Raw genomic sequence first — 72,089 nt, forward strand, 5'->3', positions numbered from 1 at the left:
AATCTCCATTTTTTTGCTGTGATGCGCGAGTACAATGTTGTTCTAGGATTCTTTCTGGTGAGTTCCATTTTTCTAAAAGTGTGCTCTACATGAACCATGTATGTGCCTGTTGAAACTGTCAATTCATAGTACAGTTTGCTCTATACTGATCACTTTTTTGTATTTGTGCAAACAGGGGTGCTCAGCTTGATTTCAATGGGAACTGCACAAAATGTTCACGAATACATCGAATCATTCATTTCCACCACAAGAAAGGAGGTGCCGATAAGTTCAAGGCGTTGCAACATATAAGGGCGAAATCATACAAGCTACGCGCGACTTTGGTTGATTTTGGTGGAACTGCACAAAAAGAACAGCTGGTTTATTTAGCACGAGGTGCCATGTCAATGTCTGAACTGATGGCAAACCCTGCACATTCCACAATCGTAGGCATTTGATATTTTGGAATGGGACAACCTTCTCAAATTTTGCTCATTGATTTTAGCAAGACATGCGTTTGATATTTTCGAATGGGACACCCTTTGCTGTTAGCAGCGTCGATCAATTTTTTCTTTATTCTTTAATTGTGAAGTAAATATTGCCTCTGACATGTGAGTCGCTGAGATGCATAATCATCGATTGTATTGAATGTTCTCTATGAATTGCCAGGCCTGTGTGTTTGATTGCAATGTACAGAAACGCTAAAAAGCTGCTCAAACTCTTTGTACTCCTTCTGTTCCTTTTTACTTCGCACATTGTGAAAGTGCATAGTTTTTTGTATAAGATTGGTCAAAGTAGAGATACTTTAACTGCAGACAAAACTTGTATGCAGACTAGAAAGGACCGGAGGGAGTACATGTGAAACTGCTGCAAACGAGGTGATCACCCTGGGAATAATGCTAGTACGTATTGTTTTCAATGTTCATCCAATGCCAGTGATACAGGAATTCAAACTAATCGAAAGAAATTCATTCATACACGGTCGGATTTCATATAAACATGCCAGATTTCATTACATTTCATACATTCTTCAACTAAAAAGGGGTGCACAGGAGGTATAATTAATTAACCGAAGCTACCCACCTGTGTCCCGCTGAGCCGAACAGAAGCTTCAGTGACTTAACTGCAGGTGCAGTTGCGTAACTGACATGTGGCCTATTGGGCCCACGTGTCAGTCAGCCAACTGCACCAGCAGCTAAGTAGAAGCAGCATTATTCTCCAGCAGAACTCCCCGACTCCACGTCGCCGCCAAGAAGCTAACCGGCCGTCAATGGTCAACCCGCCTAGCTTGGCTTCAACAGGAGGGTAGGAGCGGTGGCCTTACTTGGACCCAAGCGGTGGCGACCTACCGTGTTCTACGCTTCCTCGTTTTCTGTGTGGCGCGACCTCGTTGGCAGCGGGGCGGGGCCTCGGCGGAGCCGGCGATGTCCTTTATCTCGTTGCCGGCGGGCGGCGCCTCAGCGGAGCGGTGGAAATCCCCCCCCCCCCCCCGCGTTGCCGGCAGGGTGGGGCCTCGGCTGAGCCGGCGATGTCCTCTGCCTCGTTGTTGGCGGGGCGGGGCCTTGGCCGAGCCGGCGGTGTCCTCTGCCTCGTGGTTGGCGCCACGGGGCCTCGGCGGAGTAGGGCCTCGTCGACGCCAGCGGAGCGGGGACTCGTCGGAGCCGGCATTGTCCTCTGCCTCGTTGTTGGCGCCGTGGGGCCTCGGCGGAGCAGGGCCTCGTCGATGCCAGCGGAGCGGGGACTCGTCGGAGCTGGCATTGTCCTCTGCCTCATCCTCGGTCTCGCCAAACAGCACCTCACCCGCTTCATCGCCCTCTTTGCTAGCCTCTTTGTAGGCGGCCGCAGCCTCCGCCACCCGCATGCGGTACCGCCAGCGCTCGAGGCGGCCCTTGTGGGCGGAGCGGTACGAGTCAAGTAGCGCCTCCTGCTCCACCCGCTCCGCGGTGATCTGCTCCTCCGCCTGCAGGTGCTCCTGGAGGAGATGGTGGTTGTAGGCGGCGTCGGCCTGCGCCTCCCGGAACTGCTCCTGACGCATCTGCCTCACACTGTCCATATATTGGGCACGGGCCTTGCCGATGGTCATGGTGCAATGCACCGGCAAGGATGGCGCGGAGGAGGGGGTTGGTGCCGGATCATCGACTACCATGTTCTCCATTGGGACGTCGTCGTCCTCCGGCTGCCTGCCGGCCAGCCGGTCGGCAGCAATGGTTGCCATCTCCTTGTGGTCCGTCGTCCGCCCGTCCCGAAGAGCGCTGGAGCGCGAGGAAGCCATGGTGGGCAGTAGTTGTGTGGACAGGAGAAAGGGAACGGATGCGGATGACTGCGGCTATGGCCGGCGCAACAGTTTATAGCAATGGTGGGCAGGCGGAGGGACGGACGTGTGGCGTCGGAGTAGCCGCCTCGGCAACCGCGTATCATTAATGTGGGCGGCAGATGGACGGACGGACGACACTTGTGTCGTTTGAAGGCGAAGCAATCGCCTGCACCGGGAAGCGGGGCGGGCGTCGCTGACTGTTTCGGGCGGAAAGCGTGCGCGGGCGAGGATATGACTTTACTTGGAGAGGATGACAATGGGGACCCATCAGGTCCATAGCCTCACGTACGCAAGTGCCTCCTTATTATATATATGTATAAAACTATACTCCCTCCGTCTAGGTGAATAAGTCGTATTAGAAGGTGCATCATGACCTAGGTGCAAGCAGATTGGTGGAAAAGAAGAATATTTCTCTCTTCTAAACACAACATTTAATCACAGCAGTTAAGAGGATGCCTTATTAGCTACCCATGCAGGCCATCGTAATTCATAGCATGCAAAGCGCTTTTATTTCTTGCCTAATAACCGCATGGACGTGATGCATGCATTGGTCCTTGCCCGAGCAAAAAAAGGGAGGAAAGGGGTTTCCACGGGTGACAACAAGGCAGAGGTGGAAGCGCTCGCTGGAGTAATTTATTTTGCTTCCTCCTGGTTTCCTGACATCACGGTCCCACACCATTGTCAACCTATGTAGTAGTCAATAAACGAGAGAATCCATTTCGAAAAAAATAAACGATAGAATTGCACAAGAAGCGGCCGACAGCTGGGACCAAGCAACTCGAGCAGTATTTGTGTTTTTGAGGTGTGAGCACTGCAGAGTTTTTCGATGTTTAGCCCAGATATTAATTTTTCTCCTTTGAACAACAACGAAAACATCGCTGCAGGTATTAACTGGGCGGGCTGTGGCCCGTCTAACTGTGACACCCCAAACTTTTTGACCTTGTTTTATTAATTAAAATTTTGCCAAGGAATTTAAACTTTTAATTTTTTGGATTTTCTTTTGATTTCAGAGCCATTCCTTTACTTATTATGGAGTTTTTACCTCAAGTGAAAAAACTTTCCAAAAATATTATTGGACTTGTTTAACCTCTCAAGAAAACATTTCTATTATCAGTGGAATTTATTTGCACAATTATTTCTCTCTGAGCTTATTCATTAAAAAGATTTTTCATTAGTTTTGGAGCTCTTTTTGAACTACAACCACTTGATAAATTTATTTAAAATTTTCACCAAAATTTGGAGATGTCATGTGATGTTTGTAAATCACTTTTATGCAAAAATATATTTCATTCATGTAATATTTTGAGCTCTACACCAATTTTTCAAATCTGGTCCAGTGGGCAATTTTGCACTACAACCCATTTAAATATTTCTTTCTAGCCTCCACCAAAATTATGGGATGTTCATAGGAGTATATTATGCAACTTTATGCAAAAACCCTTTTTTGTTCTTTGAAAATTTTGAGTGAATCAACCTCTTTTACTTTCTGGTCCAGTTTGACTTTTTCTACTGCACCCCTATTAAATTTTGCTCTAGTGGCCATGAGCTTTCTCCTGCTTGTATTACACCTTGCAAAACCCTTAAGTCTAGGAGAGTGGACTCATTGAAGGATTTTAAATGCATGCAAACATGCCCTTTTTCTTCTGCCCAGAACTGAAGTTTGGCAAAACTTACACTACCAAGTTTGAGCTTTTGGCAAACTAACTTCACCACCCTCTGTATCATCTAAAGAGACTATGATATGGAAATTTGGGCCACACCAAGAGTTGCCTAGATGCCATTGGCATTTTGTCAAACACCCTGAGTGCATGGCCAGTATTGGCATGATTTTAAGTTTACTTCGTGAACTTGATCATCTGACCTAACAACCATGTCCATTGAGCTCCTAACTAACCCTAACCCAGGCCTGCTAACCCCCAGCCTCCCCTATGCACTCTAGCACACGCTGGCATTTCAGCAAACACATTGTGTGCGTGCACTGGGCGCGCCCAGAGCGCGCGTTTTACACGTGCGTGCATGCGAGTCGCCGCGTCCCGCTGCCGACGCCCCGCGCTCGCTCTGGCCCTTCCCCTCACCCAGTCGACGCGCCCGCCCCCTTCCTCGCCGCAGAGCCGCCCCTGGCGCCCTACAGCGCCGCCGTCAGGTCGGAAACGACGGCTAGCGGGCGGCCACAGTGCGCCTCTGCCCCGGACGGCGCCGCCCGAGCCACCCCGGCTCGCCAGCTGCCCCCTTGAGCAGCTCAAGTTTATCCGCAAGCCGTCTGCTAGCGCTCGTCGTCGCCACGTCGCCCGCCCGCTACAGAACGGCGGTCGCCGACGTTCTTATCCACGGCCATCGTCGCAGCCGACCTCAACCGCCTATATAAGGACCCCCCGAGCTCGCCAAACCCTCAAGCAACCCCTCTCACCCTCTCACTGATCCTCCCGTAGCAGTAGAAGGACCGGAGATGGTCGTCTTCTTCTTCTTCGGCAACCACAACCGCCGCCACTGTCTCGACCGTTCCGGCTCCACCAGGGCCTCCCCCTATCCACTCTCTCCACTAGAAGACTTCTCTTCCTCTCGTGAATCCATCCCCCTGCTCAATTCTGTTCAGGAGCCACCAGAGGCAAGAACACACTTTGCCCGACGGCCACCTTCCGCTGTGGAGCTTGCCGCCGGCGACTCCGTCCACCCCCGGGGCCGGAGCGACCATCGATAGGACCGCCTCGACCCCCTGAGCCCGCGGATGGCTTCAGTTTCTCAAACGGTGCCGCCGTTCGCCGGCGAGCCTCACCGGAGCTCCGCCCCGCTCGGACAGAGGAGGGAGAAGAGGCGCGGCGACTGGTCAAACCTGACCAGTGGGCCCCCTGGACCCACTATCAGTGGCCAGCCCCGCCACCACGTGCTTTAAGTGAAAGCGCATCGCCCCAGAGTACGTCTCCTCTGCTCGAAAGCGTATTCTCATCGAAGCGTTTTCCTTTTTCTGTTTTATTTTAAAAACAGAATTGACTGAACTTTGACTGGCTATAACTTTTAAAATATAAATCCAAATGACTTGATTCTTTTTCTGTTGTTTCTCAAATATTGTCTAGTTTATTTTCATATTTATTTCAAAATTTTCCAAACAACTTTTTTGTACTGTTTTTTAAATTATGTATTAATTCAAATATTCCCAAAAATAGGATTTGTTGGAGAGAGAAGGAAACTTTCAAAGTTTTGGAGTGCACCCTGCCTCTCCACAACTTGAAGGCAAGCATTCTGAACCATGGCGTAATATTTTGGGGACTGTTTGATACGGTTATAATACCACCTCGACATGGAGCATTAATTATTTTTATAACGACATGATCATACGCGTTGAGTGCATAACGAAAATACTTGCTGTTGGAAATGGATATGCTTATGATAGCAATCACCCTCATATGCCTCTCATGCCTACCGGGAAGGATCTGGGAAAGCCTCTGTATTGGGTAGACCTGAGCTTGTCCCTAGTCGAGACGGTTATGACCGGTAGGGCAGGGGAAGGTATGATGAGTGGTGGTTATGTCTGATGGGTGTGAAATATTATCCTTGAGCTAATCATGCAGGAAATACTTAAGCCTCCTGAGTCGGCCGTAGATCGAGTCTTGTTCCAGTAACCCCCACACGTGTTTTCGTGCTGCCACTTGTCCCTGCCGAAAGTAGGGTACGGTTCAGTAAGTTGTCAACCCCTGTCTTAGCACACACCGTATAGAGAGGCCATGGTGGAAGATACCGGCTGCATCCGGTAGGCATGCCACCTGGTCCAGGGGCATGGGTGTTTCCGGTTGGGACCGAGAGGGGGGCACCCCTTAGAGCGCGCGATAGAAATTTGATCCCATGCTACGCGAGGTTGTAGCCTCCCCACTTAGAGTTTTACTTAACAGGTGTCATGGGTGATTCCAGACACGAGTAAAAGCTGGTGTGTGCAAGTCAGGTGTGTTTTCAACCAAAAGACCGTAGACGGAATTAGTTCCGATGGACTAAAGAAATCCGTTACTCGTGGGTAAAGAGTACACCCTCTGCAGAGATATTAAACCTATTCGAATAGCCGTGTCCATGGTTAAGGACTACAGTCTGGGATGGGTCAAGTGTCGGTCTTAGTGTCGGTCTTCGGAGGAGAAACTACTAAACCAAAATATTGATTATGACTTGTGATATATGATGGTTATGATTATTATCATTGTGGACTAACCGTTTGCATTGTTTGAGATAATGAATATCCCTGGGACGGTACTACCTCCTGGATATTCACTGTGATTATGGTTACTAGTCATCAACCCCGTGCATCTACACGGGCTAGTAACTTTAACTAAGCATTAAATACTAAAATTAGTATACATTTATTGTACAAAATCAAAGATTACATTGGAAAATCAAATATGTCATGTCGGTATTTTGAAACCGGGCCACCTCTTCAGAGATTTATGATAACACAGGATGTTCATCAATGGGATAAATATTTTCTCTTTAACCCTAATTTACTAATGGTCCATATGTAATGCCTATTGTGTTTATTTTGTTTAACAATTATGTCTATCAATTTTACACACTTGTCACACGACGAAAGAGTCATCCGAACAGTCAGGTTTACAACACATTATAATTTTAGTTGCCAATTTATAATTAGCGATGTTGTGTTAACTAAAAAAGTATGCAGTTAAATGTGAAACTTAATTGATAACATGTGCAATATTTCTTGACATGTGCACTGAAACATAATGTAGATTTATGGCTTACTTAAGCATCTGGTCGAAGAAGAAATCGGCGCCACTATTTTTTTAGCATAGATTAAGAATACTTGCCTTGAAAACCTTGCCCACTTATCTTTTATAGCAGAAACCCGCATGGGCATAGTTGCCAACTGCTGATTCACTGGTAATTGTGCTATTATATTACCAACTAATATTTTAGATCCACCCTGTTTGGAGATTTATCTCTTGGTATTCTAGTGTGGATATAGTAAAATGGCTAATCTCCACTAATAAAGGAGGATATAAACCAAGCAAGCGGACTCATGAGAAGTACACCATTTATCATGTTGCAGACAAAATAAGATTAGGTAAACAAACTCATTTGCTGGCTTGGTACCACTTTACATATAGAAGGCCTCTAAGAAGTCAACCTTTTTCAAAGAAAAATCATGCTGGTCCTATAAATATAGCCAATTAATGCTTGGAAACTTATTCCGACAATTAAGATCTTCAGGAAAGGGAAATTAATGAAATCGCTAGATTCAAAAAACAAACGATTAGTCTTCACAACATCGTCTTTGTAGTATAGCTGTTCAGAACGATTAGTCTTCACAACATCGTCTTTGCAGTTAACATTTTAATATAGCACATGTTGTGATCTCATGGCGCTTTTTGATGGCCAATGTTTTAAATTAGTAAATAATGGAGCAACATAGGGGGGAATATATAATGAGACCACCTTCTGTAAAATTACATACCACAGAAAATAGTATAGCTGTGAAACCAAATTTGGTCGTATGTATTTCATAACATGTCATTTTAATTTTTTGGTTCGAAACTGCACATCATTAGTTGGGTATAATAACAAAAGTCTTTAACCATCTCCACTTTGAAAAGGTAATCAAATTATTCGAATGAGAAAGGATAGAACAGTGACATACTAAGGCTCTACAGTTTCATAATTAACACACAGTATGTGGGCGTGCCCAAACAATTAGTAACATCGGTGTCAAATAATTCATACATCCAAATGGTGGCAAAGACAGAAGGGCCATGTTTGATATGAGGTCTAGCGCTCATAAGGAAACTATTCTAGTCAGTACGCCTAGCAAGGTTGTAGCATATTCTTGTTATTCATCTCTGCATGCCAATGTTTCGCAGTTCAAAACGCAGTTACATCAAAAGAACGATTTGATTAGCATCTCGTGTACGCAGAATCTGAAAACAACATGCTTAGTTGACCTATCATCTACTCAATCTACTCAGTATTCATGGGTATCATAGGGAGCACGTCAATCATCATAGCATCCATATTCGCACCCATCACTAATCACATTCATGCGCCTCATATAACTAATGAGATTAGGTGTCGGAAGAACAAACTTGAGGGTTGTTTGGATCTAGTCAAATTTTCCAGTCCCTTGCATACTGTGGCGTGGATGGTTGCAGGATATTGCGTCCGACGATAATATGTAGAAGTGAACCGACGGGAGCGTTCTAGGAGAGACAAAGACCATTGCATGACGCCAGCTATTGCAATTACGGCAGAGGCATAAGATTTTGCATATTGGACAGAGAGATCGTTGCAATAATGGTACAACAGGATCGGAGGTTCTTCCATCCGACGGCAAGCCGCTGCGACCACAGGCGGCGAGACTGAGGAGGAAGAGGAGGTCCGGTAGGGCAGGAGAACGATCTAAATTTTTTTTTACCGAGGACGATCTAAGTTTATGAGTTGTGCAGATCGGTCTATCTATTATTTATTTTTCTTAGCTTTTGATTTGACAGGACGTCTATGACTTTTTTTCCTTGATATACACACCATATATTGTTACAACTCTAATCACGTTCACTTATTGATCTGAACCGTGCATTTAATATATAAAAATTTAATTTATGTTTTTACTGATAATTCACGTGGAGATTCTGTTGACTTTTTAAAAAAAAAACTCGTTGGCTTTTTTTATTTCAGCAATCAGCCACTGTTTTTCTTTTTTTTTTACGTATTTCAGCAAACAGCCTGATCGTGGATTCTAAGTTAAAAAAAACCTTATCGTTGATTCTTTTTCCTTTTTATCGTTGGAATTTTTTAGACATTTTATGGTTGGAGATTTTAACGGGGACGGGGCCTTCTTAATTTGTGGGAGCGGGTAGAGACTTCCCTTCTGTTTGCTTACGTGAGGATTTCCTTTTTTTCACATTAATTTTGGACGTGTCACGTGTACTTTTTATAGGACTGGATCATCTATGTTTTTTTTTTGACGGGAAGGCCTTCATGGCTAGCTTTATTAAACTAAATAACAGATACATCGTCTGCCAAGGAATTGGCAATGAAACTTGGTGGTGCCTCGATCCACAGATTCCTTGGCAATGAAACTTGGTGGTGCCTCGATCCACAGAGACGGATCGTTTGCACGGCCATATTCAGCTAGCACATGAGCTGTCGTATTTGACTCTCTATTACAATGCTCAAGAAAAACCTTCCCTAAACCTCTTAGTAAATCTCTGCATTCTTCCAAGACAGGGCCAGCCACCATTGATTGTCCTTCATTCAGTTGTAGGGCGTTTACTACAATGAAGTTATCCATCCTCGCCATGATGTTATTGCAACCCATCGAAATAGCTAACTTCAAACCTTCCCGGAGTGCTGCAGCTTCAGCAGAGACTACGTCTGCGACGTGGTCAATACGTGAGGTAGAAGCTGCTATGAAGTTCCCTTTGTGGTCTCTTATAATGGCTCCACATGACCCCGAATGATCCTCCTCCCGAAAAGATGCATCAACGTTCAAGAGCTGTTGCGACTCCAGAACTATTGGCCAAGAGTTTATCCTCGGTGTTGGCGCGGGAACGGCCATCGCACGGGTGAAATTCAGAGTAAGTGCATGAATGGATTGTCCTGTTCGCGCCGGAGGTTGAACTACCTCCCCGCTAACATGCATCCTTCTCTGCCACCAGATATACCAACTAGCCGTAGCGATAAGTTCAAGTAGGTCAAACTGATCCATATACACCTTCTGATGCACCTGATCACACAATAGAAATTCCAGTACTGTTGCTCCCGATCGGTCCACCAGTAGAGCATTAGATATAGTATTCCAAATCCCCAAAGATGACCAAACTGCTTTGGCTCGCTCACAACTAAAGATGGCGTGCTTAATATCCTCAGCAGCCAAACGACATATTGGGCACTGAGAGACGTGGCCTATGTGCCTGTTTGCTAGGACACTGAAACACGGAATTGCATTATGTAAGCATCTCCACAAAAAGATCTTGACTTTCCCAGGAACTTTCAAACTCCATAATTTCTTCCATACTGGGTGTGGCGCTGTCCCACCAAACAAGTTTGCTTCATTTGCCTCGCCTACATATGAAACCTCCCATTGTTTATAGTAAGCTGATCTGACTGAAAAAATCCCGCTCCTAGTCAGATGCCAAGCAACATAATCTTCTGTTACTTGTTGGTGCAAGGGTATCTGTAGGATGCGTTCTGCATCGATATGCCAAAAAATTTCACGGATCAGCTGCTCATCCCATTCATCTGTAATCGGGTCTATGAGTTCAATTACTTTTGTGAGCACTTGGTTACCCCGGACAGTGACCACCTTCCTTGAAAAACTGTTGGGGATCCAGCAGTCACTCCAGATATTAATTTTTGCACCATCGCCAACCCTCCAAATACAACCTTCTTTGAATGTTTGTATGCCCGCCCAAATGCTCCTCCAAATATAAGAGGAGCCCTTCTTCAGTTCACAATTCAATATGTCGCCAGTGGGATAGTATCTCGCTCTTAATACCCTTGCACACAGGGACTCATTATGCTCAATCAGCCTCCAACACTGCTTGGCCAGCATGGCTAAGTTGAAACTCTGGACATCTCGAAACCCCATACCCCCTTTTTCCTTCGGAATACACATTCTCCACCAAGCAAACCAATGCATCCTTTTATGGTCTTCCTCGTCACCCCACCAATATTGCGACATTGCATCAGTGATCCCCTTGCAAATTTTCTTCGGGAATTTAAATACACTCATCGCATATGTAGGGATGGCTTGGGCCACCGCTTTAATTAGTGCTTCTTTTCCACCATAGGATAAAGTTCTCTCCTTCCACCCATTTACCATTTTCTGGATTCTTTCAATTAGATGTTTGAAACAAGTTACCTTGTCTACTCCAATCATCGATGACAGCCCCAAATATTCATCAGACAGCGCCTCAGTCATTATATTCAGTATTTGACACACATCGGCTTTTGTTTCCACCTCTGTATTGGGGCTGAAAAAGATAGAACACTTGGCCTCGCTCACCATTTGGCCTGATGCTGCACAATAGTCATCTAGGATTCTTTTCAAGGTTTGGGCATTCCTACAGTCTGCTTTCATCAAGATGAGGGAGTCGTCCGCAAATAATAAATGTGAGATACGAGGGGAGTCACGGCACACCTGAACTCCTTGTAAATTCCCAAGGTTCTCCTCATGGCAAATAAGTGCAGATAGACCTTCCGCACACAGCAGAAACAAGTAAGGAGAGAGGGGATCCCCTTGCCGAAGCCCTCTTGTTGGTGAGAACGGCAAGGTTTCATTTGAATTGAACCTTACCTTATACTGCACTGAAGTCACACATGCCATAACCAATTTTATCCATCTTGCATCAAAGCCAAGCTTCCCAAGGATTGCCTCCAAAAACACCCACTCCACTCTATCGTAAGCTTTGTGCATGTCCAGCTTCACGGCACATGTCCCTTGCTTCCCTGTTTTCCTCTTCTTCATTGTATGAAGGCACTCATAAGAAACAATAACGTTGTCGGTAATAATCCTTCCAGGCACGAACGCACTTTGGGTTTCACTGATGATGTCTGGAAGTAGTAGTTTTAACCTTGCCGCTAGCATTTTTGAAATTACTTTATAAACAACGTTACAAAGACTTATGGGTCTGAACTGTGCAACCATCTCCGGGTTCTCAACCTTCGGTATGAGCACAATAGTGGTCATGTTCCACCCTTCAGGAATGATTCCCGTGTTTACTGCCTGCAGCACTTCTTTTACCAGTTCATCGCCCAATATTGGCCAGAATTTCTTATAAAAAATTGCGTGTAGTCCATCTGGACCGGGTGCCTTCAAATCCCCAATACTGTACAATGCACGCTTAACCTCCTCGGCAGTGTACGGTACCAACTGGATCATCTATGTTAAGGAAGCTTTCCTTCACTCTCGGTTACAAATTTTACAATCTAACGGTTCCCTTCCTTTTTTGACAGCACGTCTATGCTTTTTATTGATCTACACATTGTATATGCTTGTTGATCTGAACCATAGATTTAATTAAATTATATAAAGATTTAGTTTATGTATTTTTTATGGAAACTAACGTGGAGGCAATCAGCCGGATCATGCCTTTTTTTTCTCTTTTATCATTACTTTGACATTATATCATTAGAGATTTTAACGGGGGATTTCCTTCTTCAATCATGATATAGGCTTTCCTTCTTAATTTATGGCAACGTGTGGAGGCTTTCCTTGTGTGTGTTTTTTCGCTTGAGGATTTCCTTTTTTTTTCTTACGGGAGACATTTCATGTTTGGTTTCTCTAATGTTAGACGTGACACATGCGCTTTTTATATGACTGTACGTTACGCAAGTTTTCTTTTTATCCTGACCGTAAATTTTATAATCTAACGGTTTAATTAATTTTGATGATGTGGATTAATGAGAGATCATGAAAGGTGCCTCCAATTAGTAAATATAAGATATAAGATATATAAGCCCTTTATGTGGCGTCGCTCAGACGCCCGACCGTGGCGGGTTTGTTATTTCGTTTACTTATAAGCCCTTTATGTGGCGTCGCACAGACGCCCGACTGTGGCATGTCCGTTATTTTCATTTACTTATAAGCCTTTTATGTGGTGTCGCACAGACGCCCGACTGTGGCATGTTTGTTATTCTTTTTATAAGCCCTTTATGTGGTGTCGCACAGACGCCCGACTATGGCATGCTTGTTATTCTTTTTATATATAAGCCCTTTATGTGGTGTCGCTCAGACGCCCGACTGAGACATGCTTCATATTATTATCCTTTCGAGGGGTCGCTTCAGACACGCGATCGGTGCTTTGCATTTCCACAACCTGATCGTTTACTCATGATTCATTCAAATGATCTACTTGCGTGCATCATGAACCTTATTGCATAACTGACAAAGTGATCATAGAATATTTTAAAGCATGATTATCAGTGGCTATATTATACCTATGTTCTTAATGTTTGCAAGTACATTCAAAGTACTCACTGGCTTGTCCCTGGCTATTGTCTTGCCTAGATTTTTTGCATGGAGAGGAGCGTTGTGATGACACCCCCGGAACCTACGCAATGGTGATAGCAGCCCCGCGAAGATAGGAGTTACCCTGGTCAGCTGTTCCTGTGGGAAATGGAGTCCCATAGACACTGGTGACCCGCAAACCGCTTCCGCCTTCAGCCACTAGAAAACCAATTGTTGTACTCATAGGCCAGAATGGTCTTGTACTACATATTATGTACTTTGCTTGGAATTTCTGTATCAAGTTGGTGCCTCTTCAGCTAACAGTAATCCTGGGGCTGATGAGCACAAGGGCCATTTTCTGGGAAATTATATCCCGAAAAACCCGGTCCTGACAAACTTGGTATCAGAGCCAGGCTGACCATTGGCTAATCCTATCTTAGCCGGGTCGAGAAACCTAGGTAAACCAACCCACCAGACCTTAACTAAACCCCGGCCAAGCTTCTCGCGTAAGATAGCCACACAGTGACCCGACACCTTTGGCAGTCGGTGCCCAACCTATCAGCCTAGCCTGTCGATCACACGCCAGTGAACGGCCCTTGAATAGTCTTTTTCGCAAGCGTGCAAAGGAAGACTCCGTCCCCTTTTTGCTATAAAAAGGGCACGCTCGCCTCAGCCCAGCACAACACAGCCTCTACCCCAAACCGAGCTAGAATGCCTGACCCCATTGTTCACAATGAGACCACAGCAACCAACCTTAGAGGTTTTGTGACCGTGCTAGCAAACCTCACCCGCCGTGCCTTTGAATTAGAAGAGCCCCCAGAATATGTTGTGTACCAAGGGTCCATGAGCGATGAAATCCGTCAGTTCTGGGCCACTGTGCACGTCTATGGTAGGGGTCTATCACCAGAACGCCCCTACAGGTTCACCGGAAGGACAACTTCCTTTGAGCCGCAAGCCATCCAACTAGCTACTCGAGAAGCTATAGTTCAACTCCGGCACTTGTCGCCTAGAGTTAACTGTCGCTCCTTCTACTACTACCCTAGCCGTGACGGGTATGGCAGACCACCCCAAGTCGCCAACGGAGACCACGAGACGGACCCTGCATTATTGCATCTGGTGCGATATGTAAGTGCACTAGAGGGACTGTTCGACCAGATCACTCTGGACCTGATCGCAGCTCGTGGAGAACTGGTTCGCCGACCCCCCAGCAAGAAGAGAAGATGAGCCCGACACTGACAACCCAGTCGTGCTGTTCGGACAACCAATCGAGACCCTAAGGTCAGCCCCAGCCATCAACCAAGGTGCCTTGATGACCCCAGAAGTGCTTCGTCGCCTTTTGGGAACCCACTCCAACGGGATTGTGGCCAACAATCCCCGCGATGGTCATCATCGCTACCCCGACCCTGCAGTTCCTCAACCCCCTCCGGCTAACCCCGACGGTGAAGCCAATGGCACTACAAGAAATATGTCAACTTATGACCACCACTATTGGTCACTAAATGGTCACAAATTTCCATTTGTGACCTTTTTGTGACCAAAAACATAAGGTCAAAAGCGGGCCGTCGTAAACTGACTATAGCGACCTTTCTTCTGGAATGGTCGTAGACGTTTATGACCAAAATACGTCTACTGTGGCGTTTTGGTCACTAGCAACCTCCCTAGGCCAAGTAGGCATCCAGCGTGGCAAGCTGATGTGGCACAAGATTCAGCCCGGTCCAATTCGGTTTTCTACATGGGCCTAGCCCAACAATTCGGCCTTTTTAATGTATTTTTCCTATTAATTTTGGGTTGACTTCATGGGCCAATTGGGCCTCAGCCTTTTTACAGTCCATTTCCTTAATTTTTAGTTTTTTCCCTATGAATATCATTTGGAAAATGCCCATTTTAGATGCCAAATACTATTAGGTCCCACTTGTCAGGTTCTAATTAAAGACAAACCAGGTTTCAATTTCCACACAATTATTTCAGTTAGAACAGCAAAGAAATGAAGATTTTCAAACCACATGCCAATTTTGGCTAAGAGAACAATCTTTACATAATTCATTTCACCATTACATGTGATACTATCACAACATATAACTACTACAACTATACTCCTGACTTCTTCACTTTCACTTCTGGATATGTTCGTACAGGCTGAACGAAGGCACCTACCAATAAATCAAAAGAGTTAGAAACAAAATAAAAAATATATAGAAAGTAGCTAGGGACTAAATCATGAAGCATCTCTACATGTAACATGTAACAGTAATAACCACAAAGACTAGCTCACAGAAACAACACAAGAGATAAGAACACATAGTTGTTGTGTGAATAACAAGACTCCCAGAATGGTTCTAGATGTTGAATGCAGAAAATGGTTCAATCTTAGATGGTCCATTGAGCACGGCACGAACGATTTAAGATAACAAGACATATGTTCTACACTAATTTTACACAAATCATTATCAATTACAATTTACAACAGACTCAAAACAAAACACCATAGCTTTTGCATCACATAGGGAATCAACACAATAATATATGTCATGCCATCATGGCTCATAGACCAAGTAACAAAAGAAAATAATGGGATAGACCGTACACTTATCTAGTCGGAGAAGATAGCTCAAACAATAATCTGTCTAAGACCATAATACAAGTGATGCTTATGATTGCAGAATCTAAACAGTGAGTTTAAATATATTGACATTTCAACCATAATGTAGCAGTAAAAAGAACATGTTTACATAAATAAGTATTGGGAAGTCAATGTAATAAGTACTGGTAAGTCAATGTAATGGCCATCACAGTTAATTTGTACTATTACATAAGATTTGGCTGATCTTCAGGTTTCAGTGCATGGGCTGTGCCATTAACACAAAATGCTACGCTCGCCCATACTAACATACTGTATTCAGACAGGTCAAAATTCAGTTAATTAGTCAGGACAAGATGCTCCCTTCCCTTACAGTAACAAGTAGGAGTAATAACGTCAACGACTCCACGCTTGGGATCGCAACAAACCAAAGGCGAGCCAGATTTTTTTCAGGCTATATAGACATTGACCAAGTCATACTCAAGATGAAAAGAGAGGAGACAGGATAAACAGTTATACTCTAGAACAAACAAAAATTTAGAACAAACAGGAATTATATAGTAGGCCAGGCACTTGTTCATCTTCTACAACAAGGACCTGACCCGGTCAGTCAAAAGAAACAGCATAAGAAATGGTTGATTCAGGGAAGCATAACCATAGGAATGTAATCTATGTATATGAGATCAGGCGAAGTAAAACTCCACATGCTTGCAGTAACAAGTAGCCTATCCCAATGAGACAGACATTCTACCCAACAAGGACAACAGCCTATCCCACTACCAACTACCATCTCACGAAGCACGAAACAGCAACCACAACATCGATATCACTTCCCTCTCTCATAAAAAAACATCGCTAGTCAAAGCGCTCGGGCAAACATCAGCTCACCTGATGAGTAAGGCCCTCCAGATGTCCCTTTGGGGGAGCTTTGATCACTCTACTCTTCAGCAGCAACATCAGGCTTCGGATCGGTGGCACCTGCGGACGTACTGCACACCCCAGTCTGCAAGAGACTCAAAAAATCATCACACAAACACAAGATCCAAGGAAGAACTAAGAGCAGGGAGGGGAAACATTAGCCATACCTCGAATCAGGATCAGCGTACAGAGTGGTAATGAGGGTCGTCTCACCTCTCACCCTGCACGTTCGACTTGTCAGTGTGACTGGTCAGTGAGAAGCATAGCTGGACACTTCACCTGTGTTAAGAACCAAGCAAATGGTAGTATAAGCACACGATGCACAAGTATATTAAATGGAGCAGAAAACTGCGCGTGCTGTGTTTAATCCCTCAACATGAACAGTGCATCTTCAGTTGGGTTTTACTTCAGTATGTCGTCTGAAGAAAAAGGGGACATGTTTTTGTTCCATTATTTCGTTCACTAGATTAGTGTTCACCATTGATTTGTAAATCTAGTCCATTCGAGCATTGTGAAGACAGAGCAATCCAAACTGCTATTACTAATTAATAGAGATGTATAAGATATAAATTAAACACAGAGCCGCAGTTTTCTACAGCATATGGACCAAGACATGGAGTAAAAGTTATGTAGCCGTAAAAGACTACTTGAGGACTGACTTGACGGTGTATTTTGCTAAAACAGATCATTCTGTGCTTCTATGCGGTCTTACTATTCGTGCAGCGGGAAACGTACACTTCAGCATAAAAGGAGGCACACATTGGAACAGAGCTGCTCAGCCTATGAACTGACGGACTCCATAAAATGGTACTGGTACTTCTCCTAGCAAACCTGTATAGTAATAATGGCATGCAGATGTTTCAGAGAAGCAGCCTGTATAGTAATCAAACAGTGGGCCTTGCTGTTACAAACTGTGAGTGCGCATGACCTGGTTACCCAACCACCGCGTGGTGCCGGTAGGTGCAACTACTGAAACGAATTGAGTCGAGTATGCTGATTAATTAAGCAGACTAAATTGGCTCCAGACTGACAATACACTAGATGACTCGGGTAAATCCAGTTCAAATATCGGGTGAATTCAGTTTGAATACCACCAGTTTTGGGCACCTAGGCTTGGGCAGAGTTTGTGGACGCACAAACTGCAGGAAGGAACAAACTGAGCAGTGAGGCTTGCTTGTGGCAAAGTATAACTGAAGATGAGAACACGTCGCTGCTTCTGCTCCTCGAGAAGAAAGAAGAAGCAACGCTGACAAGGTCACTCACCCACCGTTTTTTTAGCGGCAGCAGCTCGGTTGGCGCAACCACCGAAGAGCAAATTTAGTTGGGTATGACCTCCCAAATGAACATGCCATTGCTAGTACTAGATTACACCCACCCTCATCCGAAACAATGTGTGTTCGTGGTCAAAGGCATGATAATAAGTTAATGACTGGAACAGATTGAGCTGGGTACTATGGCTGAATAAGCAGACTAAATTGTTGCCGGATTGATTGATTGTGTAGTGCACTAGACCCTCAGTTCAAATGGCACCGGTTTTGAGTACTAGGCTTGATTGGATGATGCACAGAAACAATCTTCACTTGAAGAGCATGAGTAGTACGTGGTCACGCATAACGTCATACAGCCAGGCTGCGCGATAGAGAAGCTGAAGCAAACCAAAATGGCGAACGGGAGGGGCGTATCGTTCCGGTGCATGTTCTGGTGCGTAGCTTGGTGTTGGCGTACTCGACGATGACGTAGGGGTCCTGGCGCGAGAAGAACTCCGTGTCCCGCAACTTCCTGCACCCCGTCACTGCCCAAAACCAACCTGCGCAGCGGCTCCTCCCCCTCCCTGAGCTGCGCGATCTTGGGGTCCAGCGTGAGCCCGCACGGAAGCACGACAGCTCCACGGTCCGCCCCTGGGCCAGGAACTCTTCGCCGGCAAGCACGATGAAGTGCGGGCACTTGGCCCTGTCCTCCTCATCCAGCGGGTCCGGCAGCGACCTTGCGGAGCGAGCCGCCGGCGCGGGAGGAGTTGAGGCGGCCGAGGTCGAGCCCGGAGACGATCCCCGATGGCGCCGCCTCGAGGGCCTGCCGATGCACGCGCACGGAGGGCCGCGCCGGCGTGCCCCGCCCGCCCGCCGCCTCGTCGATGTGTAGCGGCGGTTGGATCTGGATGGGGATGGCCGTGTGGCTGTGGTGTAGCGAGCAGAGGTGGCGGCGGCGATGGGGAAAGAGAGCGTGAGCGGCAGCGGCGAAGGGGATAAGGGAGGGGCGGCGACGGGGGGCCGTCGTCGTCGATCTCGATCGGGGAGAGGGATTGGGGTGGGTGGCGGATCTGGAGCAAAAGAATGGAGGCGGGGGAGGGAGAAATGAGAGAAAGAATGGAGGCGGGGGGTGGGGGGTGGGTGGAAAATGTCCATGAGGACAGACCTAGGGTTTTGGCTCGGGTGGGTTTGGGCCGTTGGATTCGGAAGCATCCGACGGTGGTTGAGCGTGATCCGCGTGATATGCCCATGGTCCAATCAGAACGCAGCAAACCATTTGATGACCTTATGACCATATAAATTGGTCACGATCGATTAAGATAAAAAATTTCATTACATTTTTCAGTGCTCAAAATGAGTTTTTTTGTGAAAGTCCTATCAAATTTTTGTTCAAATGATCTCATATTGTGCACAATGATGCATCTTGGAATTTCAAACAATGTTGTCTAAGGAAGCTTTTAATTTATTTGCACGGAAAATTCATTTTCCATTTTTTGAGTGCCCGAAAAGAGGTTTTTTTGTGAAGGACCTACCATATATTTGTTGCAAAATTGTACCAAATCAATTTTCTAAAATACTAGGACATATTTAATGCACAGTTGACCAAATGGTTGGGTGTAAAAAAATTTGATCCACCTCTCGTGAAAAAGACAAATTTCCGCCGATTCAGTTGGAAGCGGGTCAAATTTGAACTGTAGCTGCCTTGTAGTTTGCTCTTTATTTCTTCCAAAAATCATTTCTAGGTACATAAGTATCTATTTAATCAGAAAAACACCAAGAAAATTCCAAGATTCAACCACTAGCTAGGAACGGTCATTCCCGCCATTTTGAACGCATTTTGAAACGGGCATAAAAAATTCAAGAAAAATCAAAAAATTGGGAAGCCTTCGCATTGTGTCATTATATGTGGCCAAGTTCCCAGGGAAAATAACAAGCTTGTAATACGGAAATTATTTTAAAAAAGTGTTCTCAGAAACGAGCTATCACGTGTGGAGATCAATGGTTTTCAAGCCAAACAATCAATCTTATGACCACATCCATGGCATAGTTTGTTCAAAGGATCCCATATTGTGCACAAGGGTGCATTTTGGAATGGCAAACAATGTTGTCTAAGGAAGTTTTCATTTTCTTTGGACGAAAAAACCATTTTCCATTTCTTGAGTACCCAAAAGGAGGTTTTTTTGTGAAGGGCCTCCCAAATAATTGTTGCAAAATTGGACCAAATAAATTTTCTAAAATACTAGGCCATATTTAATGCACAATTGACCAAATGGTTGGGTGTAAAAAGTTTTGATCCACCTCTCGTGAAAAAGACAAATTTCCGCCGATTCAGCTGGAAGCGGGTCAAATTTGAACTGCAGCTGCCTTATAGTTTGCTCTTTATTTTTTCCAAAAATCATTTCTAGGTACATAAGTATCTATTTAATTAGAGAAACACCAAGAAATTTCCAAGATTCAACCACTAGTTAGGAACGGTCATTCCCGCCGTTTTGACCGCATTTTGAAACGGGCATAAAAAATTCAAAAAAAATCAAAAAATTGGGAAACCTTCGCATTGTGTCATTATATGTGGCCAAGTTCCCAGGAAAAATAACAAACTTGTCATACAGCAATTATTTTAAAAAAGTGTTCTCAGAAACGTGTTATCACGTGTGGAGATCAATGGCTTTCAAGCCAAACGATCAATCTTATGGCCACATTCATGGCATAGTTTGTTCAAATGATCTCATATTGTGCACAAGGGTGCATATTGGAATGGAAAACAATGTTTCCTAAGGAAGTTTTCATTTTCTTTGGACGAAAAAACCATTTTCCATTTTTCGAGTGCCCAAAAGGAGGTTTTTTTGTGAAGGACCTCCCAAATAATTGCTGCAAAATTGGACCAAATCAATTTTCTAAAATACTAGGCCATATTTAATGCACAATTGACCAAATGGTTGGGTGTCAAAAGTTTTGATCCACCTCTGGTGAAAAAGACAAATTTCCGCCGATTCAGCTGGAAGCGGGTCAAATTTGAACTGCAGCTGCCTTATAGTTTGCTCTTTATTTTTTCCAAAAATCATTTCTAGGTACATAAGTATCTATTTAATCAGAGAAACACCAAGAAATTTCCAAGATTCAACCACTAGTTAGGAACGGTCATTCCCGCCGTTTTGACTGCATTTTGAAACGGGCATAAAAAATTCAAAAAAAATCAAAAAATTGGGAAACCTTCGCATTGTGTCATTATATGTGGCCAAGTTCCCAGGAAAAATAACAAACTTGTCATACAGCAATTATTTTAAAAAAGTGTTCTCAGAAACGTGCTATCACGTGTGGAGATCAATGGCTTTCAAGCCAAACGATTAATCTTATGGCCCATTCATGGCATAGTTTGTTCAAATGATCTCATATTGTGCACAAGGGTGCATATTGGAATGGAAAACAATGTTGCCTAAGGAAGTTTTCATTTTCTTTGGACGAAAAAACCATTTTCCATTTTTCGAGTGCCCAAAAGGAGGTTTTTTTGTGAAGGACCTCCCAAATAATTGCTGCAAAATTGGACCAAATCAATTTTCTAAAATACTAGGCCATATTTAATGCATAATTTACCAAATGGTTGGGTGTCAAAAGTTTTGATCCACCTCTGGTGAAAAAGACAAATTTCCGCCGATTCAGTTGGAAGCGGGTCAAATTTGAACTGCAGCTGCCTCATAGTTTGCTATTTATTTTTTCCAAAAATCATTTCTAGGTACATAAGTATCTATTTAATCATAGAAACACCAAAAAAATTCCAATATTCAACAACTAGCTAGGAACGGTCAAGCCCGCCATTTTGACCGCATTTTGAAACGGGCATAAAAAATTCAAAAAAAATCAAAAAATTGGAAAACCTTCGCATTGTGTCATCATATGTGGCCAAGTTCCTAGGAAAAATAACAAACTTGTAATACGGCAATTATTATAAAAAAGTGTTCCCAGAAACGAGCTATCATGTGTGGAGATCAATGGCTTTCAAGCCAAATGATCAATCTTATGGCCACATTCATGGCATAGTTTGTTCAAATGATCTCATATTGTTCACAAGAGTGCATATTGGAATGGAAAACAATGTTGTCTAAGGAAGTTTTCATTTTCGTTGCACAAAAAAACCATTTTCCATTTTTCGAGTGCCCGAAAGGAGGTTTTTTTGTGAAGGAACTACCAAATAATTGTTGCAAAATTGGAAAAAATCATTTTTATAAAATACTAGGCCATATTTAATGCACAATTGACAAAATGGTTGGGTGTAAAATTTTTTGATCCACCTCTCGTGAAAAAGACAAATTTCCGCCGATTCAGGTGGAAGCGGGTCAAATTTGAACTGCAGCTGCCTCATAGTTTGCTATTTATTTTTTCCAAAAATCATTTCTAGTTACATAAGGACCTATTTAATCATAAATACATGGTTTGGTGGCGATACGTCAAGGTTTGGGCGGTGGCCGAGGGCCCCAACTCTAGAGCGCGTAAACTCGCATGCCTGTCGCGTGGTCACCGTGTGACCGTAATGTTGCCATGTGTTCTGGGAGGCCTAGGCATGTCTAGTGGGTTGGGCACTCCCTAGGTTGGTGCTAGAAAGAAAATTACAACATAAGATTCTCACGAGGAGACCGATCGATGCTGAAACATGAATTAGCAGCCAAGTGTTTGATTAGCGGTACGGGAAATGCACATGGCCAATGGGCGTGAGTTTTGGATGAGGATGATCATCTACTAAGGAGAATGTCTTCGCAAATTTTTAGCTCAAAAGGAGGATCCTATGTGGTACTTGCTTTGCAAGGTACCACGCTGGACAAAAATATGAATGTTGAAGCTGGGCTCAAAATAATGAATGGAGTGAGCTGAAATTTTGTGGAGGATGGTTATTTGGGCATAGGAAAGCATTGTAGAAAATTGATACCATTTGGACATGCCAAAGTAGTACTTCCTTCACAATGCTCTTCTATGGACAGAATCTTGGGAAAACTACTGAGAGAGATTGGATGAATGAAATGAGCTCAAAATTGGTGTAGGTAAGTTACTTAGGTATGGTCATGTGCTAGTAAATTTTCAGATCATTTGGGTAAGCCTAGCTAGTACTTACTTCACAAAGCTTCTCTCGAGGTAGAAACTTTGGAAATTTCCCGAGAAAGATTTACTAGGAAAATTGAGCTGAATATTAGCATGTGGCAATGATTTGGGTATGGAAGAGTGCCCGAAAAGTTTGAGGGTAATAGGAGGGGTATATATAACACTTGCTTTGCAACGTGCCAATTTGGCCATAAAATATAAATTGAACCTGGGCTCACATAGATGATTTGACTGAGCTGCAATTTGGAGGAGGGTGATAATTTGGGCATATGAAGGAAGTGTATAAATTTCATGTCATTTAGAGATATAAAAAAGGTACTTCCTTCACAATGCTTCTAGGTGGACAAAAACTTTGGAAATTTGCCGCGGAAGATTTGCTAGGCAAATGGAGCTGAATTTTGTCATGCGGTAATGATTTGGATAGGAAAGAGTGCCCAAAAATTCCGAGGGCAATCAAGAATATATAAATAGCACTTCCTTCATAAAGTGTTGTTGTGAACAGAATAGGAAAATGAATATTGTTGAATTAGTTTTGAACTAGGCAAGGAAGGATTTTTACATATTTGATGAAGATATGCCCCAAAGAATTTATGAGATTTTTTGGGAATTTTGGGATTGATAGAAATATAGGTTGCTTCACAACCTAGGGCAAAAACTGCCACATGGACATGACACATAGGCAAAACTGATGAGATGGCGCCTAGTCATCACAACCCACCACAATCTACAAGGCTATGACCATCTATATTGGTCATTAACAACTAGAAATAAGGCAGCGGACTAGCACTGTTTGCTTTGTGACCATTTTGTGTAAGGAAATTACGACTTTTCTGACCAAAATGGTCGCAATGGTTTAGGGTTTGGAGCCCCCTGAACAGCTTTTGACCAATTGGTCTAAAATGGTCATAAATTTATGACCAATTCTTCGAGGGTCACTGACAGAAGGTCATAAGTTGACATATTTCTTGTAGTGTGGAGAAGCCTCGGCGTCCACAAGGCACGCCCGCTTGGATATGAACGAGGTAGACTAAGTCACTTGAGTAGTACCGAGTCTCAGTTTATCCACACCCTGTAAATGATGTGATCTTGTATCGCCACAATGTTGTCTGCATGTGCATCCCTATTATAAATAGCAGCTGTATGTTGAAGTACAGTTGCATTTTCAATTCCGGGCATAGCTACCAAAAACCAACCCCGACGACACCCACAGTAACACGTCACTTTTATGAGATGTGTGTATCTGTGGCTTTGACCCCGACCCCCATGAGAGCAGAACCGACAAACCCGTTGCCCCTCACCGCGGTAAATAACCCAGCCCAGTCACTATATAAGAGGCCACCTCGTGACCGTGCCAAGTACCCCTCGTCTTGTGCACCGTCCTCACCACCATTTCTTGCCATGCCGAGCCCTAGCATTTATCTGAGAATCCCAGATGCAACCCCGGGTAGCTTTGCTAAAATATTGTGGGACTTCACCTGCAGTACCATGGGCTCTACCCAGCCACCCCAGTACGAGCTTCTCAAATCCAGGATCGCCCCTTCCACCTCGAAATATTGGGCAGTAGTGCACATCCCCCCCCCCCCCCGTAGATTCGAATCAAGACCCCACGGAAGTCTCCTTCCTGGGGAAATCTATGCCGACTCCGCAGATGGCCATAGAAGCAGCTGCACACGAAGCGATTGTTCGCCTTCGATTCGCGGTACCCTATGCCAGCGAACTAGGGTATTATTACTTTCCGAGCCGTGCAGCACACGGAGAAGTAGCAACTTTTCCCGGTGGACGAATTGAGAGAGACCCAGTACTGGCCAACCTGGTCCAGTACGTCATCGCTCAAGAACGTTTGAACCAGCGAGTAATGGGTTATCTCCAGAGCCTCGCTGATTTAAATCCTCAATCGCCATCGGCAGACCACTGAGACCCGACCAGGAGAGACGCGTTCATCGGCTAATCAATCCGCTTCCCCCGATAGAAGAAGAGTGCGCCCCAGTACCAGAGACGTTTTCTCGGGATCCTGTCATTTTACCTTTTTCATTGTAAACGTCATGGCTATGTTTATTTGTGTGTTGCAGCCTGCGATTGTACCCTAAGTTTGTGATATGAGTAAACTCTCGGTTTCATCTAATGGGAGTATCTTGTTTTTAAAAACAGCTCTTAACAAATCTCGAGGACGAAATTTTTCTTAAGGGGGGTAGTGTTGTGACACCCCAAAATTTTTGACCTTGTTTTATTAATTAAAATTTTGCCAAGGAATTTAAACTTTTATTTTTTTGGATTTTCTTTTGATTTCAGAGCCATTCCTTTACTTATTATGGAGTTTTTACCTCAAGTGAGAAAACTTTCCAAAAATATTATTGGACTTGTTTAACCTCTCAAGAAAACATTTCTATTGTCAGTGGAATTTATTTGCACAATTATTTCTCTCTGAGTTTATTCATTAAAAAGATTTTTCATTAGTTTTGGAGCTCTTTTTGAACTACAACCACTTGATAAATTTATTTAAAGTTTTCACCAGAATTTTGAGATGTCATGTGATGTTTGTAAATCACTTTTATGCAAAAATATATTTCATTCATGTAATATTTTGAGCTCTACACCAATTTTTCAAATCTGGTCCAGTGGGCAATTTTGCACTACAACCCATTTAAATATTTCTTTCTAGCCTCCACCAAAATTATGGGATGTTCATAGGAGTATATTATGCAACTTTATGCAAAAACCCTTTTTTGTTCTTTGAAAAATTTGAGTGAATCAACCTCTTTTACTTTCTGGTCCAGTTTGACTTTTTCTACTGCACCCCTATTAAATTTTGCTCTAGTGGCCATGAGCTTTCTCCTGCTTGTATTACACCTTGCAAAACCCTTAAGTCTAGGAGAGTGGACTCATTGAAGGATTTTAAATGCATGCAAACATGCCCTTTTTCTTCTTCCCAGAACTGAAGTTTGGCAAAACTTACACTACCAAGTTTGAGCTTTTGGCAAACTAACTTCACCACCCTCTGTATCATCTAAAGAGACTATGATATGGAAATTTGGGCCACACCAAGAGTTGCCTAGATGCCATTGGCATTTTGTCAAACACCCTGAGTGCATGGCCACTATTGGCATGATTTTAAGTTTACTTCGTGAACTTGATCATCTAACCTAACAACCATGTCCATTGAGCTCCTAACTAACCCTAACTCAGGCCTACTAACCCCCAGCCTCCCCATATGCACTCTAGCACATGCTGGCATTTCAGCAAACACATTGTGTGCGTGCACTGGGCGCGCCCAGAGCGCGCGTTTTGCACGTGCGTGCACGCGAGTCGCCGCGTCCCGCTGCCGACGCCCCGCGCTCGCTCTGGCCCTTCCCCTCACCCAGTCGATGCGCCCGCCCCCTCCCTCGCCGCAGAGCCGCCCCTGGCGCCCTACAGCGCCGCTGTCAGGTCGGCAACGACGGCTAGCGGGCGGCCACAGTGCGCCTCTGCCCCGGACGGCGCCGCCCGAGCCATCCCGGCTCGCCAGCTGCCCCCTTGAGCAGCTCAAGCTTATGCGCAAGCCGTCTGCTAGTGCTCGTCGTCGCCACGTCGCCTGCCCGCTACAGAACGGCGGTCGTCGACGTTCTTATCCACGGCCATCGTTGCAGCCGACCTCAACCGCCTATATAAGGACCCCCCGAGCTCGCCAAAGCCTCAAGCAACCCCTCTCACCCTCTCACTAATCCTCCCGTAGCAGTAGAAGGACCGAAGATGGTCGTCTTCTTCTTCTCTGGCAACCACAACCGCCGCCACTGTCTCGACCGTTCCGGCTCCACCAGGGCCTCCCCCTCTCCACTCTCTCCACCAGAAGACTTCTCTTCCTCGTGAATCCATCCCCCTGCTCAATTCTGATCAGGAGCCACCAGAGGCAAGAACACACTTTGCCCGACGGCCACCGTCTGCTGCGGAGCTCGCCGCCGGCGACTCCGTCCACCCCCGGGGCCGTAGCGACCACCGATAGGACCGCCTCGACCCCCTGAGCCCGCGCATGGCTTTAGTTTCTCAAACGGTGCCGCCGTTCGCCGGCGAGCCTCACCGAAGCTCCGCCCCGCTCGGACAGAGGAGGGAGAAGAGGCGCGGCGACTAGTCAAACCTGACCAGTGGGCCCCCTGGACCCACTGTCAGTGGCCAGCCCCGCGACCACATGCTTTAAGTGATAGCGCATCGCCCCAGAGTACGTCTCCTCTGCTCGAAAGCATATTCTCATCGAAGCGTTTTCCTTTTTCTGTTTTATTTTAAAAACAGAATTGACTAAACTCTGACTGGCTATAAATTTTAAAATATAAATCCAAATGACTTGATTCTTTTTCTGTTGTTTCTCAAATATTGTCTAGTTTATTTTCATATTTATTTCAAAATTTTCCAAACAACTTTTTTGTACTGTTTTTTAAATTATGTGTTAATTCGAATATTCCCAAAAATAGGATTTTTTGGAGAGAAGGAAACTTTCAAAGTTTTGGAGTGCACCCTGCCTCTCCAAAACTTGAAGGCAAGCATTCTGAACCCTGGCGTAATATTTTGGGGACTGCTTGATACGGTTATAATACCACCTCGACATGGAGCATTAATTATTTTTATAACGACATGATCATACGCCTTGAGTGCATAACGAAAATACTTGCTGTTGGAAATGGATATGCTTATGATAGCAATCACCCTCATATGCCTCTCATGCCTACCGGGAAGGATCCGGGAAAGCCTCTGTCTTGGGTAGACCCGAGCTTGTCCCTAGTCGAGACGGTTATGACCGGTAGGGCAGGGGAAGGTATGATGAGTGGTGGTTGTGTCTGATGGGTGTGAAATATTATCCTTGAGCTAATCATGCAGGAAATACTTAAGCCTCCTGAGTCGGCCGTAGATCGAGTCTTGTTCCAGTAACCCCCACACGTGTTTTCGTGCTACCACTTGTCCCTGCCGAAAGTAGGGTACGGTTTAGTAAGTTGTCAACCCCTGTATTAGCACACACCGTACAGAGAGGCCATGGTGGAAGATACCGGCTGCATCCGGTAGGCATGCCACCTGGTCCGGGGGCATGGGTGTTTCCAGTTGGGACCGAGAGGGGGGCACCCCTTAGAGCGCGCGATAGAAATTTGATCCCATGCTACGCGAGGTTGTAGCCTCCCCACTTAGAGTTTTACTTAACAGGTGTCATGGGTGATTCCAGACACGAGTAAAAGCTGGTGTGTGCAAGTCAGGTGTGTTTTCAACCAAAAGACCGTAGACGGAATTAGTTCCGATGGACTAAAGAAATCCGTTACTCGTGGGTAAAGAGTACACCCTCTGTAGAGATATTAAACCTATTCGAATAGCCGTGTCCATGGTTAAGGACTACAGTCTGGGATGGGTCAAGTGTCGGTCTTAGTGTCGGTCTTCGGAGGAGAAACTACTAAACCAGAATATTGATTATGACTTGTGATATATGATGGTTATGATTATTATCATTGTGGACTAACCGTTTGCATTGTTTGAGATAATGAATATCCCTGGGATGGTACTACCTCCTGGATATTCACTGTGATTATGGTTATATATAAGCCCTTTATGTGGCGTCGCTCAGACGCCCGACTGTGGCGGGTTCGTTATTTCGTTTACTTATAAGCCCTTTATGTGGCGTCGCACAGACACCCGACAGTGGCATGTCCGTTATTTTCATTTACTTATAAGCCCTTTATGTGGTGTCCCACAGACGCCCGACTATGGCATGTTTGTTATTATTTTTATAAGCCCTTTATGTGGTGTCGCACAGACTCCCGACTATGGCATGCTTGTTATTCTTTTTATATATAAGCCCTTTATGTGGTGTCGCTCAGACACCCGACTGAGGCATGCTTCATATTATTATCCTTTCGAGGCGTCGCTTCAGACACCCGATCAGTGCTTTGCATTTCCACAACCTGATCGTTTACTCATGATTCATTCAAATGATCTACTTGCGTGCATCATGAACCTTATTGCATAACTGACAAAGTGATCACAGAATATTTTAAAGCATGATTATCAGTGGCTATATTATACCTGTGTTCTTAATGTTTGCGAGTACATTCAAAGTACTCACTGGCTTGTCCCTGGCTATTGTCTTGGCCAGATTTCTTGCGTGGAGAGGAGCGTTGTGATGACACCCCCGGAACCTACGCAATGGTGATAGCGGCCCCGCGAAGATAGGAGTTACCCTGGTCAGCTGTTCCTGTGGGAAATGGAGTCCCATAGACACTGGTGACCCGCAAACCGCTTCCGCCTTCAGCCACTAGAAAACCAATTGTTGTACTCATAGGCCAGAATGGTCTTGTACTACATATTATGTACTTTGCTTGGAATTTCTGTATCAAGTTGGTGCCTCTTCAGCTAACAGTAATCCTGGGGCTGATGAGCACAAGGGCCATTTTCTGGGAAATTATATCCCGAAAAACCCGGTCCTGACACTAACCCAGGCCAGATATCCAGCCCAGATATTAATTTTTTTCAAGCTGAAAATGGCTAGCCCAGCTATACTTTATTTTAGGAATACCCAGGCAAGGTCAAGTTGTTATTCTCCGCCCCGCTGGGCTGCAAATCTTTCCTAGGAGGGATGCATTAGGCTTAACAAGAAAATGGGCTTTAAGAAATAATAAATGGGATGTAATTATAAAAACTGGGCAGTAACTATAAAAAATGCACCAAACACGTGATTACTTTATAAATATTATTTTTGAATATTGAAAATTTTAATTTCATTAATTGTTGCGAGCGCAATGTTTCGTTGGATTTTTATGTAATATAAATTTATATTGAAATTGTATTTAATCTGACTAGAAATTTCAGGATAAAAATATTTCGGATCCCATCAAAATGTGGGAAATTTTATTGAATTCTGTTTTGAACGGTTGGTTGAAATGGGCTGTACTTTTAACAAACTGTAAATGGGCTATAGTAAATTCCATTAGAATTCAAAAATGGGCTACACATTCTTACAAATCTCAAATGGGCTATAAGTTCTCTGCCACACACTTATGGCCTTACTAGGTTGACGCATCCCCTAAAAAAATAGAGTTGATGCGTATGCAAGGCTTTGTCAACTTATAGTCAACGCACGGTTCTAGCAGCAGTGGCCATTGGATGTCCATCCAACAGATGCCGTGCTTCTTCTTCAATCTCGGATATTCTAGCTTCACCCGCCCAAAAAATGATTCCTCCCCCTGACATCTGGGGCGCACCATTTCGGAAGCTGACCTGTGGGCCTACTAAGTTGACGTACCAAGGGCTTTGTCAACTTAGTCAATATAAACGATTCTAGCTGCAGTGACCGTACGATGTCCATCCAATGGCCGTAGTGCTTCTTCAACCTCCGGTCTTCTTGCTCTAGCCGCCCAAAGCAGCGCTGGTCATGCCGCCTGCTCCTGCCTCCCGTGGCCGGCTGTGCTTCCGCGGAGGCCTCACCGCCCCCTACTATTCCCACCGCTGGCCAGGCCCTGCGGTGACGGCAGCCTCACACCGCAGCCGAACGAGTGAACCCTCATACTCCTCTCCGCGTGGGCATCCACTGTCGCGTCTTCACCGGCTCCGCGTCGTCCCCTTCCTAGGCCTTGCCGTCATCCACCGCCCTGGTGCTCTCGGCGCGGCGTGGTCAACGTGCTCAAGGAACGACTTCCACCGGACGTGGACTGTATGGGAGAGGCTGACAGCTGGGTCCACGGCGGCAGCAAGTGCCTCCTTATTACGCGGAAAATAATGATTCCTCCACCTGGCAGCAGGGATCCACCGGACGGGCCACCGTATTTTGCGAAAAAACGTTTCCCGCCTGACTGCTGGGACCCACCAGCTACACCTTCGCACGCAAGGAAGTGCGTCCGGGCAAAAAAAATGATTCGCCCCCCTAACTGCTGGGACCCACCATCTACATCTTCGCACGCAAGGAAGTGCGTCCGGGCAAAAAAAAACCAAAACGATTCGCCCCCCTGACTGCTGGGACCCACCAGCTACATCTTCGCAGGCAACGAAGTGCCTGACAGTCGGGACCCACCTTGTCGAAGCGTACGTAGCATTGTCATTCTGGTCGCGAACGTGTACATAAATATATACTGGTCGATGTAGAGGCGCGCACGTGTCGTAGTAGAGGCGCGTACGTGTCGTAGTAGAGGAGCGCACGTAGCATGTACACGTACGTACAGCGGCCAGGGTGCAAGAAAGAAAATACGGCCACGTACGTACATACGGGCAGGGTCTCGAACGCCTACTCGCGCATACGTACGGCCAGGGCTCGTGTACATGGCTGGGTCGGAACGGAGAAACAACGTCGTCGTCGTGTTCATGGGGAGGCAACGGAATGCGTCGTGTTCATGGGGAGGCAACATAATGCGTCGTGTTCATGGGGAGGCAACGGAACGCGTGGGAGCCAACCGGCTGGGTCGGAACGGAATGCATGGTCGTGTTTCATTGGGAGGTCTTGGACGGAACAGGCGATGGAAACGATGCCTGGCGTACCGCACAACAGAGGAAACGGACCTCCTATGTTCGGAACGGGGTCCTGTTGATCGGGAGGGGTGTGGCGTACCGCAAAACGGACGAAACGGACCTCCTACGGTCGAAACGGGGGTCCTGTTGATCGGGAGGGGTGTGGCGTACCGCAAAACGGAGGAAACGGATCTCCTACGGTCGAAACGGGGGTCCTGTTGATCGGGAGGGGTGTGGCGTACCGCAAAACGGACGAAACGGACTTGTGTTGGAGCGCTATGGTCGAAACGGGGGTCCTGTTCATCGGGAGGGGTGTGGCGTACCGCAAAACGGGACTCCACGAGATACTGTTCATCTCCACCATCGACCCCCTCCAGCCTCCACGAGCTACTATTCATCCACCATCGACCTCCTCCAGCCTCCACCTATGATTGTTCATCCACGGGCTCCTGTTCATCCAGCCTCCACCGCGTGCTACTCCATCGGCTACTGTTCAACTAGCCCTCTCAACGGGCTCCTGTTCAACCACCCCTCCACGGGCTACTGTTCATCCTGCCCTCCACCGTCAACTATTCATCCTGCCCTCCACGGGGTGGTCTTGTTCATCCAGCCTTCCACGGGGTCCTGTGCATCCATCCCCAACCAGCTCGATTGATCGGGGTCCTATTCATCCAGAGGCAACACCACGGGGTCTTGTTCATCCACCCCCATCGAGAACTGTTCATCCACCCCCCCGCGCAACGCTCACTGTTCATCCAAAGGCAGCATCGATCGGCTTCAGTTAGCAGCAGTAGCAAAGGAATCACTCGATCGGGTTCAGTTAACAGCCATCGATTGATCGCTTGGGTTCAGTAATGCGTAGCCTGCAGTGCAATCGCTCGGGTTCAGTTAGAGCCCAATGCCTCGCTCGGGTTCAGTTAGAGCCAACGCCTCGCACACACGTGCGTACGTGTACGAGAGAAACGCGCATCGCTCGGCCCCCGACCTCCCTTTGTAACCGGGAACTCCTCGAAATTTTCCTCGCCCTCGCTCCTACCACGGTTTTTTTCGTCATGGACGGCCCAAAGAATGTCATGCAGCTGCGTCTCCGGCCCGCCCAGGACGAAAAGCCCATTTTCTGTCATGATTTTTTGTCATAGAAGTAGGAGCCCACCACATCTATGATGATACCGGTTTTTGTCACAATTATCATCATAGAAGTGTCATATGTATGACAGAAAAAAAATTTGTTCGGCCCAAAATGTCACGGATGTGTCTTTTTTTGTAGTGGGGTGAGAAGGTCTCATCGTAGTCAATCCCTTGAACTTGTCGAAAACCTTTCGCAACAACTCGAGCTTTATAGACAGTAACATTACCGTCAGCGTCAGTCTTCTTCTTGAAGATCCATTTATTCTCAATTGCTTGCCGATCATCGGGAAATTCAACCAGAGTCCACACTTTGTTCTCATACATGGATCCCATCTTAGATTTCATGGACTCAAGCCATTTTGCGGAATCTGGGCTCACCATCTCTTCTTCATAGTTCGTAGGTTCGCCATGGTCTAGTAACATAACTTCCGGAATAGGATTATCATACCACTCTGGTGCGGATCTTACTCTGGTTGACCTACGAGGTTCAGTAACAACTTGATCTGAAGTTTCATGATCATCATCATTAACTTCCTCACTACTTGGTGTACGTGTCACAGAAACCAGTTTCTGTGATGAACTACTTTCCAATAAGGGAGCAGGTACAGTTACCTCATCAATTTCTACTTTCCTCCCACTTATTTCTTTCGAGAGAAACTCCTTCTCCAGAAAATTTCCGAATTTAGCAACAAAAGTCTTGCCTTCCGATCTGTGATAGAAGGTGTACCCAACAGTCTCCTTTGGGTATCCTATGAAGACACATTTCTCCGATTTGGGTTCGAGCTTATCAGGTTGAAGCTTTTTCACATAAGCATCGCAGCCCCAAACTTTCAGAAATGACAACTTTGGTTTCTTGCCAAACCACAGTTCATAAGGCATCGTCTCAACGGATTTCGATGGTGCCCTATTTAACGTGAATGCGGCCGTCTCTAAAGTATAACCCCAAAATGATAGCGGTAAATCAGTAAGAGACATTATAGATCGCACCATATCTAGTAAAGTACGATTAAAATGTTCGGACACACCATTACGCTGTGGTGTTCAGGGTGGCGTGAGTTGTGAAACTATTCTGCATTGTTTCAAATGTAGACCAAACTCCTAACTCAAATATTCTCCTCCACGATCCGATCGTAGAAACTTTATTTTCTTGTTACGATGATTTTCAACTTCACTCTGAAATTCTTTGAACTTTTCAAATGTTTCAGACTTATGTTTCATTAACTAGATATACCCATATCTGCTTAAATCATCTGTGAAGGTGAGAAAATAACGATATCCGCCACGAGCCTCAACGTTCATTGGACCACATACATCTGTATGTACGATCTCCAACAAATCTGTTGCTCTCTCCATAGTACCGGAGAACGGCGTTTTAGTCATCTTGCCCATGAGGCATGGTTCGCCAGTACCAAGTGATTCATAATCAAGTGGTTCCAAAAGTCCATCAGTATGGAGTTTCTTCATGCGCTTTACACCGATATGACCTAAACGGCAGTGCCACAAATAAGTTGCACTATCATTATCAACTCTGCATCTTTTGGCCTCAATATTATGAATATGTGTATCACCACTATCGAGATTCAACAAAAAATAGACCACTCTTCAAGGGTGCATGACCATAAAAGATATTACTCGTATAAATAGAACAACCATTATTCTCTTATTTAAATGAATGACCGTCTCGCATCAAACAAGATCCAGATATAATGTTCATGCTCAACGCTGGCACCAAATAACAATTATTTAGGTCTAATACTGATCCCGAAGGTAGATGTAGAGGTAGCGTGCCGACCGTGATCACATCGACTTTGGAACCATTTCCCACGCGCATCGTCACCTCGCCCTTAGCCAATCTTCGCTTAATCCGTAGCCCCTGTTTCGAGTTGCAACTATTAGCAACAGAACCAGTATCTAATACCCAGGTGCTACTACGAGCATTAGTAAGGTACACATCAACACTACAAAAAAATACACATCCGTGACATTTTGGGCCGAACGATTTTTTTGTCATACATATGACACTTCTATGACGATAATTGTGACAAAACCCGGTATCATCATAGATGAGGTGGGCTCCTACTTCTATGACAAAAAATCATGACAGAAAATGGGCTTTTCATCCTGGGCAGGCCGGAGACGCAGCTGCATGACATTCTTTGGGCCGTCCATGATGGAAAAAAAACATGGTAGAAGCGAGGGGGAGGAAAATTTCGGGGAGTTCCTGGTTACGGTGGGAGGTCGGGGCCGAGCGATGCGCGTTTCTCTCGTACACGTACGCGCGTGTGTGCGAGGCGTTGGCTCTAACTGAACCTGAGCAAGACGTTGGGCTCTAACTGAACTCGAGCGATTGCACTGCAGGCTACGCGTTACTGAACCCGAGCGATCGATCGATGGCTGTTAACTAAACCCGATCGAGCGATTCCTTCCCTACTGCTGCTAACTGAAGCCGATCGATGCTGCCTCTGGATGAACAGTGAGCGTTGCGGGGGGGGGGGGGGTTGGATGAACAGTGCGCGGTGGCGTTGCCTCTGGATGAAGAGGACCCCGTGGTGTGGTGGAGGGCTGGATGAATAGTAGATGGTGGAGGGGTGCCCGTGGAGGGGTGGATGAATAGGACCCCGTGGTGTGGAGGGCTGGATGAACAGTAGACGGTGGAGGGGTGGTTGAACAGGACCTCGTGGTGTGGAGGGCTGGATGAACAGTAGACGGTGGAGGGGTGCCCGTGGAGGGGTGGTTGAATAGGACCCCGTGGTGTGGAGGGCTGGATGAACAGTAGACGGTGGAGGGGTAGTTGAACAGTAGCCCGTGGAGTAGCGCGGTGGAGGCTGGATGAACAGTAGACGGTGGAGGGGTAGTTGAACAGTAGCCCGTGGAGTAGCGCGGTGGAGGCTGGATGAACAGGAGCCCGTGGAGGCTGGATGAATAGGAGCCCGTGGAGGCTGGATGAACAGGAGCCCGTGGATGCTGGAGGAGGTCGACGGTGGAGATGAACAGTATCCCGTGGAGTCCCATTTTGCGGTACGCCACACCCCTCCCGATGAACAGGACCCCTGTTTCGACCGTAGCACTCCAACACAAGTTCGTTTCCTCCGTTTTGCGGTACGCCACACCCCTCCCGATCAACAGGACCCCCGTTTCAACCGTAGGAGGTCCGTTTCCTCCGTTTTGCGGTACGCCACACCCCTCCCGATCAACAGGACCCCCATTTCGACCGTAGGAGGTCCGTTTCCTCCGTTTTGCGGTACGCCAGACTCCTCCCAATGAACAGGATCCCGTTTCGAACATGGCCGGTCGAACACATGGCTGTTTCCTCCGTTCTGCGGTACGCCAGGCCTCGTTTCCATCACCTGTTCCGTCCAAGCCCTCCCGATGAACACAACCACGCATTCCGTTGCCTCCCCATGAACACGACGACGACGCTGTTTCTCCGTTCCGACCCAGCCATGTACACGAGCCCTCGCCGTACGTATGCGTGAGTAGGCGTTCGAGACCCCACCCGTATGTACACATACGTGGCCGTATTTTCTTTCTTGCACCCTGGCCGCTGTATGTACGTTTACATGCTATGTGCGCGCCTCTTCTACGACATGTGCGTGCCTCTACTACGACACGTGCACGCCTCTACATCGACCAGTATATATGTATGTACACGTTCGCGACCAGAATGACAACGCTACGTACGCTTCGACCAGGTGGGTCCCGACTGTCAGACACTTCCTTGCCTGCGAAGATGTAGCTGGTGGGTCCCAGCAGTCAGGGGGCGAATCGTTTTTGTTTGCCCGGACGGACTTCCTTGAGTGCGAAGATGTAGCTGGTGGGTCCCAGTAGTCGGGGGGCTGGTGGGTCCCAGCAGTCAGGGGGGCGAATCGTTTTTTCGGACGCACTTCCTTGCGTGCGAAGATGTAGCTCGTGGGTCCCAGCAGTCAGGGGGCGAATCATTTTTTTTGCGAAATACGGTGGCCTGTCCGGTGGGTCCCCGCTGTCAGGTGGAGGAATAATTATTTTGTGCGTAACAAGGAGGCACTTCCTTGCGGCTGCCGTGGACCCAGCTGTCAGCCTCTGCACGTACAGTACTCTTCCGATGGAAGTCGGTCGTTGACCACGTTGACCACGCCACACCAAGAGCACCAGGGCGGTGGTCTGGAAGACGGCGAGGCCTAGGAAGGGGACGATGCGGAGCCAGGGAAGACACAGCAGTGGAAGCCCACGCGGAGAGGAGTTCGAGGGTTCACTGGTTTGGCTGCGGTGTAAGGCTGCCGTCGCCGCAGAATAACAGGGGGTGTGGGTGAGTAGAGGGATGGCCTGGCCAGCGGTGGGAGTAGTACGGGCGGTGAGGCCTCCGCGGCATCACAGCCGGCCACGGGAGGCAGGAGCACGCGACACGACCGGCGCTGCTTTGGGCGGCTGGAGCAAGAAGACCAGAGGTTGAAGAAGCACTACGGCCGTTGGATGGACATCGTACGATCACTACAGCTAGAATCGTTTATATTGACTAAGTTGACAAAGCCGTTGGTACGCGTCAACTTAGTAGGCCCACAGCTCGGATTTGGCAGAGAACATATAGCCCATTTGCAATTTGTAAGAATGTACAGCCCATTTTTTAATTCTAATGGAATTTACTACATCCCATTTACAGTTTGTTAAAAGTACAGCACAACTTCTAGCTAGGACAACGATTAATAATTTCAAACAACCGCTCAAAACAGAATTCAAAAAAAATTCCCACATTTTGATGGGATCCGAAATATTTTTATCCGAAATTTGTAGTCAGGTTAAATATAATTTCAAAATAAAGTTGTATTACGTTAAAATCCAACAAAATATTGCGCGCGCAACAAGTAATGAAATTAAAATTTTCAAATTCCAAAAATAATATATTTTTCAAACTAATTACATGTTTGGTGCATAGTAACTGTCCAGTTATTATAATTACATCCCATTTATTATTTCTTAAAGTCCATTTTCTTGTTAAGCCTAATGCATACCTCCTAGGAAAGTTTGCAGCCCAGCGGGGCGGAGAATAACAAGTTGACCCGGATATTGTGTACAACTGTCGGCCCAGTTGCATTGCTGATGTTAAAAAAAGCTATTTTTTATACACACATTTAATTTTTTTTTTGTATAGATAAGGTACATTTTTTATACACACATTTAACAATTTTTAAATACATGATTAACACTTTTTAAAACATATTTTTTAGTCAACAGTGGGCCCACAGCGAGCGGAGGAGGTCACAATACACATATTTTTTAAATACATGATTAACACTTTTGCAAAAACAATTATCCCACAGCAAGCCAATTAGCTCTAGTCAGCCCACAGTGGGCCGACAGGACCCAATCAACCCACAGTGGGCCGACAGGGGCCAGTCGGCCAGCTGTAGGCCGACTGGAATCCAATCGGCCGGCTGTGGGCCGACTAGGCCCAGTCGGCCTGCAGCGGGCCGACGGTGTATTATTTTTGAAAAAAAATTTACCCAACGTAATATTTATGAAAATTAATAAAAAAAATGTATTATTTAAAAAAATAGCGAAAAAGGCCTGTGTAGTACAGTACAACCTAACATGGTTACTCAGCCCACATTCAGCGATGCCGGAAAGGCCCAAACAAGGCTTCTATACAACTTTTTCAAGTCACTGAGCTCAATTAATAACTTAAGAAAAAAGTTAGATTATAGTGGAACCTAATTAAAAGCTGTCACGAGCAAATAAATAATTCAACGGGTCCCACTTGTGCGTGTGCGTGTGCGTGTGTGTGTGTGTGTGAGAGAGAGAGAGAGAGACCCATCGGCCGATGCTCGTAAATACATCTTTCAGCCATATGCATTGCTGATGCTCAGTAAAAACTTATATAGTTGACACAATCATATAGAACATCATTGCACACTGAACTAGCATACACAAATTTCACGCAGGCGGCACAATCAGGATGGAAGCAGTGGATCGCTACGGGAAGGGCTATGTTGAAACCAACGAAGTCGTACATAACGGTTCATCATCTTTATCAATGACGGGGAAATATCTTGAATGTTGTGCAAAGAAAATAGACAACCAACACAATAAGTTCTGCTAGCACATTAAGTTGACGTACAACCCTTTCTAAAAAAGTTCAGGTACAAAATTAGAACAAGTCACAATCAAATGTATTGGCATATCCGTGCTTCACACCCATAGCTCGGATTTAACTAGTATCTGACAAGATTCAGTTGTTACCTCAAATTAGAGCACATCCAGGCAGCCAGCCCTGCCTCTTCTCCCAAAGAAGCAGTGGCCTCCGCCGCGCGATGGAGTAGGCCTTGTGCCATCCATTGTTCCGAGCAACATGGGGAAAGTCTGACGTTGACTCCTATAATGGACGTCGTCGATGGACCCTGGCACCAGCGGCAGCGGCAGGAATTCGATTGATGGATTGACCACTTCTTCGACATGCACGAACACTCGATACAGGTACATCCCTAACGTGGTCCGTGACGGCCTTGGTGGCGACGAATAGTACAACCCCGGTTCCTACACCGGTATCTCAACACCAATCACCTTTGGTATGGTGGACGGCTTCTTCATTCATGCCATAACTGTCAGAGCCCGGCTGTCTGGAGGAACAAACATACTTACGAGCTGACCTCCAAGGTCGTTGATAAGCTCGTTCATGGACTCGTTGTTCCAAGCACGTCGTGGCATGCCGTGGAAGGTAAGCTTTGTTAAAAACTCAAGCTCAGAGGGAACCGAGCCCCATCCTGGGTGCCACCGATCAAAGCTCACCAGCGCGCCATCGCAGAACAAACGCCGGGAAGATTCGAACACACGAGTGCAGTCGAAAGTTGTCCGAAACCTGACGAAGAAATCAGCCGGTGGCGGACAGACTTCTACGAGCAAGTCACTTATTTGGATGCCATGCGCAACGCCAAGAGCTTTGACAAGGTCATCCGGCGAGACGGGAGGCCGGTCGCCGTTCATGGTTACCATCAGCACTTTGCCGGCAAACTGGTCGTCAAGCGCCGCCATGCCACTGTTGAGCGACAACACGCAGCGACCGAAGGCAGGACGGACCTCAGGATCTCTGGCTCGGAGATCCGCGTTGACCGGCGACATGATAGTGCGCTTGAGTACAGGGAGTACAGGAGGGGGATTTGGGGGAACTGGAGTAGGAATCGAGATTCCAGAGGTGGGGGAGGGGCGGGAGACTAGGGATGAAAAGGTAGCATGAATTTCGAGCACGCGCCAATATGCTCTCGGCGCGCAAGAGCACGAAAACACCGGTGGCGCCCACGTGTCGGCCTAAGAGTCCTTATTCTTTCTTTTTTGGAGAGCCCGGCCTTTTTTCAGGATCTTTTGAGAGCCCAGCCTGAGAGTCATAATTGACCTGTTTGGCATTGCGTTACTACTCGGCCCATATTCAACGACACCTCACCGGCCCAAACAAGTGTACATCATCGAAAAGACACTGAGCTCAAATTATATAACTTGAAAAAAGGAGATATACTCTGAACACTGGAGAATGGTGATGCCCTCATTTAGCCCACCAGTAGTTCGAGACAATAAACAGTTCGAAACAACGATATATACAACATTCAAACACTGACTAGTGACTACTACTGACATAAATAGCAAGACATGATAGTTCATAAGAAGTCTTGCTACACCACCAAAACGCACCCATCTTCAGCGCTCAGACTCTCGTGATCCATACGAGAATGACATTCCAAACAGAAGCAACTATTACATAGTAAGAGTGACATAGACGAGGATGACCAAATGACAAGGAATATGCATAACAAAAGAAAGAACTACCCATCCAGAACCAGCAGCAAAGACAACAAAGTGATTCGAAGAGATGATCCAACACCATCATAATTTGCCGCCCCGCTTCAGCGACCAGTGATCCGGAGACACCAGTACTCCACCCTTTCGATGCAACAGCCCAATTACCTATCAACCTGAAGCCTCGAACCACATCACTGCCTGTCGTAATTGAGACATCCAAGGATCAAAGTTAATCCGGATGCCTTTGTCATTCTCAACTTGTTTTGGCTGCAGGCTGTATCGTTGACAATCAGGGGAGTTTGCTCCCGAACTCCTAGGGCTCGCCGTGTAGACACAGTTTTCCATAGAAAACAGAGCCTCTCTGCCATCAAGGTCCTTGCCAACAGTGATCTCCTGGTTAATCGGATAATTGAGTCCGAGAAACAGAGAGTGTGAACCAAGGCTGTTTACCCGCCTCCAACTAAAAAATCCTAAAGGCCCCAACAAGCTGGTATCCTTCTCATAGACGTAACAGCCACAGTCCGGATACTCACGTGTTACACAGTGCTTGTATACAGTGGGGTTTTTGCAATATAACTTTTCCGGCTCATGTGTCCGAATGATCATCAGTCTTTTGCCGTCGTCTGATCGAGCGAGGAACCAGTTGTGCTTCCCTGTTTTTGGCAAAGGTGGTGTGATTACAAAGGGCAGTAACTATAGGGACACTGCATCATATCAAAAAGGACAGGCATTGTTAATGTAAGATCAGCATTGTTCAGAGTATGAGTAGGATAATGCAAGAAACAACATTGCTATGTCCCTGTTGGAACTGGGAGGAAAATACAGGGAAATGTATACTGGGTTCGAAAATATAGAAGTGCCATGCATGGTTATACTCATGTTATCTCGCAATCGATTCTTCACAGGAAACTACCGTGTCATGCATGTTATGTAATCATGTTCTGTCCTCACAAACAAATTCTTCAAGGTAACTAACAGACCATGCATTGTTATATACTTGTGTTCTGTGGGCAAAAATTTTGTGAGGATATTATTCTAGCCATTGATTGCTGAAGGGCGAATATAGGTATGTACACATGGTAAGCATTGCAGGATTTCACTACTTCCAAATATAGAGTTCTCCATATGCACATTTACTTCCCTAATGTATGGTTAGATGAAACCAACAGTGTGGTGCATGTTTCTACATCATGAAAATGAGGAAACTAACATGGCCATTGATACACACTCATATTTAGTAGTAGTATATAGATTACTGTAAAATAAGGATAATATCCATATATTCCTAACCGTTTGATTATTCAGGGTACAAATTGGCTGTAATGACATGGTCACAATCGCATGAATTAACTCATTCCAAATATAGCTAATTTACGGTGTCTCTAATACATTGCCATAGTTCTACTCAAATTCGGCTCAAACAGAGATATGCCAATCATCACAAAAAGTTCAAATAGTGTCATGGTGTCATCATTAACATGAGAGGAAACAACTTACACGCGCTGTCCCAGCAATACGTGGTGCCATCTGCTTTGTCGATCGCGTAGATGATGCCATTGTGTTTAATAGCATCACAGAAGTGTGTATCAGCTTTGACAATGATCCACTGCGAGCCGAGTTGTCTCCAGCTAAAGAAGGCACAGACGTAAATATAGGCGAGTCCGCGGTCGAACAAGGCAATTAGCTTGAAGTCTGCGTAATTCGCATTCGTGTGGGCACTTGGCAGATTACAATCTTCTGCAAAACAAGGTCCGTCCAACTGACGTAGTAATCTAGATGACTTGGACCGTGATGGTAATACTCTATATAATCCAACGGAGGAAGGATAATCTCATGGGAGGTCTGGAAGTTCACGAGCACCAACTTTTTACCGTCTTCTCTGAAGGCAGCCATCCAGTGGGAGTTCATGCCGACCCAGTACATACCTGCCAAGAAGTTTCGGGCGATGGTGACCGGATCGATGTCGAGGGAAATGATGTACGGCGACCCACTACATACCTGCAAAGAAGTTTCGGCTAATGGAGATCGGATTCTCACGTTGTTTCTTAGGCTAGCCATAGTGGGAGTAACTTAGGTAGTAACTTAACACATCCCAAGACAACTTTGCTTATGTGGCAACTATTTAATGAGGAAAGAGGTACTTGTGGTAACATAATATGTTACTGTAACATAGCACTTTAGTCGGTTCGACAGAGACGCGAGAAGACGAGGGAGTAGGCTGCTGCAAACGTAGGGCTGTGTGATTTGACAGCGAGTTACTGCTGGACAGGTGGGGCCTCGTGATTTGATTTGACTTGCCATTATCATTTTAACTGCGGCGCTACGACCGGCGTGAGTCTCCTAGATTCCTGACCACCTCGATACAGGTGCCTCTCCCAATGCTCCACCATGTAGTAGAGGCTGGCTCTTGCATGAGAGCCCACTTCTCCACTTTTTCCTTGCCTCTCTTTCCTCCACATATGCAAAAATGCCATGTAAAGCGCACTATTGTACTTACTTTTACTTGCTCCTACAGGTGCTTAAGCTTGCCACATAGGCATAAAGTCTGATGTGGCAAGTTAATCAAGAAGAGAGAGACTAGTTTGGTGACCCAAGGAAGAAACGGTGCTAAGCGCGTGTACCTAGGTGAAAAGACAATTTTGAGTCTATAGCTAATTAAATGAAGCAAACTTAGCAACACCATTTCATTGGAAGAGGTTACTCCTTGGCAAATGCAATAAATACTAGTACTCCCTGTGACCCATAATATAAGAACGTTTTTGGCACTACACTAGTGTCAAAAACGTTCTTATATTATGGGACAGAGGGAGTACGAAGAAAGAGATAGAGAGGAGTAAAAAAAATACACTTATAGCCAACCTTGTTGTAGTATGAGTAACTAAGTGATGACTATGTATATCATGCCAAACATCAGATAGCCTAACGCACCATGTTAAATCTCCAAGGGCGCGACCGCACGAGCGACGCGATGATCGTGGTAGGCGCGACCACGATACGGGCTGCTGGCAGCCCTTGGATCTGAGATCAAACGGTCGCATGCTAAGTTGCTGAAAATTTGTAGAATAACCCTCCGGGATAGGATATTCACCCATAGGTCTAGAATCACGCCATGCAACTGTTCGATCTCAGATCCAAGGGCTCTCGGAAGCCCGTATCATGGGAGAATGGAAAGCCACTACCCTGCCGTTCGCACGCTGGCAGTTCGCTCCTACTCGTCCCCGCACGTCCTTCAATACTACAGCAGTTTGCTCCTAGTCGTCCCGTCCATTCACATTACGGCAGTTCCACTAATCCTAACCCTCCTCCCAAATCCATGGCGTCCCAAATCTCCAGGATCGGTGGTGAGTACAAGGTTAGAACCATCACCGGTGATGAGTTCGACGTCATCTACACCCGTTCTTCCGCGACGGTGAAAGGATGCCTTTCTCGCTTCAGACGCATGTTCGAAAACTCAGATGATGAGTGGGTCGCTTAGCTAGATGTTGAGTACACCATAGTCCTGGGACGAGAGAAGGAACTAAAGGACGAAGAGAGGAAGAAGCCCGCCGTGATCCAGGTTTGCGTGCATGACTTATGCTTGGTCTACCACATATGCCATGCCGACGTTGAGTGCCAGGATTTTAAGGACTTCCTCAGGAGCAACCTAGTCAAATTCGTTACTGTAGACTTTGGTAACGACAAAGAAGTCCTGCTTTGGGTAGGCCTTGTTGTAGGCAACACCTTCGACCTCCAGAAGAATCGGCTAGTGTCCTCTCTTCAGCCTTCAATGCTGACCCTGGCAGGAGCCATGGTTCATCCTTCATACGGTAAACTGGAGAAACCTCCATACATGTTTCATCGTCATGCATGGCAGTGGAATTTACTAGATATAGACCACATCCACTACGCTGCAATGGATGGCTACCTTTGCTTAAATATCTACAAGGGTTGGATGAAGAGCAACAGCCAAGTGTGCGGTTCAAGCAAAGAAGTATCGGCCAAGAGGAAGAGGGACAAGGACGAAGTCGAGGACGTGGACGAGGACTCCGAGTAAGGTGGCAGTGTCGTTGCTCATGGTGGTTCTAATGCAGTATCTACCGGAATAGTTGCAAAGTTTAATTTCAGGTGTGCTTAATTTAATTTGAGGGGTGTGTTGTGCTGAGCCCCTAGCAGAACTATGTTACGTTTCTTCTTGTTACTTTAACTCTTCAGTACGTACATACTAGTATTTCTTACATTTCATCTTTTAGTTGGTATAGTACTACCACTCATTTCTTCACATTATATACGTACAATATATATGGCCAACATCATATAGCCAGCAGTTTAGTTATCAAAGAATTTCAAGGTGCTTAGTTTTGTCAAAGAATTCTAGGGTGCTTAGTTTTATTTGAGGGGTGGGTTGTGCACTTGTGCTGGACACCATTATTGTGACAAGCCTTTTTAATAGTACTATATGCATAATTTGGCGACGAGCGCTCTCTATATGTAGCACCTTTTTTAATTTCAAGTTTTGCTCCATGGCGCAATCCATCGATACTACTACTGTACAAAAGTGGAGTATATACATTTTTTAAAAGGCTAGAGGGCGGGGCAGTCTAACTCGGTCGGTTTCATGAGAGGTGAGGGCCTTTGTGATTTGATGGCTCATTACTGCTATCAAATCGAATAGTACTGCGCCGCCCGCTGCACGCCCAGCGCCTCCATTAAACCCCTCCGTTAAACCCGCATGCAAACCGAGAATCCTACTCTGGCCACACGTCCGTTCATGAGCGGGCCGGAATTAAACGCAACACCGGCCGAGCTCCTCCCGTCCGCCCTCAGTTTAAACGAGGCCAGACGCCGGCCAAGCTCCTACCGTCCGCCCTCTATTTACACGAGGACAGACAAACAGCGGGCAAGAATCGCACCCCTCTGCCGCTCCCCCATCTCCTCCTTCACCATTTTCTCCACTCCTCCGATGGCTTCCTATGAGCCGTTCTCCGGCATATTACCCGGCTGGGTGGCCCGCCGAGCCCTCCGGATACGGGCGAGGCCGCTCGGTGCTTCACCAACCTCGCTTGGCCCGACGGAGCCAGTTGCCGCCCCAAGCAGGCGAATGGTTCAGCAACTCGCCGCTCTAGTTCAGCTCGATGAGGAGTGGCGAGTTGCTCCACGCTGGCACGGCGGCGAGCATGCCGCTACGGGCGACGTCGCTGCCGCGTCGTACCACGCCACCAGTGTCTGCGGTGGCCGCGCCTCCCATGTTTGTGGGCGCGCCTCCCGTGCCTGTGGCAGCGCCATGCAGGCAGAGACAGAAGCCGGGTGCGTGGAGAGCGACGAGTCGGTGGCCAGCTTCTCCGTGTCCGCCGCCATCATCGAGGAGAAGTAGAACACGGGAGGCCGCCGCCACTTGGGACCCATGAAGGCCACCACCGAGGCGACGGCCGCGGATTCAGGTGGTTTCTTTGCTGCTTCGTCTCTTCCGAGGACCTTCGTCGACCCCGCAAGTGTCTGACGGACATGAGGAAGACAAAGGGATCAGCGGGCGGCCATTTAGAACTAAAATAAGTCTAGATACATCCATTTCCGGATGGAGGGAGTATTAATTATACAAGAGAGCTGGATTGGCAACTCTTAGTTCATGTAAATGTAATGAAACCCATGATGTTTATATGAAGATCCAGGTTTTTTATACGAAATCCTTCATGCTTATATGAAATCAGTCCGTGTTTGCACGAATTTCATCTGGTTGGTTAGAGTTGTAAAAATGTATGCCGCTGGCGTTTGATGTCGTCCTCCGCTTAAGGAAGCGGGAGGAGATTTGCCGGCTGTCGTTGGAGATGCTCTTTATGCTGGAAATAATAGAGTGACATCCAATCCATTTGAGTTAATTTCCTGTATGATTGTCCCTCTATAAAAAGTTAATTGCATGCACAGTGTACACGTGACTTGCAGGGTGGCTAGAGCTTCGTACAGAAAGTTAAAAAGAAACAAGTCCATCCTTAATCTTGTATTCTAAGTACTCTGTGGGTTCTACTGTCAGTACAGTGGCGAAAGAAGTATATATCAAATAAGTAGAGTAATATATAATATAAAAATATAAGTTAAAAGACAGAATACGAACTCATGTCATCGCGTTGCGAGCATCCGGCGCTAACCAGCCCAGCAAATTTGTTTGCAGACCATGCTGGAGATATATCTCCATGTCTACTCTTATATATACTCCATTTGTTCCTAAATATTTGTCTTTTTCAGATTTCAAGTGGACTACCACATACGGATGTGTATGTAGACATATTTTAGAGTGTAGATTCACTCATTTTGCTCCGTATGTCTTTTCAGGAAGGGGTCAGATTTGTCCTTGATTTATTTATGAGGTATCCAGATGGCACTGCACCGCCAAGAAAAGAGGGTAACATCAAAATTATGGACTACTTTTTTGAGTATGTTGGTAAGGTCCGGTCATAGTCACTTGTTGAAATCTCTAAAAAGACAAATACTCCCTCCGTCCGGAAATACTTGTCATCAAAATGGATAAAAGGAAATGTATCTAGACGTATTTTAGTTTTAGATACATCTCTTTTTATCCATTTTGATGACTAGTATTTTCGGACGGAGGGAGTAGAAAAAGAGTTGGTGATGATGGTGTGCGTGCCATCCTGCAATATAGGCCGTCGGATTTATATCTAACGGATAGGAAAGAAACTATGGCAATTTTGCAAAAATATACCCACACGTCTCTCCACGTTCGCAAATAAGGCCTTCCCTCGTTCAACCTTTTCTCTCAGAAGATAAACTACTCATACAAATGCATCTTAATGTTCCGTGCAACACACGGGCAGCTAGCTAATTTCTTTTAAAATAGTTGCTGCGATAATTGGGTTGAAGTGATATATTTTATGTCTGCCCCGAATGATTTCATATTCACTAGTAGTAACAAATAAAAGGTTGCCTTGTTAATTAATAGAAAACAGGGTGAAAACTATCACATGAGGCCGGTAAAAACAAGGCACACTGGGTTTAGCGTCATCGTCACTACAGCTGTGCGCGCGCGAGAAGTCTACATATTGAGGGGGCTACCGAGTGAGGCACCGAGACACAATGTTTGAGAGAGAAACCAATTGACAGATTATGATCAGATCGAGTTGTCACCCTTCTGTTGTCATTGTTGGGGGGGGGGGAGGGAGAGAAAGACGTATTGAGAGTGTGCGCGGTAGGCAGAGAGGCACAACTAGCGAGAGTGTGTGTGTGCGTGCGTGTGTGTGTGTTTGAAAGAGGAGTAGATAGATTATTATCAAGATCGATGTGCCACCCTACTCCTTCGGTGCCGGGTAGTGTGTGTGTGTATGTTTGAGAGAGAAGCCAGTCGATAGATTAGTATCAAGATCGAGGTGTCACCCTACTCCTTCGGTGTTGGGAAGTGTGGGTGTGTGTGTGGGGGAGGGGGGGGGGGCAGTGACACTCACATATCTCTACTCTTAGAAAAAAACAGAGTTGGTGATGATGGTGTTCCTGCCATCCTGCAATATAGGCCATCCGATTTATATCCGACGGACAGGAACGAAACTATGGCAATTTTGCAAAAAGATACCCACACCCCTCTCCGCATTTGCAAATATGGCATTCCCTCATTCATCCTTTTCTCCCACAAGATAAACTTCCCATACAAATGCATCTTGATGTTCCTTGCAATGCATGGGCATCTTGCTAGTAGGGAGAAGGAGTTTGTGTGACACATATCTAGCTATATTAAGGGATAGGTAGATAGCAAATGTGTGAGAGACATTAGTGGCTGTGGGTGGGCGGAATTAAAGGGGTGGGCGTGTTAGACATAGAGAGCGTGTGTGTTTCTGTGTGAGGGACTTGTAGGACGGGGTAGAAAGACGAATTTAACCCTGACGGAGGGAGAGAAATACACGAAGTGCACATGTGTGATTCCGATGCCCACAGGGAAATGACATATGTATGCATGTGAGAGAGATTCCACAATTCATTCACGTATCACTATCTAGCGATCGTGGACGTGCATCGCTTGAACATAAGTCAATATCTACTACGTATCGTGGCCAAAGGTACAATATCGATTCAACGCTATAAAGATTGGACACTCACATATCACATTTTATCTATTTAAATAAGCCTTTTTAGTTGTGCATGCCAAAGTTACAGTGATGTTTCTTCAAACAACCAATGTAGCTATCATGAACATGCACCATTGTTACTCTTGCATTCACATTCATTAGTCTTGGATGATTTAAGTTTCTATTTTGAAATAATATATGTAATATTCATATATGAATTCAACAGGTACGCAATTTATGAAATGGAGGCTATGTAATCATATGAGGTAACACTTTTAAGTAGCTGACTACAATATCCATTTCTTTTTGTGCGCCTCTACACTAACACGTCAATGCATTATGTTTAAAGTAAATAACCAATGGCACTAAATTATCTATTTACACGAGAAATACATAGGCTGAGCGTTTGATCCCTTTTTTGTGAACGCGCCACTACACCCGTACGATTGGCCGCGCCCGTGTGAACGTCCAAGTTATCGGCGCATCATCCCGAGTTATTTTCTTTTTTCTGGGGTGGACTTCACACCAGTTATTAACTGCTGACGCGTGCCCCGTGTACACAGTCTAGCATGACCTTCCCGCTAGCACGGTCCAAAATTAGTTGAAACTGGATACGAACGATCCCGCGGGCGGCAAAATCTCCCGCCTCCTTCTAAAATTTCCGCCACCTTAGTCTTTAGCATGCGAAATCCCCCTTTTGTCCTTGGTGCATGGAGACCAAAACTTACAATACTGCCCTCATCTACATGATAGGTCGGGGCTGCTTTGGTAACTTCCGGTTCCCCCACTACACGGCACCCCCATTTCCTCTCCCCTCCCGCAAAAATGACTAACTCCACAACACCAGAGCATCTTACATCATGCCGTCCGTACTTCATCGCCCTTTCTCCCCTCCCCTCTCGAAACCCTAGACTGCTCATCCACCGGCGTACCATAGCCCATTCACTGCCAGGGGCGTCCACCTCGCCGGATCTGCTTCTGTGGCCGCATCTACCCCTCCCACCTCCCCTAGAAACAAGTAGACTGCTCATCCACCACTATACCACAGCCCATTCAGTGCCGGCCTTGTCCACGACGCCGGATCTGCTTCGCCGGTACTCTCGTCAATGGCCGCGCATATGCAGCGGCCCATTCGTACTCCCCACCAGAGATGCTTTGTCCACACCCCCCAGAGCCGCCCCACCGACGCCCCCGTCGACGGCCTCTGATCCTCTTCGCCGACACCTTCCTCAACCCTACCAGAGCCACTTCGCCGACACCTTCCTCAACCCTATCGGAGTAGCTTCGCCTATACCATTCTCAACCCTACCGGGGCCGCTTTGCCAACTCACAAGTCCACGGCCTCAGATCTGCTTCCTCACACCCTCATCCAACCTACCGGAGCAGCTTCTGACGCCCCGTCCACGGCCGCAGATCTGCATCGTCGACACCATCCTTAACCCAACCACCAGAGCAGCTTCACCTATGCCCTCGTCCACGGCCATAGATCCACTTCACCCACACCGTAGTCCACCCTACCGGAGCCGCTCCACAAACACCCTACTCGACGGTTCTAGATCTCCTTACCGGACCCCGACAGCCAGCGCAGCGTCATCACCCTCGATGTTTCTAACCTGATTCGCACAGTCGGGAGAGATGCCAAGCACCCGCCACGGCCTAGGTATTTGTCACCTTTAAACCCGTCCAGCATCACCTGCCCGATGTACTTCAAATATACTAACCGGTCGCTGTTACCTATTATGCAGATGGCAAAAACTACAAGGATGATGTTTCTTCTGGATCTAAGAGCTTGGCCAACCAAGATCCTGGACTGAGGCATTGCTATGATCTTGTAAGCGCGTCTCTCTCTCTTGTATTGTTCTGTTCCTGCCAGCGTGCTTTGCTAGGATTTTCAATTAGTAATCCCTTTGTGCAGACAATGATTTCTACTAGTGGCTGCTAAATTAGATATGTAGATGTCATACATGATACTACCTCGTACCTCCGTTCCTAAATATAAGTCTTTCTAGAGATTCCACTATAGGCTACATACGGAGCAAAATGAGTGAATCTACACTCGAAAATGCATCTATATACATCTGTATGTGGTCCATACTAGAATCTCTGCAAAGACATATATTTAGGAACAGGGGCAGTACATTACACAAAATCGTAGGTGGCATGTAGGAATTCCAGTGCACTACATTAGGCTCCCTTAGAGTGCCTGCTAGTCCAGCATACAGAGTCATGGCTAGTTTATGGTATGCACACAATCGTTAATTGGTGGTTTAAATATGCGCAAGGGATATGCAATGTAGTATCATGTAGAGATGTCTGAAATTAGCCGTGTCAACTTGCAGATAGGGTTACACAATGAAAAAGTACAAGATGTATGTGGCAATTTCATGGAACATCACAAAAAAAGGAGAGGCAGCGGTGAGCCTATACAGTGTGCTATGGTACGTCACTCCTCCATTGCAATCATCGTGACATGTTATTTGTATGCCAGTTCTATTAGCCAAGTTTCTTAGGGACAGTTATTACAAGTTATCCTAAGAAAATAAGCACCTGTGAATATAAGCTCCATGTAATAAGCCAACCAGTTCTTTTCATTGCGTTTTCAGCTTATCTTTGGTATGATCAGTGGAAAGTCTAGATTGCATTATATTTTTTTCATTTTGCTGCCCATATGGAAATTAATTTGACTTGCAAACATCACAAATTGAACCCAGTGCAGTAATTAATATGATAGGAAAACAGACCATCACTATTTGCTCAAAATGCAAATACAAAGATACCATCTACTTGGCACAATCTACTTTGGTCAATGTTTTCCATAGAGATCCCATTGCCTAATTTAAACGAAGAACGCATGACCCACATTTAAATGAAGAACAATTATTTATTGAAATTCGATGGTCCAAGTGGCTGGTTATTATCATATTGCAGCACCACCTAAAAGCATCATATAGCAGCAGTAGCTCATAACAACTCATTATACAGCAGCAGCAGTCTGCAATTCATCATATACCAGCAGCAGCTCATAGCAATTCATCATATAGCAGCAGCAGGAGCAGCTCATAGCAATTCATCATATAGCAGCAGCAGGAGCAGCTCATAGGAATTCATCATATAGCAGCAGCAGGAGCAGCTTGTAGCAACTCATCATATAGCAGCAGCAGGAGCAGCTTGTAGCAACTCATCATATAGCAGCAGCAGCAGCTCATAGCAATTCATCATATAGCAGCAGCAGCTCATAGCAACTCATCATACAGCAGCAGCAGCTCATAGCAATTCATCATATAGCAGCAGCAGGAGCAGCTCATAGCAATGCATCATATAGCAGCAGAAGCAGCTCATAGCAATTCATCGTATAGTGGATCAGAATGAAAATTTGGCAAAAAATCAGAGGAGATCCTCACCTTGTTGGATGAGCTCATCCTTCAACAGCACCTCAAGGCCATGGCCTGGGAGGAGGGGAGGGGGAATAAGGTGCCTTCTACCGTAGTGTGGCATCAGCCGTAGTTGTGCAGCGCCCGCTGGAGTAGTGCGTTGGACGAACCACAGTGGAGCAGCTGCTGGAGACCATGAGAATGAGGGGCGGCGCCAGAGGGAGGAGAAGCCAGGGAGATTTGCCCCTACCCGCCGGCCATGTAGCCTAGCTGGACATAGCATCGTCGAGGACAAGGCCAGATGGGACCAGTGGCGACGGCTCGCTGGAGGAACCCTAGTGCTGCAGGCAGGGGATCGAGGTAGAGGGAAAGGGGAGAGGAGATGCAAGCGGGCAGGGCAATGAATGCTTGCATGTTTGTTTTTACTTGAGGGTCAGGTGTGACACGGGCGTCAGCAGTTGCATTTTGAGTGTAATATAGGCAGACAACAGAGTCATTTCACTATTCCCCTTCCCTTCAATTTTTAGTGAGGTTCTACCCGAAACACCCCCCTCCAAAGCGAAATTAGTTAAGCCCAAGCCCATAACTCAAAAATGACTTCTTTACATCTTTTATGGCTTATTTTGACAATATGACCTAAAAAGGCGGAATTGAACTGGCCCTTAACCTGCAATTCAATTGTGCGTGCAATGATCTGCCTGCTATCTGTACATTTAGGCATCATCATACATGGCATAACCTAATACATGTGCATTCCATTGTAGAATCTGGAATATACAATGTTTATGTTAGTTCATACGTTGCACATGATGTTTAAATGCCCCTTAAATCTGGTCAGTCAAGTGATGGTCTTTAAGCCTCCTTCTTTGCTTCTTTTCTTCATATGTAAGATTTGCTCACACTTCTGTTCAATTGCTTGTTTGCATCAGCCAGCCATACTAGGACGGTTTGCTTTGATTACTTGCTGCTCTTGACCTAACACTCTAACAGAGCTTGTCAACGATTTAAACACTAAGGGCTGCTGTAGTGGGGCCTTGTCTAACTCATAGGTGACATAAAGGTTTGGCTGTACACTACAGTAGGCTCTCCAAGAGTACCTGGAGATCCAGTTCGAAGGTATGCCTAATTTTTACATAGTGCAGACATAGTAAATGCTCATTTCATTGTGTGCAAGTTCAAGAGATGCGGCATGTTTCATTATGTGGTGTTGTTTTGTTATAATCTCATCCTTTTGTGTTCACAGACTGGAAAGTATGCATATTTATCTTCCAAGGAGACGACTAACTAGTTTGTGTCACCTTGCAGAGGGGGTGCAATGAAGATAAGATTGAGGATTTCCAAGTACAAGATGTTAGGAAGGAGCCTTGCAAGAGAAGTAGGAGCTGCGCTGAGCCTCTTCAACCTGCTAAGGTAAGTCACTGTATGCAACTCAACCGTTTAATTCCTTGTTTGTTTCAGGCATAGTTAATTTTCTCTTTTCAATTGCTTTATTTGTCCTCAGTTAATGAGATGCCCAAATAATCATGCCTGATGTTCGGTACTTGTATCACTATTAGTTGACATAATTAAAGGCCTTACCATTTAATTACTCTGCCAAAGTGTTCCTGAAGCTTTGAAGTCTATTAACCAACTATTATTGCGTGAGGCTCACAATCTAGTTTATACTACGCTAATGATTGCATAGTTTTGCCTGCTGTAGTACGTTTGTATGAAACCCTCTGCTGTTCATTATGCTCCCTAAGACTTTAATTGAGGCATAGAATGGCCAACTGCTTGCTTACTTATATGCAATGTGCTGTCTAAATTTGTAACTTGTCTGTGTTTTCGATTGGGCCCCAACATCATGCTCCTCTGGTGAGCTAAGAGAGATTTCTGTATGCAGGCTGCACAGACTATCTTCTTTATAATTTTTAAAATATCACCTGCTTATGCTTCATGACGTGTAACATTTTTTTAAAGTGACGTGTAACATTATTGTTAGTCCTGTTTTGCCATGTAGTACAAAATAGTGTCTTGTTCGCTTCACTGTTGTAACTATATTTTTGCCCTAGTCATGTGTACTTACAGAAACATTTCAGGATGAAGTGACATCAACACAAAGATCTGCGAGCAGTGCGGCATGGCCGTTACCGAATGATTATGGATTGGAATTGGAATGTGCTGATGTTCTCGAGCATCAACTAGAGGTGGTAAGACAACGTGTACATGATTGTCAACGTATAATCAACAAGTTGAGACTTGACATGCATGTATTAGATGCAGGAGTCAAAAAAATGAAACAAGACACTGAGGTAACCATGAAGGAATTGGAGATTTTGCAGACTGAAATTTGTGCTATCTGAATCCGGCCAATCCTATTTTCTGAAGAGATTATAGTTCAAATGGAGTTAAGTTGATGCGCGTCCATGATGTATGAGCTGTATTTGCCCAGTGTATGTAATTTGTTGTTTGTGTATGCTTTACTATCACCTATGCCGAACCATAATGCCCAGTGGGTAGAATCGGCTGTAATTTCTTTATTGTATAGTGTAGGATTATTCTACCTTTCTATGCCTTGATCTCTTTGTTGTAATAGTGTAGGCTTTTTAGAGGTGATAGTATTGAGTAGGATAATTCTTTGAATATGCTATATCATTCAAACGGGGGCCAATTTTCCCGACCATGGCCCTTCACGGGCCATCAGATCCATGGGCCTTCTACGTCTCGTAGGATCCATGGGCCTTCTACGTCTCGTAGGATCCATGGGCCTTCTACATCTCGTAGGATCCATGGGCCTTGTACGTCTCATAGGATCCATGGGCCGTCGGCTCATTTATGGGTCTTGTACGGGCCTTTAACGGGCCGTAGACGGGCCTTTAATGGAAATTGTACGTTGTATGGGCTGACCATAACGGGCCGTTAATATGCCGTATTTGGTGATGCTATGAAATTGGCCCAACAGACTAACGGTCCACAACCGGGGCGACTGTAACGACGGGCTGAATTTGGCCCACAAGCAGAAAATGACAGTAACGGGCCGTAAGTAACTGAATGCTGAAAATGAGCCCAAGAATAAATGGGCCCTCAGAAGGCTGAAAGTTAACTTGGGCTGGAAACGGCCCAACGGAATAACGGGCCGTTAATGGGTATAAAGTGGTACACTGTTCATTACGGGTCAGTTTCACCACGGGCCGTTAATGGGTGTAAAGTAATACACTGTTCATTAGGGGCCAGTTTCAGCACGGGCCGCTAATGGGCCAAGAGTTACAAAGGGCCTCATATGGGCCGAAAGACGTCATGGGCTATACATGGGCCAGAAGTGAAAACGGGCTCGAATCATATTGGATGGCCTAGATGACGCTACTGGGCCTAATTCGGAGAGGGCGTAACGGGCCTTGGCTTAGCGGGCTGTAAATGGGCTCTATGCGAATAGGCCATTAACAGGCTTTCCATGGGCCGGCCCGCCACCTTTTGACCAAGTCAAACAGGCCGGCCTTTTCACAGGAATGGGCCTCTGTTGGGCCATGCCACGTGTCGACGTATCATAGGCGCCTATCTGACCCACTGACGAGCTGACACATGTTTCGTCCGGCCAATAAGAATTTTACACGTGGAAATTTCCCATTGGTCGTGGCTGTTAACGGGTTATCGGATCCAAAACCCGACCCGATAGCTTAACGGCATTCCGTTACAGTGGATGCCACGTGTCGGTTACCCTTGACAAAAGCACTTCTGTGACGCGCGATTTATCGTCATGGAAGTGGACACTTCCGTGATGATAATTTTGGTAATGTCATGGAACACTTCTACGACAGCACACGTATGACTATCTTGATTCTGTCATAAATTTGTCATGGATGTACATGCATGACAAAAAAAAGCGACCTACTGTGACAAACACGTATCATCACGGAAGTGTATTTTTTTGGTAGTGCAATAACATGTATATCACATATACCTTTGTTCACCTTGGCATCACTACTAGGGAAAACCCTAGCAGTAGCGCTGGTTTTGTGCTCACTAGTAGCGCGGGTAGGCGCGCTACTAATAAGGCGCTACAGCTATTGCTTAGCAGTAACGCGTGCGTTTGTTCAATAAGTAGCTGCAGCGTTTGTTCAATCCAACGCTACTGCTAATGTAACTACTGGCAGCGTGTTTTCTGTCCATCGCTACTAGTATTCTTTTTTTTATTTTTTATTTTTAGTGTATTTATGCACCGTCGTACAAATATTGGTACAATACTAGTTATGAGGTTTACATCATTATGTCCATAACAGTGTGTCAAATGAAGGTGGATTAATTTCAAGTGGAGGCAATATGTGGTGCATGTCAAAAGTATACTACGAATCCAAACTTGATCTAGTTTGGACTAGTAGTACTTTCGATGTGCACCACATGTTGCCTCCACTTGAATCTAATCCGCCAACACAAGCTATTTAATCATCATCATAGTCATTACCACCAACATTAGCTATTTAATCATCATAGTCATAGTGTAGCACACATCATCATCTTCAAACTCTCATTCTAGCTAGCTAATCACCACCAACACTAGCTAATAATAATCATCATAGTCATTAACACCAACACTAGCTATTTTATCATCATAGTAATAATGTAGCACATCATAATCCTCAAACTCATTTCTAGCTAGCTAATCACTTCTGCTGCTCTCTCTTAGGTAAAATAACATAAAACATGTGTAGCTCTCCTCCTTGATCAAGTTGGAGCATGCAGATGAACCTGTCTCCTAATTGTGGGTAGCACATCTATTTGCTGCCCCCTAGTACTTCTCTGTGCTCCCCCATCACATATTTGTCCAGTCTTGCACTATTAAGCATCCATCGCTGATCTTGAATGCACTAAAGTAACATGTAGGATATCTTGTCCATAAGCTAATAATACTCATGGTACCTTTAGTCTCGATCCCATAAGGCACAACATTCATCGGGAGTCCCTGTTGAAGAACATCGTATGGTAACATACTTAGCAATGAAGTTTAGCTTCACAAATAATGTATGGAAAAGATGCACTGAGGACAAATAGTAAAAATCTTACCATCCTTCCTAAATAGATGTGACCGTAGTTCATTACGAACACTATTGGTCGCACGTTTTCAGTACTAACATTTCTAAGTGCAGGAAGAAAATTTGTCTTGACAGTATCAAGATCCTCAAGCCATGAAACATAATGACTTAGCTCCTCACAGTTTAGTTCAGCCCCGGGACAGTAGTAGGTCCTGTCTACCAAGCGCTGGACATGTTTGCTTGAACCGAAATAAGCTGACAATTGAAATTAGTTGTCAACTATTTTTGAATAAACAATATCAAAGACATAAATATGGTTGAGAAACTTACATAATGGTGTAACTGGAGGCGTCTGCACATTGACCCAGATGTCGGTATTACCTTCAATATCATCTTCCGGACGAATATCAAAGGTGATAACCATATCAGGCTCAAAGGCATAAGTCTTGCATAGTGCTCGCCATGTTTTGCATCCAAAATAGGTGTAGTCTTCTGAATTGTATAATTTTGCGTGGAAAATATAACCATGCTCGGTCTTCAAGTAAACTTTCTTTACCTCCATAGTATGACTGAAACCTATCTTATCCAATACAAAAACTCTTGCATGGCAGGGGATAAGCTAGTAGAATAGTAAAAAAAATATAAGTTGAAGCAAATGAAGCAGATGTCATGCTTAATTACGAAAAAAGACTTGTCGTTATGACTTACTGTATCCACTTAGAAGTTCTCGTCCAGCTTGATGCTGAAGCACCTATCATCATCTAGGAAGATTCCATCACACAGGCTGCGCTCGTCTTCGCAGTATTTGCAAATACCGAAATCCTTTTCGTCGTCAGACATTTCCTATGTTCATAGGTAAAACATTAATTTAAAATCGATCAAAGACAACTACCAGGATACACAACACACAAATCCGGGGCACTTGATATTTCCTACATATTCTGGCAAAAGTCATGCCAAAATTCACGGAAAAATCCGGCATGACCTTTGCTAAAATAGGACATATCGAGCGCCTGAAATTTGCCGGAACGGAAATGAATCAACACTCCGGCAAAACATAGGCCACTCGGAGGTGTAACCTGCAAACATGACTGGCCACTTGGATATTGAGCAACACAAGATATACATTTCAAAATATCTTATAGGACTCAAATTAGCATGCATTCAATAAGCAAAAGTAAATCATCTCATGCGTCTGTACATCGTCGAATATTATCACTAATACATCCCGAATAGTGTCATACATATAACATCACTAGTACAACTAAAACCCTAGCACACGACGGGTATTGGCGCGGGCGGTGGACACCCACAGAGAAGGAACCATCACGGGATCATAGCTCCAGTGAGATCCCTGGAGAACCTGCCGGGTATTAGAGAACATGTGCTCCAACGCAAACAAGTAGCGACGAACGTGCGCGTCCTCCTCACTGACACGGTGACGCACCACCTCCGCGGAGTCCTCGAGCCTCTGGACCGTCACTGGCCCATGCGACCGCCACCAAAGATGGTTTGGGTCAACGACAGGCTGGCTCCTCACCAACCTGCGCCCCCCGGTAGGTAGCGCCTCCCAGTACCACCCCGGCGGAGCCCAGTCCCGGACATGGCCCATCTGATCAAGCAGGTGTCGTCCTCCGCCGACTCGACGACGAGGATGCGGGATGGGCATCGTCCACGTCGATGCGAGAAAAATTGCTTTAACTAAAAAAATAGCAACAAGTTCTTACTAACGAGTTCTATTAATTCAATTAGTTCTTACTAAAAATAAACTTACTATAAATAAAAATAAACTAATACCTAATCAGTACCTAGTTCTTACTAACTAATTAGTACCTAGGAAATACTGCCCTAATTACCATATAAGTAATTAACTAACTAGCACTAAAAATAGCCTAGGGTTCATACTAACTAGCACTAAATAGCTAGGGTTCATACTAAGCAGAGAAGAGGGATCGGAAGGGGAGAGTGCTTACAGAGGGCGGGGAGAGAGATGGGGTCGGGGGAGACGGCGGCACCGAGGCGCGGCGAGGTGGGGTCGGGGGAGACGGCGACGAGGCGGGTCGAGGGAGACGGCGGCGAGGCGGGGTCGGGGGAGAGGGCGGCGAGGCGGGGTCAGGGGAGACGGCGGCGAGGCGGGGTCGGGGGAGACGGCGGCGAGGCGGAGGCGAGGCGGGGTCGGGGGAGATGGCGGCGAGGCGGGGTCGGGGGAGACAGCGGCGAGGCGGAGGCGACGAGGAATAGTAGAGTTGAATTGGGGGAGGAAGCAGAGGAGAGGGAATCAGGCCGCGCGGGGGGTTAGGTGAAAATAGCTTTAACAGTAGCGTGGGGAGGCAAAATGCGCTGCTGCTAAAATCCGTAGTAGTAGCGCTGTTCGTAGAAGGGCGCTACTACTATACCTAGCACGTTGGGAACGGTGTGGCAATTATAGTAGTAGCGCGTTCTGTCCCTGCCGCGCTACTGCTAAGCGGGTAACAGTAGCGCGGTTCTAGCAGACGCGCTACTGCTAAGTAGCAGTAGTGCCTCATTTTAACAAGCGCTACTGGTAACATTCTGTGTCTAAGGTTTTCCCTAGTAGTGCATCCTTCTTATCCGCCAAATACTTGGGGCAGTTTCGCTTCAAGTGACTAGTCTGCTTGCAATAGAAGCACTCAGTCTCAGGCTTAGGTCCAGACTTGGGTTTCTTCTCCTGAGCAGCAACTTGCTTGCTGTTCTTCTTGAAGTTCCCCTTCTTCTTCCCTTTGCCCTTTTTCTTGAAACTGGTGGTCTTATTGACCATCAACACTTGATGCTCCTTTTTGATTTCTACCTCCGCAGCCTTTAGCATTGCGAAGAGCTCTTGAATCGTCTTATCCATCCCTTGCATGTTATAGTTCATCACGAAGCTCTTGTAGCTTGGTGGCAGTGATTGGAGAATTCTGTCAATGATGCTATCATCCGGATGATTAACTCCCAGTTGAATCAAGTGATTGCAGTACCCAGACATCTTGAGTATATGCTCACTAACAGAACTATTCTCCTCCATCTTGCAGCTGTAGAACATATTGGAGACTTCATATCTCTCAATCCGGGCATTTGCTTGAAATATCAACTTTAATTCCTGGAACATCTCATATGCTCCATGACATTCAAAACGTCGTTGAAGTCCCGGTTCTAAGCCGTAAAGCATGGCACACTGAACTATGAGTAGTCATCAGCTTTGCTTTGCCAGACGTTCTTAACGTCGTTAGTTGCATCTGCAATAGGCCTGGCATCCAGCGGTGCTTCCAGGACGTAATTCTTCTGTGCAGCAATGAGGATAATCCTCAAGTTACGGACCCAGTCCGTGTAATTGCTACCATCATCTTTCAACTTTGCTTTCTCAAGGAACGCATTAAAATTCAATGGAACAACAACACGGGCCATCTATCTACAATCAACATAGACAAGCAAGATACTATCAGGTACTAAGTTCATGATAAATTTAAGTTCAATTAATCATATTACTTAAGAACTCTCACTTAGATAGACATCCCTCTAATCTTCTAAGTGATCACGTGATCCAAATCAACTAAACCATGTCCGATCATCACGTGAGATGGAGTAGTTTCAATGGTGAACATCACTATGTTGATCATATCTACTATATGATTCACGCTCGACCTTTCGTTCTCCGTGTTCCGAGGCCATATCTGTTATATGCTAGGCTCGTCAAGTTTAACCTGAGTATTCCGCGTGTGCAACTATTTTGCACCCGTTGTATTTGAACGTAGAGCGTATCACACCCGATCATCACGTGGTGTCTCAGCACGAAGAACTTTAGCAACGGTGCATACTCACGGAGAACATTTATACTTTGAAAATTTAGTGAGGGATCATCTTATAATGCTACCGTCAATCAAAGCAAGATAAGATGCATAAAAGATAAACATCACATGCAATCAATATAAGTGATATGATATGGCCATCATCATCTTGTGCTTGTGATCTCCATCTCTGAAGCACCGTCATGATCACCATCGTCACCGGCGCGACACCTTGATCTCCATCATAGCATCGTTGTCATCTTGCCAATCTTATGCTTCTACGACTATCGCTACCGCTTAGTGATAAAGTAAAGCATTACAGGGCGATTGCATTGCATACAATAAAGTGACAACCATATGGCTCCTGCCAGTTGCCGATAACTCGGTTACAAATAATGATCATCTCATACAATAAAATTTAGCATCATGTCCTGACCATATCACATCACAACATGCCCTGCAAAAACAAGTTAGATGTCCTCTACTTTGTTGTTGCAAATTTTACGTGGCTACTATGGGCTTAGCAAGAACCGTTCTTACCTACGCATCAAAACCACAACGATAGTTTGTCAAGTTGGTGTTGTTTTAACCTTCGCAAGCACCGGGCATAGCCACACTCGGTTCAACTAAAGTTGGAGAAACTAACACCCGCCAGCCACCTGTGTGCAAAGCACATCGGTAGAACCAGTCTCGCGTAAGCGTACGCGTAATGTCGGTCCGGGCCGCTTCATCCAACAATACCGCCGAACCAAAGTATGACATGCTGGTAAGCAGTATGACTTATATCACCAATGGTAGCTAACCCCATTCTGGGGTGGATATGGAAAAGCTGATGTACAATGTCGATCAAGATGTTTGCTTGGCTTGTTATAATGGACAGGGTTAACACTAAAGACATGATCCAATGGAGGCATTGGAAGATTAATGAGGGACCAGAATGTGTTCTTTGTCCAACTAGGATACTCAAAGATAGAAATCACCTCTTTTTCCAGTGCAATTTCAGTGTTCGTGTGTGGATTTATCTGCAAATTGTATGGAAAGACAATGATGATATGGTGGAGATTGCTTGCCATGCTATAAAGGATTTCAACAAACCTTTCTTTGGGGAGGTGGTTTTCACGGCCTGGTGGAATATTTGGAAGATCAGGAATGACAGAGCTTTCAGGAACATCATGCCATCTTTCAGGGCGTGGAGAAATGGCTTCATTCAAGATCTCACTCTGCTCTCTCACAGAATCAAACGAAAGTATAGAGAGGCCTTACTTAAGTGGATTGATTTTCTACCTCCTTGAGGAGAGTTGCTTCATTGTAACATTGTAATTATTAGGTATAGTGCACACCTCCTTTGTATAGCCTACTTTAGTTTCCTCTTTTCTTTTTTCTTCTTTTTTTACTCACCTTGAGGAAGCACTATATGGTTACTGCTTTTATTATTAATAAAATGCTGTGGGGTGCAAGCCCTACAGTATTCATGGTAAAAAAGAACTCACTTGTGTTCTACTCGTGCATATGACGTCTATGCATAAAACCTGGCTCAGATGCCACTGTTGGGGAATGTAGTAATTTCAAAAAAATTCCTACGCATATGCAAGATCATGGTGATGCATAGCAATGAGAGGGGAGAGTGTTGTCCACGTACCCTCATAGACCGAAAGCGGAAGCGTTAGTACAACGCGGTTGATGTAGTCGTACCTCTTCACGATCCAACCGATCAAGTACCGAACGCACGGCACCTCCGAGTTCAGCACACGTTCAGCCCGATGATGTCCCTCGAACTCCGATCCAGCCGAGTGTTGAGGGAGAGTATCGTCAGCACGATGGCGTGGTGACGATGATGATGTTCTACTGACGCAGGGCTTCGCCTAAGCACCGCTACAGTATTATGGAGGTGAACTATGGTGGAGGGGGGCACCGCACACGGCTAAAAGATCAAACGATCAATTGTTGTGTCTTTGGGGTGCCCCCTTGCTCCTGTATATAAAGGAGCAAGGGGGGTGCGGCCGGCCAGGAGAGGGGGCGTGCCAGGAGGAGTCCTAATTCCACCGGGAGTAGGACTCCCTCCCTTTTCCTAGTTGGATTAGGACTTGGGGCCAAAGAGGTGGAGGACAAGAAGGAAGGGGGGGCGCCGCCCCCCTCTCCTTGTCCTATTCGGACTAGGGGGGAGGGGCGCGCGGCCCTTGCCCTGGCCGCCTCTCCTCTTCTCCACTAAGGCCCACTAAGGCCCATTAATGTGACACCCCAAAATTTTAATCTTGTTTTATTAATTAAAATTTTGCCAGGAAATTTAAACTTTTATTTTCTGGATTTTCTTTTGATTTCAGAGACATTCTTTTCCTTATTATTATGGAGTTTTTACCTCAAGTGAAAAACTTTCCAAATATAGTGTTGGACTTGTTTACCCTCTCAAGAAAACTTTTCTTTTATCTATGGGATTAATTATATAATTGTTTTTCCTGATCTTCATTTCTTTAAAATGGTTTCCCATGGTTTTAGGGTCCCATTTGTACTACAACCCTTTTATAAATTCATCTAAAATTCCAACCAAAATTTGGAGGTGTCATGTGATGTTTTTAAATCACTTTTATGCAAAAATATATTTCTTTCATTTAATATTTTGAGCTCTACACCAAGTTTTCAAATCTGGTCCAGAGAGCAATTTTGCACTGCAGCCTATTTAAAGATTTCTTTAAAACCTCCACCAAAATTAGGGGATGTTTATAGGAGTATATTATGCAACTTTATGCAAAAACCCATTGATGTTCTTTGAAAAATTCGAGTGAATCAACCTCTTTTTCATTCTGGTCCAACTTGGTGATTTGTACTGCATCCCCATTAAATTTTTCTCTAGTGACCATGAGCTTTCTCCTGCTTGTAGTACACCACACAAAACCCTTAAGTCCAGGAAAGTGGACTCATTGGAGGAATTTAAATGCATGAAAACATGCCCTTTTCCTTCTGCCCAGAACTGTAGTTTTGCAAAACTTGCACTAACAAGTTTCTGCTTTTGGCAAACTAACCTCACCACCCTCTGTATCATCTAAAGAGACCCCAATCTGGAAATTTGGGCCACCCCAAGAGTTGCCAAAATGCCATTGGCATTCTGGCAAACAACTTGTGTGCATGTCCAGTTTTGGCATGATTTTTGTTTTGCACTGTGATCTTGCCCCTCTGCACATACTGGCATGTCTACTAAGCTCCTAGCTAACCCTAACCCTGGCCTGCTAACCCCCAGCCTCTCCTATGCCCTCTAGCACACGCTGGCATTTCAGCAAACACATAGCGAGTGTGCACTGCGCGCGCCCAGAGCGTGCATTTTGCACGCGCGTGCGCCCGAGCCGCCGCGTCGCGCCCCTAGCCCTTACTCGCCCGCAGAGCCATGCCCGACCTCATCCGCTCGCAGGAACCAGCCAAGCCCCCCTGGCTCCCTACAGCACCGCCGTCAGGTCGGCCACGGCGGCTAGCGGCCGGCCACAGTGCGCCTCTGCCCCGGACGGCGCCGCCCGAGCCACCCCGATTCGCCAGCTGCCCCTGGAGCAGCTCGACCTCATCTACAAGCTGTCTGCTAGCGCTCGTCGTCGCCACGTGGCCTGCGGCAACAGAACGGCGGTTCGCCACCAAGCTTATCCCCGGCGGCCGCGAACCGACCTCGTCCACCTATAAATAGGAGTCCCCGAGCTCGTCCAGGCACCCAGTCAGCCTCAAGCCATCCTCCTAGAGTTCCCCTAGCCCGCAAGCGACGGCGGGAAGCCTTCTTCCCCGTCCCCGGCCAGTTCGGCCGCCGCCGCTCTCCGGTCCAATACGTCGCAAGCAAGGCCTCCCCAGCCTATCCAGAGCCACCATCCTCCTCCCCTCAATCTTGCGGAGCCACCCAACACCTCAAACCCGCTCAAGAACCACCGTAGTGCGAACCCCCAATTCTCCCGAAGCCACCGGCCGCCGCGAAGCTCACCGCCGGCGACTCCCTCCACCCCCGCGACCCAACGATCACCGGGAAGACCGCCCCGGTCTTGCGGATCCATCCCGACCCTCTGGAGCTCGCGGGGAGCCGCCGTTCACCGGCGTTGATCGCCGGAGCCTCATCTCCGTTCGGGCAGAAGAAGAGGAGGGAGAGAGGACTGGTCAAACCTGATAGTGGGCCCTGAGGACCCACTGTCAGTGACCCACGCGCCCGTCCATGCTGGATAAGTGAAGGCGTGAAATCCCCGAGTATGCCTCCCCTGGCCCGAAAGCGTATTCCTTTTTGAAACGTTTTCTTTTCTGTTTTAAAAAAACAGATTTGACTAAACTTTGACTGGCTATAACTTTTTAAATATAAATCCAAATGACTTGATTCTTTTTCTGTTGTTCTCAAAATATTGTCTAGTTTATTTTCATATTTATTTAAAAAAATTCCAAACAACTTTTTTGTACTTTTTTCAAACTATGTGTTAATTTGAATATTTTCAAAAATAGGAGTTTGAAGAAGGAGAAAACTTTCAAAAGTTTTGGAGAGCACCTCACCTCTCCACACCTTGAAGGCAAGCATTTTTGAACCCTGGCATAATATTAGCGTGTGATGTTTGATACAGTTACAACACCACCGTGACATGGAGTATCCGTTATTTTCTTTGTGAGGATATGATCATACTCATGAGTGCATATTGGTGATCTCATATAACTGGAACTGGATAAGTTTGCGACAGTAATCATCCTCACATGCCTTTTATGCCTACCGGGAGGAAGCCGAGAAAGTCTTTGTCTTGGGTAGACACGAGCTTATCTCTGGTTCCCCGTCGAGACGGTTGTGTCCGGTATGGCAAGATGAGGTATGATGAGTAGTGATACTGTCTGTTGGATTGAAACATAATTGTTATACTAATCATGCAGGAAATACTTAAGCCTCCTGAGTCGGCCGTAGATCGAGTCTTGTTCCAGTAACCCCCATACTTGTTTCATGCTGTCACTTGTCCCTGCCGTAGGTAGGGTGCGGTTCAGTAAGTTGTCAACCCCTGTCCTAGCACACACCGTACAAAGAGGCCATGGTGGAAGATACCGGCTGCATGCGGTAGGCATGCCACCTGGTCCGGGGGCATGGGTGTTTCCGGTTGGGACCGAGAGGGGAGGCCACCCCTTAGAGCGCGCGATAGAAATTTGATCCCATGCTACGCGAGGTTGTAGCCTCCCCACTTAGAGTTTTGCTTAACAGGTGTCTGGGTGATTCCAGACACGAGTAAAGTTAAGCTGGTGTGTGCAAGTCAGGCGTGTTTTCGACTAAAAGACCGTAGATGGAATTAGTTCCGAAGGACTAAAGAAATCCGTTACTCGTGGGTAATGAGTACACCCTCTGCAGAGATATTATATCTATTCGAATAGCCGTGTCCATGGTTAAGGACTACAGTCTGGGATGGGTCAAGTGTCGGTCTTAGTGTCGGTCTTCGGAGGAGAAACTGTTAAACCAGAACATGGATCATGACTTGTGACGTATGATGATTATGATTATTATTATTATGGACTAACCATTTATGTTATTTGAATTCTCGAGTATCACTGGAACGCCCGACTATGGCATGCTTGTTATTTCATTTGCTTATAAGACCTTTATGTGGTGTCGCACAGACGCCTGACTGTGGCATGCTTGCTATTTCATTTACTTATATAAGCCCTTTACATGGTGTCGCACAGACGCCCGACTATGGCATGCTTGCTATTTCATTTACTTATAAGCCCTTTATGTGGTGTCGCACAGACGCCCGACTGTGGCATGCTTGTTATTCCCTTTATATATAAGCCCCTTCTGTGGTGTCACTCAGACGCCCGACTGAGGCATGCTGCATATTATTATCCTTTCGAGGCGTCGCTTCAGACACCCGATCGGTGCTTTTCATTTCTACTCCCTAATTGTTTACTCATGTTTTATTTGAATGATCTGCTTGCATGCATCATGAATTCTTATTTCATAACGGACGAAGTGATCATAGAATATTTTAAAGCATGATTATCAGTGGCTATATTATACCTGTGTTCTTAATGTTTGCGAGTACATTCAAAGTACTCACTGGCTTGTCCCTGGCTATTGTCTTGGCCAGATTTCTTGCGTGGAGAGGAGCGTTGTGATGACAGCCCCGAACCCTACGCAATGGTGATATCAGCCGCGCGAAGATAGGAGTTATCCTGGTCAGCTGTTCCTGTGGGAAATGGAGTCCCATAGACGCTGGTGATCCGCAAACCGCTTCCGCCTACAGCCACTAGCAAACCATTTGTTGTACTCATAGGCCAGAATGGTCTTGTACTACATATTTTGTATTTTGCTTGGAGTTTCTGTAACAAGTTGGTGTCTCATCAGCTAACAGTAATCCTGGGGCTGGTGAGCACAAGGGCCGCTTTTGGGAAATTAATATCCCAAAAAACCGGTCCTGACAATTAACCCCCGGGGGGTTCCGGTAACCCCTCCAGTACTCCGGTAAAATCCCGATTTCACCCGCAACACTTCTGATATCCAAACATAGGCTTCCAATATATCAATCTTCATATCTCAACCATTTCGAGACTCCTCGTCATGTCCGTGATCACATTCGGGACTCTGAACAACCTTCAGTACATCAAAACATATAAACTCATAATATAACTATCATCGAAACATTAAGCGTGCGGACCCTACGGGTTCGAGAACTATGTAGACATGACCGAGACACGTCTCCGGTCAATAACCAATAGCGGAACCTGAATGCTCATATTGGCTCCCACATATTCTACGAAGATCTTTATCGGTCAGACCGCATAACAACATACGTTGTTCCCTTTGTCATTGGTATGTTACTTGCCCGAGATTCGATCGTCGGTATCTCAATACCTAGTTCAATCTCGTTACCGGCAAGTCTCTTTACTCGTTCCGTAATACATCATTCCACAACTAACTCATTAGTTGCAATGCTTGCAAGGCTTAAGTGATGTGCATTACCGAGAGGGCCCAGAGATACCTCTCCGACAATCGGAGTGACAAATCCTAATCTCGAAATACGCCAACCCAACAAGTACCTTCGGAGACACTTGTAGAGCACCTTTATAATCACCCAGTTACGTTGTGACGTTTGGTAGCACAAAAAGTGTTCCTCCAGTAAACGGGAGTTGCATAATCTCATAGTCATAGGAACATGTATAAGTCATGAAGAAAGCAATAGCAACATACTAAACGATCGGGTGCTAAGCTAACGGAATGGGTCATGTCAATCACATCATTCTCCTAATGATGTGATCCCGTTAATCAAATGACAACCCATGTCAATGGCTAGGAAAGTTAACCATCTTTGATCAACGAGCTAGTCAAGTAGAGGCATACTAGTGACATACTGTTTTTCTATGTATTCACACATGTATTATGTTTTTGGTTAATACAATTCTAGCATGAATAATAAACATTTATCATGATATAAGGAAATAAATAATAACTTTATTATTGCATCTAGGGCATATTTCCTTCAGATAATCCTTTCATTATGAGATTTTGTTGAATAAAGGGCCACTTGCCTTGGTCCTAAGCTTTTAAAAAATCTATTTTGAGTACCACCCCATTCAAATTTTTCCGATGTAATTTGTGGACTGTTTCATGAAGGGTAACGAATCCATCTAGGCCGTGTCTGCCTTGCATAAAAGTTGTCTATGAAGGACGAATCACATGTTCAACAATCAAATTTAGCCTAATAGTTGCAACCTTCGTGAATATTTTAAAACCAACATTAAGGAGGCGGATAGGTCTATATTGTTGTGTCCTTTCGGCCTCATTAACCTTGGGTAATAAAATAACCTCACCGAAGTTTAAGCGAAACAATGCTAGTTATAAAAGCTTCAGCGATCGATGGATCTGCATCTTCCCCTTTCCCAGGTATTATAATACCTTAGTTAGCTTAGAACTATAGCTAGTACTTGGTGAATTAGACTGATCTCTGCAAGTTGTCTCACTATTCATCTCAGGGTGATTACTGAGACCATCTCGTGTTCGTTTCCTCTAATTCGTTCTCAGATCCTATCATGGTATCAGTAGCCACTTCTATCCTCGGAGGTGAATTGGTTCACATCAAGCAAGGGTTGGGATCTCTCCTAAAATCCCTCTATCTCAGTCTGAGCTATGGCGGCGGTAGACACCATCTAGTTGGTGGCAGAAGGGTGAAGTCATTGGCAAGGGATTCTAGATTTTCCTGGGTGAAGCTTCGGAGTTGTGTTCAATCTGGCCATGGGCACCCGCACAAAGCATAACGAGATCACTGAGTAGCTAGACATTTTGTGTCATGAGGTCACAACACTAGGGCTCAAGGAGGATAAAATCTAAGACCAAATTGATGAAGTCAATACTCGGTTGAGCAAGGTCGAGTCGCATGAGGTACAACTCAGCAAGCTGGAGGTAATCATGGAGAAAATTTTTGAGGTTCAAACAAAAATGTTCTCACACTATAAAACATGCCATCTCTTGTGACGAAAACCATTGTGATGGGGAAAGAACTATCATCTAAGATCATTTTCTATGACGGTGACCATCACAAGCTAATGGCCACCTAGAGCAGCCTCCCTCGGCATGTTGGGTGACAATTCGATCTGATATTATGTGACGCCGGTGAAGTGTCGCAAGTCACGTGCATATTCAGTGATTGTTTTGAGTGTCATAAAAAATGTTGAACGCGTTAGTGAAAGAAATGTAAATAGAAAAATTACTAATTATTTTTTCAACTGAATTATTTTGTGGCATGTTCTTTGTTAATAGAAATTGCACTTAATGGAGATCGTGCAGTTCCCTCGTAAACAAAGGAATTGGGAACATCGGTACGATGACGTAAGGTTGTGCTCGACTACCATGTTGCATAGAATAAGGATTGCGCGGTTCCCTCATAGAAAAAGGAATTGGAAACAATGGTACTGTGACATAGAGTTTTGCTCGACTACCACATCACTGACAATGCAAGGTGAGTGGGCGCCATGGTGAGGCGACGTGCGCCTGCTGCACATTGAAGTGGTGTGTGATTGTGGGACAGTGAAGTAAGGGTGATTTTAAGTGAGATCTAGTTAATTATTGTGAGACATTCTAGCGAGATTTATTTGGTTTTCTCGATTAGGTGATGCAAATTATTATGCAATTTCATGTTTTGCAGGCAATGGGTAAAAAATGGATAACGGATTCAATCGAGATGACCCTGGAATACTCAAAAGGTTTTAAGTAGTTTATGCAACTCATGGTTGATAACAACAACGAATGTGAAAATATATTGTGCCCATGAAGTATGTGTAATAATTTGCTATGGCATGACATGATACAGACCTTATTGGTAGTCGCATACAAATCAATGTATGTCCATCACCTATATAAGGTGGGTCTATCATGGGGAAGTTGTGAGAAATGGTGAGTGCCATAGTACCGATCATGGTGGTTATGTATTTTTTCTTCTCTTTTGAAAATCTATCCAACTTTTTTCCTTCACGTAGTATAGTACAACATAATATAATTTCATATTAGTATCTTTTATGAAACAAGTCATAATGGTTACATATGAAAGCGTTGTTCATATCGAGGCTTTGTTTGGCAATCAAGGAAATCCGTATGAAATTTGAGAGATGATCATATGTAATAGTTCAAATTTTTAGCAACAATGGAAATTTGACACAATCATGTGGATTAAATCTTTAAATTTAATGCAAAGACTAGTCTCTACCCATGACTTAACTTTCTTGCATCATACACCCATGCGATCATTCACCAGTCAACCATATGTATATCTAAATCGTAATGTTTGTGTTGTGCACTAAATTGATGTGCACGTAGAAGAAATATTGAGTAGAGAAATATATATGCAATTTGTGCCATTTATAGATTCTTTAGAACATCCTTTAGAAGATGCACAAGATCAAGACTCTGATGTCAGTGTTTGACCTTCTACACTGTGTCACATGGCAAGTCAAAATAGTGTGCGTAATATCATGACTTATAGTAAGATACGCTTTGATTATATAGCACTTAATGGATCATATATGTGACATAGGTGTATATATTTTGGGCGAGGCATTATTAGTACAATTGAAATATGCATTCCTTGTCCACCGAAAGTATATTGACAATGGGATATGAAATTTGTAGCCTCGATATGCCATAAATCGGATATAATATTTCATATAGCAAATACATGTCACTAGTATTTATAGTCTTTTAATCATGTTTTACCATCAGAACAAGATTTTCTATATGGTGATGCTATAAATATCGTACCCTCCTCATCATCATCTCCATACAAACACTCTTTCGGTATCATACCTCTCATAGTTTTATCCAAACTCTCATAAGTTTTCCCCTAAAAAGCCTCAAATTTCCTCCATGAATCAAAGAGTCAACCAGGAGTGGAACCCCTCTGAGGTAGAGGGGGCGAGATCAATCATTGAACGTCTCAACAACTACTACAACAATGATGGCACCATCCATGAGAAGAACAAGAAGCATGATATCGTGTCCAATCTCAAAGCATGGTTCCCTAGGAAGACCATGCAACAGGTAACAGACTTGTATGATGATCTTGTTATGGAGATGCATATGTTGCAGTGTCCAGAGAAGGAGTACAATGGTTCCAATAGTGACCATGGTGTGATTTACACCGTGGATGGCCTTGTGAATAAGAACTTTGGATGGCAAGAGGAGGTTGTCATGGAAGGAATGGGTATTTTGTTTGGTCTTCCATTAGAGAGTATGCAAACCATGGAGATACAAGAAGAGGTGCAGATGGTGGAGGAGAATAAGGTGGTGTTGGAGAATAAGATGTGCATCCCTCAACCAGTGATTGCACCACGTGCCAAGGGGTTTTGGACCCTAGAGGAACACAGGTTATTCATGTTTCATACTTCCTAATTATCCATGGGATTTAAAAAATTATTTCATTTCGATTATTCGCTTGGATATGTCGGGTGTATTTTAATAGACAACATACTATTAACTATTATGTGGGTTTTCATTATCATGAATCGGAGGTTTATTTTTTTATTTTTACTGTACTCATAGTGCCCATTTCACATTTACCAGAAACAATAGTACCAAGATGTATATATTTTGTTTGTGAACAACCGACTTTATTTCATTATTGTGCTTCCATTAATAAGTTAATACCACCAACGCTTATCCTTGCAACTAAAGATGGAGTAGTTAATTATATATTCATAGTAAAGAATGAAACTACTATTGCAAGTATTAACATGGTCTATTTATATCTATTATCAACATATGACCATTTTAGTAATGAAATTCCTTATTCATTTATAATCATCTATTATCACATATTATATTATAACATCGTAAAAGATAAAATGAGATGTCCTTTCCTAGCACAAGGGTTAATATTTGGTTACAAGTTTTAATACTCCAACTATTGCATTTTCAGCAATATATTAATGATCAATATGTCCTTGAAAGAATTAACCTAACTAGTTCATCTTGAACATGGTTATTCTAGGCTCTTTCTCCATGGGTTGAGTGTATGTGGTCGTGGAAAAT

At 45.3% G+C, this 72,089-nt stretch overlaps 1 protein-coding gene across 1 annotated transcript in view; it reads left to right on the forward strand.

Annotated features, from left to right (window-relative positions):
• The first annotated feature begins 70,862 nt into the window (after positions 1-70,862).
• LOC125525878 (uncharacterized) overlaps positions 70,863-72,089 on the forward strand; it is a 1,626-nt gene continuing 399 nt past the window's right edge. Inside the window, exons 1-2 of the mRNA XM_087535509.1 lie at positions 70,863-71,425; positions 72,049-72,089. The exon at positions 72,049-72,089 is cut by the window's right edge and continues 399 nt beyond it. Coding sequence (XP_087391635.1) covers positions 70,926-71,425; positions 72,049-72,089 — 541 coding nt within the window. The 5' untranslated portion in view covers positions 70,863-70,925. The remainder of the gene's footprint in view (positions 71,426-72,048) is intronic.

This window comes from Triticum urartu, chromosome 7A (assembly GCF_056163025.1).
Source record: "Triticum urartu cultivar PI428250 chromosome 7A, HENAU_Tu73, whole genome shotgun sequence".
NCBI lineage: Eukaryota > Viridiplantae > Streptophyta > Magnoliopsida > Poales > Poaceae > Triticum > Triticum urartu.